This window comes from Dufourea novaeangliae, unplaced genomic scaffold (genome assembly GCF_001272555.1).
Source record: "Dufourea novaeangliae isolate 0120121106 unplaced genomic scaffold, ASM127255v1 scaffold248, whole genome shotgun sequence".
NCBI lineage: Eukaryota > Metazoa > Arthropoda > Insecta > Hymenoptera > Halictidae > Dufourea > Dufourea novaeangliae.
The window spans coordinates 1-70985 of record NW_015374156.1 but is presented as its reverse complement, the minus strand read 5'-3'; the positions used below and the strand labels follow the sequence as shown (position 1 = coordinate 70985).

Genomic DNA, 70985 nt, shown 5'->3' with positions numbered 1-70985 from the left:
TCTGTGTTACTTTTTTAATATCACTGTATATGCTCATTTTAAACTTAAACTGTATACAAAGCTGCAATAAGAAATAGTACACTTAAGTTCTAATACATGCAAAACATTATTAATTAACATATTTATTTTTTATAATTGCGTCTTTTTAGAAAGAAAATAAGCAATTTAATCATTAGGAACATGAAGTTATTGATATTTTATTATTCAGGTAAACGTATAGATATCTTACGGTAACATGAAAAAAGCCTGTGAATCTTGTTGATAACAATGGAAAAATGCTTTTCCGTGTTTTATCTTTTAATTACGTCTTTATTATTAGATTTCCGTCATGGATCAGTCATGGATGTCGTTTAAGGTTAAGATGTCGCTGTGTTTACCGTGTTTACAACCTTAAATTTATATGATAAACAAAGGGCATTCATTGGTTAGTTTAAATGATAAAAAAATTGGGGGTTGGACCAATAAAAATGTAATATAAGTATTTTTAATATTCAAAATTCAGAGATAATATTAACGGTTTTTATTGATTTATTTGACATAATTCGTGTGACAAAATATAATATCGCTAAACACCTGTATATATATGTATTTAAATTCCTCAAATATTATTTCAAGAAAGGCAGAAAAAGAGATAACAAGCGTTTGATATTTTATGTATTTTTTAACTTAAATGAATTATGTCTTTCGTTGTAATGACTGAAAATGGGACAATTTCGTGACTTGTGTAAAGAATTTATTTCCCCCCTCCCTCTACCTAGTCACCGTGGTTGAATCATACAATGACGCTGTTTCAAGCAATGTTTGTCAGTGAACTGTCAACTGAACTTGACTGAACTTTTCCGGTGATCGTACTTGTATAAGTGATTTTATTATTTATCTTACGTTGTATCAAGTCTGTGATTTACCTATAGAATGTTGTAAATAATAATTTTTTGAACTATTCAATCAACAGCAGCATATATTATTGCACGTGGACCATGCAGGTTAGAATTGTACAACTGTTTGACAGAAGTTAACTTATTAAAGTTTTTATATGGATTTTTGTGGATAGAACATTTTCATACATTACATCAACAGGAGGCATAATGTTTGGGTAGTTTACTTTTAGGAATGGACACATAAACATATGTCCTGTCACAATACTAACATGAATTTGCAATTATGTAACTTCCATTGATTAATAATTGTATTTGATTTTTCTGCGTTACTTGACAAATTTTTACTTAACTTTCTTGTGTATTTGCCGGGGAACCTGTGTTCATATGTCATTTATTTTTGTAAACTCTAAAATTTATATTCTAACTCAAACCTAGTTTAAACTTAAGTGAGAGTTAATTCGAATTCCAATCGATACTTACTTCATATTTTTCCGCCAATTACAACAAATCATAGTTGTAGTTAGCTAAATGAATTGCAAGACGAGAAAAAATGTTTCTCGGAGAATATCTCGACGGGTCTTAAAGTATTAACACATTCGCTGCTGCTCCGTAAACAGATGCCTGAGTAGATATACGTGACTTGTATTTTTTATTCAGACTATCGTGATACTGAATTTTCTGCAAATATGTTATTTACCTGTGATAATATTTATTGAATTTCAATTTTAGTTTCTATATTAAATGTATTATACTAAACTAAAGTAAATTAAGTACAAATTAATGGTATTGTTTTAATATAACAAACGAAACATAAATCAATTTGCAATGCCAATTAGCGGCGTTCGCATATTGCCAAGTCATCGGAAACTCCAAACGGCGTGATCGCATCCTCGCAGGGGTAGTATTACTCGTTAGTGAATAACTCCCATTTCTTGGAGCCGGAATCGAATTCGCGTTATTATTATAATGTACATACTTGCCAACCTTACTTGCAGAAGAATCCTGTCAGATGTACCATGCTACCGCTGACATAGAGTACTTGAATATTCTGTGCCACTAATGTTAAGGGATATTCCGGTGTATATTGGTTCCAACACGACATGATAGCATTTACTATCTATGCACACATATATGTATAGGGTCGTCAGAAAGTTCTGTCACATAATTTGCAGTCGTATTCATTATCTTCTCAGCACGGAGAACGAAGTTGTAATAAACTAAAGTCAAAAATCCTTTTGTTTCAAAAATACAGGCAGTTTAAGTAACTTTAGAATGTCATAGCAAATAGTCGAAATAGCTTTCATTTGAATTTACGCACGCGTTAATATGTCGTCTCGACAATAAGTTCTTTGACCTAGGTTTATTACGTTTTTGTTCTTATTTCCGGGTGTAGAATATTTCTGTGAATCATGCAAGAGAACTTTCACTTCACCCTATGCAGTAGCCTTCCAAGGTACCCCCCTATCTGTCTAGCCCAGGAACTCCCTTCCTCTGTCTAGCTTAGAATTAACCGCGACTTAACCCTAACCGATGTTTATGTTCCCAAAAATGTCTAAACCAGTACAATATCAGTAGACACATTACTATATCTGTAGTTTTTGAGAGTACGAAAAGCTTATTCAAATGAAAATTGTTTGAACTTATGCGAGAAATTCAGTGCAGTATTTTGTGTGGAACTATGTATTTTTATTCATCAGATTCATTACGCGTGTGAAGACGCATTCGGGTGTCTATTCGAAGTGCTGCATCAATCACAGCTTATCAGGTGTTTTAAGGAATATTAGCAACAAATATGATGTGCAATGAGTTCTATCAATCAGTAATGTCGCGATGCCGATAAAGTAAAAAACGTATCTGCTCGTATCGGTTCCATTTTTTCTGCGTTTTAATGACGTGTTAAAGATTTTTTCTTTGTATTAGTAATATTAATATATTATCGTTAATTAAAATCCAGAATTTCACCATTTGTATAGGGCGTTTTATGTACCTCGAGAGACCAATCTATTTGACGATACGAAAAAAGGTAACAGTAAAATGTCACGTTTGAATGAATAAATATTTTTTTTAATTCAACAGTAAAAAAAAGTTCTTGTTTAAAACAGCACTTGGTATATTGTAAGAAGGGACAGCTAAGAGTTTTGGAAAAGTATGGAATTAAAATTATCTATGTTTATCTAATCTGTCAGAATAAGAGTATTCCGTTTGCTCAATAACCGTGAATATTTTGGTTGTCCACGCAAGGGTTAAGAGGGGACAACACCGTAACGGCCCGAAAAGTCAAGGTATCTCTGGTAATTTATTAAAAAGAAACTACGTAATAAATCTTTCAAATTTGCAGGGATTTTTATTCAACGTATAAGTTTTAAGAAAATATTTTTGTTTACTTCCTTTGTAATAACTTGTAGGATTTAGAAGAACCCAAAGTTGGGGCTGCAAAAAAATCTTTGCTGACTGGTTGACAATTTTTTGGCCAAACGGTTCATCTGCAATCAAAAACACAAAAAGTTTTAGAAACTAGATGCTCTTGGTTATGGTACACGTAGGATTTTTTTGATAGAATGTTTCTTTCTATGTTTTCTTCCACAATAAGGACCAACAAAATCTGAAATTTTTTCTTCAAAGTATGAAATATTTTTCAAAATTTTCTAAATACCCTATGTCGTGCCATAGCCAAGAGCATCTAGTTTCTAAAACTTTTTGCGTTTTTTATTGCAGATGAACCTTTTGGCCGGAAAATCGTGAACCAGTTAGCGAAGATTTGTTTGCAGCCCTAATTTTGGGTTCTTCCAAATCCTATAAATTGTTACAAATGAAGTAAACAGAAATACTTTCTTAAAGCTTATATGTGGAATAAAGAAAAGTAGTTTTCTTTTAAGAAATTACCAAAAAACCTTTACCGTTCAGGCCGTTACAGTGTGATGTAGTATAATTAAAAAAAAAATGAATTTTTTTTCACATCAGGCCGTTCGAAGGTGTGCATATTTTATGTCCTATGTGATTGAGTTTGTTTTTTCTAATTAGTCCACATTACCGTATGTATAAGGTATCTCGTCTAATTTGAGCATGTTGAATATCGCCGTTGTCTTTGATTTTAAAAATACATTATTTTGAATGAATTCTGATTGACAGTAACACACCTGTCTGTCATCGTAGAATCTCACCTGTTTCAACTACAACGAACAACGACGAAACACTGTATGTCCATTCTCTTACACACACACTGCATTTTTTAATCAATTTACGTATAGCAATATCCAATTAAGGCATTGTATTCGTAAAGATATTTTCTTTTACGGATCATGTTGCTGGACATTTGACGCATTGAAGTGTGCATCTCAGCAATGATCTTCAAGTCTTCAAATTTTCTAAATTATTGATTCCTCGAATACCTTACCCTAATTTTCTTATACACAAAACGTTCGAAAGAATCGATTTAGCTGAAAAAAAGCGTATAGAAAAAGAAGTACAACAATGCAAATAATCGGCGTATCTCTGCATTTACACGAACTGTCTCTTTCGTTTGTACTACGAACATCGTGGCACGCTTCTTGTGGGATCGTCTAGTTTTTGGACTTCTTACCGTTCATCTTGGTGGTGGTATCGGAACGTTTGCGCGTAAACCACACCACACGTGTCGAATCCTTTGGTTGGTGGGGCTGGAGGGCGGGGAAAGGGGCGGGGGGAGGCGAGAGGGTGGGCAGAACATTTAATTCGAGCTTGCGAGGGAAGTCGTTGATTGAAGACGAGGTACGCCAGTTGTGCTTGGACGTTGCTTCGGGTTAGATTGCTTTGTGTTTTTCTTTATTTTATTTTTTTTTTATTCGGAAACGTATCGCATGTTTCCGTAAACATAAAACCGTATCGTGGAACAGTGACAGTAACGAATTCCTCCCTGGAACATCATTTGTCGGTTGTAATATACCAAAAACAACAAATTTGTTTCTTACTTTTATCGAGACAGTAACTTCGCCGTTCAGTTTTCGGTTGTTTATAATTCCTTTAATTTCAATCGGACGATGAGTAGTTCGCGAAATAATTTCCAGTGTGACGATCCGAGTAAGATGTGCGCGGGGTTAAAAGGTGTTCAGTGCCCTCCCTTTTATCCGAGAATCAATTAACGCCGAAACGCTAATTATTACGTTCGAAGCGAACGCTCGCCCTCGTAAGTAAAGTATATGTATACCACGCCACCGGGTATTATTATAATTATTCTAGTTCTTTAGCTTGTTGCTGATTCACTCGTTTTATACGTTGATTACTGGCTGACTCTTATTATAAGTAAGGAAGTAATTTTGTGGTATTTTGTACAACGTGAATCACACGTTTATTAAGTGTTAAAATATTGTACGTATATATTTTTCGAAATTTCGTCGACCGTAAATTTGTGTTCGTGAAAAGATTATTTATGTGTATGATACATATAGTATTACTGTATGAACTGATAAATCCGATTATCCGATTTCTTTATCATTAAATTTATCTACTTGTTAAATCTACAGAATACCTAGTCAATGAAACATACTGTTCTTCATATGATACGTATTTTCTGTTTGGAATATATTAAATACTCTCGAGACGCTTTATAATGTGATAAATAGACTACGAAAGTTCATGCAAATTACAAATTTTAGATACTAGTATATATAAACTGAAGGTGGACAGAATTTTATTTCCTGTACTAGAGACTTCAGAATGTTAATAATAATACATCGATAACATTAACATTTATTAAACTCATTATTTTACTATACATCCGCAGTCTAGTTATAAGCAATAAAACGTCGATTAGTTGCAGCGTTAGTACTTAGAACACAGAATCTTTTTCGTGGAAATAGTTACCCTAACAAGTAATTCACATGTTCGTAAACTTTGTTTAAATCTAAACGAGACCATAGCACAGATTCTAATCAAAAGTTAATTATTATTACTTACATTAGTAATAATTTAACAAGAATTTATTACATTATTTAATTTCACAAGAATTTTATTATAAGTAATTACAAAAGAATATTTGTTTCATTGAAATTGCTGGTCTAATAAATATTTTACAAGTTTATACACAGAGACCAGAACTTGGCTTCGACTCTATACGGAAAGAAAAATTATTGTTACTCATATTAGTCATTTCAATTTCTCAACTTCAGTATAATGTTTGCTGTACCTTATACGCATTGTGTCATAATCATTTAGAAAATTATACTTGTTGGATTAAAATTACTTCCTGTCATAAATAAACAGTGTATTTGTGTACCCGAAGGAGAACCCAAATCAGGCTTTAATCAAAACCATATTGTAACAAACAGATATTGTTACGTATATTAATTCCTTGACTTTGGCGCAATCGTTTCTATACACCCGTTCGAAACCTGGCACTTTGTACGTTGAAAAGTGTGTTATGAATAACAATAATAAATAGATACAAATAGGTATCCAAGGCTCTATCCAAAACGCTTTGAACAGTATCTTTTAAACACACGTTAGAATCAGATTCACGTGTCGGAGGGTGCATAAGGTTTCCCCCCTAATTACCTCGTAGCTCGGTTAAAAACTGCTTGTCTTCCCTCCTGAAAATGCGGATGTGCTATGATGTTTTTCAATCAAGTATCATTAATCGAGCATTTTTAAACCTCGACCCAATTAACGGTGGCACATTTCATTGGCCCGTCAATATGCTTCGCTCGAAACACCACGTATACCTAAACTCTCGACATTTTAACAGCACGCACCTATAGCTTCGATATAGAACAGCTTCGTGACAAGAAAAAACAATATAAAATTCGTTCCGAACAACGTGGGAACGAAATATATCGTCGCTTTTATTCGTTTTGGAGAAGTAGGCATTTGTACAATAGATCCCAAGCTCGCGTACATTGCGTCAACAGGTGGTCGAAATAATTTCACGTAAAGCGATCACGGAAACGGATGGAAAACCTTCTTCCTATTCTTTTTTGTTTTTTTTTTTAATTCAACCGTTTCGCATTTCGTTTCTGGGAACGTCGTATCAGTGAAGCGATTGTTTAAAAATAAAGACAAGAAGAAAAGAATGAATTTAAAGGCGATTGAAAAATGCTCCCGAAAGACAAAGGATTTGACCGTAAGTAGGCGGTCGAGTGTGTCAAGGGCAGCCAGACGATATTAAGAGGTTAGTTCCGGTTGATTGCTCTCGTTGTAGTATCGCTTCTGCCGTTTCAATACTCCAAATTTCCGATCTTTCTTATTGGTACCCATACACTATATCGTTGGACCAATCGTCGTCACTTCGATGTTATTAACGAGCTCGTTTCAGTCAGGTGAGAGACTGTGTCATTTACATTTCAATTGGTCATCATCATTGCTAGGCATCAGGAACACTGTCTCGGCGATTAATATTAAATACTGTCTGTGTAAAGTTAATCATCGGGATTGTATTCGCCTGCAAGGGAACACAAATAAGTCGTTATTATCCTTTCTGTTTGCATATGCAGTAGCTCGACGGAAAGTGTTTGTTTTAAATAGCAAAGAGATAGAGCAGCCTGTGCCTATGGTGCATAGAGGAGCGAAGTTAACAAGCGTAATCGAGTTATTTGCATTTGAAATATCTTATTTTTATAGAGATCAACGGAACAACTGACCCACTGCAGCACAACAACGCTGGAAGAGATCCTGGATAATCCGGACGGGGAAATAACCGGTACCGTTTCCGAAAAGATCATGAGTATCTGCAAAAATACCATACGCTGGGTGCTCGTTTTGGATATTTTCCTCGCACTAACAGGTATTACATTTTTTTTTTAATTCTTGTTCTCATTGCGTTGAATCGTATTCGAATTTAATATGATACTTAAGAAAAGAAAGAAATTCCTACATTTGCTCTTCCTTGTATAAATTACTTTAGAAAATACCATTTTGCATAAAAATCCGCAGTCTACTTATAAGGTACGTGCTGTTTTGTAGGTGTGGGTATTTCAGAGAATTTAAGGTCACCTTGATTTTATTTAACAGACTGGCCTATTTTTTTGTACTGAATAAAAATATGTTGACCTCCATACGTCCTAAACCTAATAGTTAACGAGATATTTACAAAATAATCACTGTATTGAAGTTGAGGGGCATCAGTTCGAGCATTTATAACTCCCTGATAGTAAGTACAAAATTATTTGGTAAATATCTCTTTAACTATTAGGTTTAGGACGTATGAAGATCAGCTTATTTTTTGTAACGTTAAGTCATTATTCGAGGTGATCAAGTTAGCCGAAACAGCCTGTATAACATATTATAGCGGCGATACTGTTTTTACACCCGGGCGGCCAAAAACCCAGGAACGGCCCTAGTTTTATTATTACTATTTAATACTCAACAGAGTAAAATGTTTATAATGAAGTTTCCATTCTATTTAGAATTTGATAGAATCCTTATTGGGGTAAAGAAAGCTCGTGTTTAATTCTGTTTTACAAAGTACTTCATGAAAATTTTTATTTAAACAAACATGTACAGTCTAGTAATTATGTTATAATATTAATATATCGATAGTAATAAAAGTGGTGACAAAGTAAGTAGAATTGTGCGCTGATTGAAAAGTAAAGAAAATTGAAAATGTAACAATTGGTACGGCTCAAAAAAATTTGTATTTCGCGACTCTCAGTACTCGTATATATCACTACTTGGATAGTTTACTGACTTCAGTTGTTAGATTCATTGTTGCAATATGACTTCATTCATTATCATTGGTGTTTAAGTATACACGAGTAGATTGTAAGCATTACGTATTCACAATTATGTCAATAAACATTTTGTACTGATCAAATTCACACGTTTCTCTGATAGCAGCGAGGAAGCGAGAGTTCGTTAATTGAAGCGGCGGTTATTATATTAGGAGATAACTAGGTATATAGTCGGAAGTGCATATCGTTTGCAATTCCTAGACAACGTCTGTGATCTCTGAATTACAGAATTATCAATTACATTATACCCTTATGTTAGTGTATTATACTAATTATATTATTAAATCGTGCACATATGTATTTTGTCATTAACTTGACCATTAACAAAGAATTCTTAAAAAAAGCAGTTTTCACACAATAAACAGTACGTCTTATTTTTCTTTTGACCAATCGCAATACATATAGATATTAATACATATCAATGTTTGCCATATTTTTGCCAGTGTCTGGGTTAGGTATAAATGAAACACCCTTACAATATTATATTACACAATAATATATTAACATGTTGTGTAATAATAATTGTGTAATTGCAGAAACAAGTATATAATATATATAAAAAAAATACTATCGTATTTTGAATGCATACACCAAGCTGTGCAAATTATTAGATTTATTTTATAAATATCGTTTCATTTAAAATATTTACAAGTTAACTGTGAATCTCTCTGTTTTTAAGCAACATAATATTCGAGTTAAAGAATTAATATAACTCTATATACTTTAGATCAAAGCTTAAGTACTTAGCATTTCGTTTAAGTAATACAATACAATTAAACGCTGTTAAAAAATGCATCGAAATTGCAGAAACATATAAACGAAGAAAATACGAAAATAAATATTCAAATACGTAAGATAATAGGTGATATTTGCTTGTACAAGAAATACCAATTGTTTAAGGTAAGAGAAAGAAGGAATAAATCATTTCTTTCGCATTTCCTGGCCTAAGTGTAATTTGTAACCGTAGGAAACATCCTAATTATATATTCCATATGGTAATAGTTGTTTTCAATAGTCTTAATATTTCTGTAAAGAAATTGAAAATTGTGGAAACACTACATTACATCTGACAATTTGCACGATTCTGTACATATAGTGCCTAATTTCACCATTTTTTAACCCTCATTGCATTCATTTAATATCTACACTTATATTATTTTTATGAAACTGTATTAGAATTAACAACATATTCAAGAAAGTTGTTAACCTGTAGCTATATTGGCCTACAAAGTTTATTTACTAGTCTATATAACACGAAATATTATTGAAAATGAGATGTCACTTTCGGGTTAAATTGGTTGCAAGTACCAAATCAAACAATGCGCATAAACAGTAGTGAATCACTGTTCGAAACTCGTAACGTTTCACACGTGGAAAAACCAACTGATCTGTAAAATACTGAGAATTCAATCATAAATAACTTCTGTTTTCCTTTTCGAAATTTCCGTCGATACAAGACATTGTATTTCGCTATTAACATTAATCTATTTCTTGTCTCAATCATATCCTCAATCATTATAAACCGTAGTAACCCAGATAGCACATGACTCCCAATAACGCCTTGAAAACGGCTTAAAGACGCCTTATTGTTAGACCTAAAATAGCCATAAAATGGGCGTCTTTAAGGCGTCATGTGCTATCTGGAAACTATTACTAAATTATAAATGTTTTTTGTATTATCATTGTTATTTACCTACGATTTAGTAACTTTTCAATGTTCGTGGCGAAAGTTATTTACGATCGAACCCAATATAAAGAAATATTGAAAATCGATTGAATTGTAGACGCTTGATTACATTCAAAGCATCGGCGCTTGGATGCGAATAAGCATACGCTAGAAACGAAACCATGCATGCAATGAGAGTTGACTGGAAAACCGCGAACCGAGTAACACAATACCAACCGGGTCGACAGTCGGCTTAGAATTTTTCCCGGGCGTGTCGCATTAAATAACTAGTCGCACATGCACGCGGTGAAACGTCAATGAACTGTGGTATTGCAAAACATGTTAAAGGATCACTGAATAAAATTGGACATCCCGTACACACCGTCGCTCATAAGTAGACTGCGAATTTGATGCATTTATAACGTATATGACTGTTTAAGACTGAATATATAAACATATTTAATCAAGTTTGATGAGATCTCCATTTTATTTGGACCTTAATAGAAACCTTATAAAAGTAAAAGAATTTTTATTTATGACAGTTTTCCTAAAATGAGCAAGAAAGATGTATATTTATTACTTGCATAAACATCCGCTGTCTACTCATAAGTTAATAAGGAATCCACAAGTGTTTTACACAATTCTATATTCTCGGATGGAACCTAAACATGGTACTTTCACAATATTTGTTATTTGTCTGCGACATTCCACGTCATTTTGACTGAACAAAAAATCGGAAAGGAATTCTGAATTTAAATTGTACTACGCCTTTACTGTAACTGATGAATTACTTATTGGAACACCTAATATTACGTTAATCCGAAAGTTCATGTGGCAACGTTTTTATATGTTTCTGTATGTTTAACAGAAAAATCGAAGAATTTTATATTCGGACTTTTCAATCAATTAAAAGAGAGAAAGGGAAGGAAAGGATGGAATCATTGAAATGTTCAGGAATTGTTGAATTTGTAGATGTAAAGGTCCGTAGCATTATACATATGTAGGTATATTCGACGGTTGTGAATTTGATTAATACATTCGATAACATCTTAACATGTTCGCTACCACCACATTATTTTTAAAACGTTCGTCACAAACCACGCCTGGTTTCCATCATTCTACTCACGAAGACACTCCCGTCAGTGGAATTTGTTTACCTTTATGAGAAAATATTAAAAGAATATTGGAAAACACATTCTACTTTTATCTAATAAAATATGGTGATTCAGAAATTGGGACGACACACACCCTGCCGTTGGTAAACATTACGACACCTGGTCTGTATGAAGAAAGTACATTTCATAAAAATTATGTATTTCACGCCATTTTCATTACTATGTATTACCGTAAGTGTTGTCAATTGAGCTTTAATATCCCCCAAACAATCTTTAATTTATTCTTCAACAATTTCGTCATGCCTTGTTACGTTTATTTCATATTTGATAAGTGTCCTAAAACTTATGAACGGGAGTGTATGTGACGCTAGTAACGAGCGTGTTAATTCGGACGTTGTTTTTTATAATGACCAATTACTTTGTCCTGTGTAATATTTTTTGGTAAGTGCGCAAAAAACTGAAAAATGTTAATACTAGGTTTACGGACATTTCTTATACTCCTATCTCTATAGACACGCACCAACGAAATCGCACATTTTGTTTAAAAAACAACTTATTTTTTTTAATACTCAATTAACGATAAGTATACCACATAGAGAATTTCGAGATTACAAGGCATTCGAAATGCGTCAAAATGGCGCGTCCCGTAAACCTACTGTTAAACACAAGTAACAGCAAACATATTGCGTTGAAAAATTAAAAATGCTGTAATATGTCAGGATAAGGATTTTATGAGAGAAACAGAAGAAATAAAAGTAGAGAGAAATAGAATTTATGGGTGACCTAATATTTACCCATCGATATCATGTGATAGTGGACCGTTTTCGCCCAAAAATGGCTCTATATCGTCGTCGCAAAAGACAAAATTATTCAAAAAGTGTTGCGCAAACAACAAAGATTTCGATATGATTTAAAAAAACCTGCGAATTTTATATTTTTACCTTCATTGATATGAACTGAGCAATTTTACTTTATCTCAAAGATCTCTATCAGTTTGTAAATGTCATTTAAAATGAAGTCTGATTTCAATACTCGCAACTCATCACTTCTAAACCAAAAAAATATGATTAGCAATAAATTCGGAAACAATAAATTATTCATAGTTTACAGTAACTCCGTAGAATTCGCAATACCAAAAGCTGTCAGTAACGATAATTGTGGCTTTACGCACATTTCCATTCATCTCAATCCCTCAGCTTTTTACGGATTGCATAGAAGCAGAAGCTCGTTCTTTTTATCAGTGATTTGTATGGTCATAATCTACATGCTGTGTGCCGTTTACGCATGCGTCTCAGCCGTATATGTATTTAACTATTAGGTAAGTGTCACAAGCGCGTAGTACATTCCGCGGTATTGCCTCGAGTGGGTATTTAAACGTAGAGTACACCGTGTATTTTCTTCATTTCCTTCTCTCGCTCTCTCTCTTTCTCTCTCCCCTCACACACTCTCTTTCATCTGGTTCCCCCTTTTCTTTGTTTTTCCTTCGCATTGTCATTGTTACTTTCATTATTGTTCCTTTTCTTCTTCGTCATCATCATCATCATTTTGTTCCCCTTCATCTTCTTCTTTTAGAGTCGCTAGGCTTGCCCATACACGTGCAAAATTTGCATATTATGGCTAGAAACAAAAGTGAGAACAAAGCCGATGGGAAATCATTGAGATTAAGAACTTCTAAACTATTTAGGCAAAGAAATATTTATAGTTTGTGTAAGTGGAGGAACGGTACCGTAATGGCGCCGGGTAACAAAGTGGTACATACATGTAATCGCTTCTTTTCCGTGATACTCTGCTGTTATTCTTTAATGTATTGCCAGTTTTACAATTTTTGGTGGTTCTGGTATTTCTGGTAACGTATCCTAATCTCATTGTTGTATGTTTCAGTTATAGTACTATTAACGATATTAGAATTCGGAACGGTTCCGCAACAGCGGATCGGCTTCTACTGCAATGACCCGAAGATTTCTTTCAAGTTCATGGGCGATACCATTTCCATCGCGTCACTCTTTGTTGGAAGTCTTCTAGTCCCAATTCTGGTGGTATGTGAGTCTGTTTTGGTATAATATACATTATTCCACGTAATAAAATCGCGTTTTTTTACACTATATCATAATCTACGAAAATTTATATTGGGTTGAGTTATAAAGAACTTCCGCTATACAAATTGAAAGTTAGATAACGTCAGCGTCCCAATTGCCGCGTTGTTTACGGGCTGACTATACTTTAAGATTCATAGTAAAGTGTTATGTATCTGTATAAACTGAAAAAGGGAAGAAAATTATTTATAACTCAACCTAATAGTTACATAAACATTCGCAATATACCAATATCTAACTGTTAAATTTTACTGAGTAATAATGAAAGTACTTACATTTATTTAATGTATGACTAACCTAATATTTTTTAATTTTTTAAGAATATCGATGTTAATATTACTGTTCATTTTAGATGTGGATAGCAGAATACATGTGTCATTCGGCAGATAGCTACGACATAGCTTTAGGATGCGCTGGTTCGAGAATGAAACAAATATGGTTGTGGTATGGACAGTATATGATCGGAGTAGTTACGTTGATGTTTACGTGCGATGTCATGAAAACTCTGGTCGGTGAACCAAGACCGCATTTTTTGGACACGTGTAAGCCACGCGAGGCCGAGAATTGTACTGACCAGTAAGTATTGAAGGTCGCTTCCCAGATAGCACATGACGCCCAATGACGCCTTGAAGAGGGCTTAAAGGCGCCATAGACCTAAAATAGCCGTAAAATGGGCGTCCTTAAGGCGTCATGTGCTATTAAGGTTTATCTTTGGCTTCTAGTAATTTCAATGAAACGAAATAATTGCTATAAACGAAAGTTTCCATTACGTGGATAAATATGAAACCAATAATTTGATATTATCTTTCAGGTACGTGGAAACGTATACATGTACAAATACAATAGACTCGTTCTGGTTCGTCTCTGACTCTAGTAAGTCATTTCCGTCGGGACATTCTGCTCTTTCCATGTTCACAACTGTTTTCTTGGTGGTAAGAATCAGTATATTCTTATTTTTAATTTATTATACAGGGTGGACCACGAAATTTGGTCAGCTTAGATTATTCACCTGCTAGCTGTTCGATCGAAAATTGTTTTGGGTACTGTAACATCATTCAAGATGCTTAAGATGCTTAAGATGATTGTACCAAGTTTTTTGCTTACTCTTTATTTCATAGTTTTTAAGGTTACCTTCGGTTGTTTTATAGATAAACTTATATTATCTTTACGCCTACCTTTTAGCGAATACTGAGACAAATTTGGTATTGCAACAAATAATTTTTTTCTTGTAAACCAAAGTAACATTAAGAAAATATCATTTACTTTAATTAAAACGATTCCGCGCAAACGGTTAAGAAAGAACCTGCTTAGTTCTATTTATGACGTCTGCACTGATGTTTAAGCATGCTAAAAAATTTTCGATCGAATAGCTAGCAGTAGAATAATCTATGCTGATCACGTTTTGTAGTCCACCCTGAATATGTATCACACGATGATGGAATGCTTATATTATTTCATTAAGATCACACTTATTCTTTATGGTATAAAATCGTTGTCCTTGCCGCCATTTTGGTCCAAACATTATTTAGAGACCGCTAAAATATCTGACTATAAAACTAACTTCAGTGTGTTGTATAATAATCTACGAGGATAATAGTTCAGATCACAAAATATTATATTTTTTTAACTTAAGAAAACATGAAATTCGTCAGATGACTCATGTACCTAAAGGTCACTCTATTCTGCAGTTACGTCACTAATGTACATCTTTTGTTTTCATTCTATCGAATACGATATTAAACTTTTTAATTGAATTAGAGAATTACATTACTGTAGGAAGTAGAACAGGTTATTGTAAATTAATAGGACATACTGGTGAGGCGGCATGAGTTTTTCTCCATGATACAGCTAATAAATTGAAACAAAGGATTATTCTGCTGTTTGTTACAGTGGTACTTACAAAATCGTCTGTCAAATAGGACGTTTTTCTTAAAACCGTGGCTACAATGCCTGATATGCATGTGGGCTGTGATATGCTCATTGACCAGGATTGGCGACAACAGACATCACTGGTGGGATGTCTTGGCAGGGGATATTTTCGGCTTAGCCTTTGGCATATTAACTGTAGTAGTGTCATGTCGTGCCTTTCGTTTAAATCGCGTTAACTCACACATCTACAACGAGTCTATAGAGAATGGACAACTTAATTTTAATGGCAAAAGGCATCAAAACGTCAAAAAGCTTCTACACGAAACGACAGTGGACTTGTCAGAAGGTCGTGAATTAAAAAATGCTTCATCAAACTGGAAAGAATGAGTATTAAACGTTTAAAAAATTTAGTTTTATACATTTCGATAAATTAGCAGAAAAACTTAATAGTGCGATAGTTTTCGTTACCAAGTGAATTTATTTATTTCTTTTTTTTTTATTAATCTAGGAGTAAAAAGTCAACGAAACGAAAAATTTCTTCTGTTGAAACCTTAATTGTACCATTATTATTCATTTAATATATGAAGGGACTCATTGATTATTCAAATATGAATGAAGTAAGAAATTCTGAAAATATTAGAAATGGCGCTTTTTTAATTCTGTGATATTTAATAACTGCTATGTAATGCAAGATAATATTACAGTTTATTTTCACACAAGATAACCTTATCAGTTCTTACTCTTATCAAAATGTACCTCTATTTTTGTGATCGAAGACGAAGTTGTAATGAGGTTTTATACATTCATATGATCAATTTTTGAAAACAAGCATCTATGATCTTAATCATTAGAAAAAATAAGAGTAATTAGTATGTATCTAATAATAGTAATAATAGAACAGTGAAAGAGAGTGATAATTTATTATGAACATAGATTTATTGTATATTAAATTACAGAAGATTTGTACAAAAGGAAGAAATTGCTCACAGGTACAAGAAATAACAGGATCGTCAATTACTTGACTGTAAAAGATATTATTTTAACATTCCATTTATGACGCAGCTAGAACATACATTTGTATCATCGGTATATATATATGTATTTAGTAGAAAGAATTGCACAAATGTACAAAGTCTTGAAGACAAATACCGAAGAAACTTTTAGTATTACTTACCTTGATTTTTTACTTTAGTTACATTCCAATTGTGATTCCGCATTGTAAATATTGTACGAGTTACATTTGATCAGCAACTGTTAGTACTAAGTAATACTGTAATATAATATTATTTTAAGAAAATTTGTATGTACAATACATTATTGTACTATCTTATATTTAATAGTATATTGTGAATACAATCTTTGTATCAGTTTGTATGAAATAAATAACAGTTACGTATATACGTATCATTATAAAAAGACAATATATTACAATGGTAGCCAAACCTTGTCAAGGTAGGATCCATATATCACCAACAGAAATACTCGAGAGCTGAATCCTCTATTGGAACAGTGTTAAATTGTGAGTTACGCCTACAATCTGTGTGTGTGTATGTGTATCGCACTGCGAAATAAAGTCAGCAAACTTACAAAAATATTATATTAAATATTAGTATGTAATATGTGTCAAGATTATAAAAAAATACTGTACAAATGTATGGGAGCCAGAGTAAGTGTCTAAAAGAGAAGTATGCGGCTCGCAAGCCGCAGTTTGGTCATCGTGGACATATTACTTTGATATAGTACTTTATTGTAGAATTATGCATATGTATATGTAATATATGTTACTCATTTCGTTCTCTAGCATCGTATAAAATTAGAAAATATAAAAATAACGATAAACAAATTCGTCTGAATTTGTATATCATTTTCATTTAATCTTTTTTGAAGGATGGATGATATAATGATAATCAATTTCATATGTTCTTAATCTTAACTCCTCTTGTTTTGTTTCTTTTTATCGATGTACAAACCGTTCCAACAAAGTGGTAAAATATTTTTTGAACGCGTTATTAATAGGTTGCAAAATAAGCTTATAGTCGCGTAATTTCTAAAATAATTTTTTTCGTGAACAATGACCTGCGAACTTGAATGCCTAAGTTTACAAATGGTAACAAAACATCCAGGGTGTCCGTGTTAACACTGTATAGTCCGATACTTCATTTCCTATTTGAAACACGATAAAACTGTTTACATAAAATTGAATGGCACGAGAGGGCTAATTAACGGGCTATGTCAAATTTTGTTTAACATTATTATTTTAAAAGATATAGGTCAAGTTTAGTTTTTTAAATGGAATTATATATTTCTTTTTAGATCACTTGGTAGTGCGTTTCAAGACGAACTCAGTAATCTTTAATGTATACGCACTTTTTCGAATAGCTTTCTTCCGTTGAAAATCGGTAAACTTGTAAGTGCAGTATCTCGAAAATTATTTGAAAAAGGGGTTTTCGTATCCCTGCATCACGTGCATGTCTTATTGTTTATGAACTTATTTTAGCACATGCTGCAATTATGATGCAGCGATACGAAGATTGCAACTGTGCATTGACGCACTTCGAGCATCTCCTGTAATGTAAGAAAGTTTATTTTATTACCACATTTGACCTTCCATGACCTTCAATGATAGCTCGCTGAAGTCGTCTCAACACCGGCTATCACATCGCGATAAAAAAAACTGCATTCCATTAAAAAAAATACAGATGACCTTGAAATCTCTTCTATGCCTTCACCCACGCAGAAAATGTTTGTGTCACAATATACACGCCTCTATAACGTGTAAGTTTTGTATATAACATTTTTTCATATTATTACAAATAACGGCAATATTCAAAGTGGACATAGTTATTGCCCCACCCTGTATATATTTCAACAATGTATACTTAATAATATACAACAAGTTACGGCAATTGTCGCTTAAATAATCTCCATTTAGTGCCTTTGTCTGTCCAAGACATAGTATATGTCCTTATTGTTAATAAGATTCTATGAACATACTTAGATAAGAAGCAAATGTTCTATATTTGTCATTAACATCGTTTTTGTCCATTTATTAATAGAACACAGCGTGTCGACATAAATCCTGACGCGGTATATGTCCATTGTTCTTTCGAATAATACCGGAACGTCTAAGAAAAAAAAGAGGATCGAGTGGCATGCGGTCACCAAGCAGTACGGTCCCTATAAACCAGCTTAATCAACAGGCAACACTTGTAAATACAGGTTTATTCATTCAAAACTTTCCCTCTCGTTGATTTTTTCTTTTCTGTTGGCACGTAAACGGATGCACCGAAAACGAGCGATTTAATTTAGTGGGCACGCGTACACACCGCAATGGCTGAAGCATTTTTTCGTCAAAGGTCCGCTCTCGGCCCCGTTTGTTCCCCCCTCTGCCACCACACTTTTTTTTCTCTTCTCTCTCTCTCTCTCTCTCTCTCTCTCTCTCTCTTCCTCTTCTCTTTTTCCAACGAAACAATTGGTCAGGGGGTGAACGCGAGTAGCGGGCAGAGACAGAGAGGGGTGGGCTCTGGATATGGGCTGTGGCAGGAGCGAAGAGATTGCACGGAGCTGGATCAGAGAGAGAAAAAGAGAGAGAGGGATGAAGTGGCAGATTAACATGAACCGATGTGGGCCATTCATAACTGGTCTTTCTCCTCTCTTCTCCGTGCCGCGTGTATACGCGAGTCCGTGCACGACGATTTATAGAATTGGAAAAGCGATATCGGAAAAATAGTAAACTTTATTGATGAATCCCTTCCCGACCTCTAAGAGATATCACCGCGATCGAGTCGACCGCGTTACCCTGCCGCCGCTGTGCCACAGGTGGCATGTAACCAATCCACGATACTCTCTACCCTTACACATTCTTTATTCTTCGTGACTAATATCCCTCGAATCATACCATAAATATGCATTAGGTTGTACCATATGAAATTACCGATGTTCGAATAGTCGATAATCGATCGCAATTAGTAAATTAAGTACGATCGATGTTGTTTGGTGTGCTGGTCGGAAAATATAACATTACTGTGCTTCTCAATCTGTTTTATTGATTGAGTTTTCTTATTGCGATTGTCTAACTATTCTGCGTATGTATGTAGACGATATTGTATCAAAGGAATAGTTTCGAATACTTTTCCAATATGAATTTAACATTCACAAGATGTTTCCCCAACAAAAGATCCCTTTTTGTGCTATCGGAAGCTCCTTCTGAGAAAGAAAACATTCTCTAATCAAAAATCTGTAGTTCTCGGGTTTGAAGAATGTCTACAATTGAAAAACATCAATTTTTATAAAAATGAAATGCATTAAATAAGATCTCGTTTGAAGAATCATCATGGTACATATTTCGATCGAATAAAAAATTACTTTTTCAAAAATAAGCGGCTTCGTTTCGTTTTATATTTCATACATATAGTACATGTATACAACCCAATAAGTATATCCATTAGCTACCACGTTTTTATCGCCTATCGATTGCTCTTTTTTTATACCACGAATGAAAAACGACAGATAAAATAATATATTGAATCTGGCGGGCAAACATTACGAGTGAAAGTATTTTATGTATTAATTTATTTGTTACTGGTTTTGTATTATTAGACTGCGAATTTTATTCGCTTGTAGCATCTGCAATTTCAGAACTTTTAGTCGAAGGTAAACCTCAATATAGTTTTAACAGACCATTTACGTTATTTTGAAATACATTTTTATATGTCAGTAAAAACTGTTCGTTATTTTTATATGTTCGGTAATTTTATAAGCCAACTACTTTTGATATGAGTAAATTTTATTCGAAGGAAATTTGTACGAACAGGACAAGAGACTGACGAGATTCTCGGTGTGTACTTTTTAGATATCAGAAGCATAAAGTCTTAGGTACACCGGAAAGATAGAGATTGCACTTACAAGCAGCCTTGCAAGCGGTCACCTCTATATTTTACTGCGTCTAATTTTATAATTTATTTAGACGATAATCTTTTATTCGTTATTCGAGATTTTCTTATCCGGATAACAATGTTGACCATTATTGGTCAGCATTTTCAAACTTACGAAGCTCGAGTCACTTTTAGGGGTGATTTCACGTGTATGGTTTACAAAATTGAACGTTTTTGCAATGTGGTACCAGAGAGACTAAAATAAATCATCAAATACTGAATTATGTAGTCCGATAGATATTTTGACAAACTATCACCCATAGAACCGTTCAATTTAACAAGTTTAATTGAGTAAGACTGCAATGGAACCCAAGTTCCTAGCATTGATGAAATAGACAATTTTAGTCTCGGTTATACTTTCTCTAAATTGGAGTCTTACCTGAAAATGTCCTTTTATTACTTCAGTGTAACCCTTTTGCAAGGTCTATTTCACGCAGCCACATTTCTACATATGCATGTGTCGTCCAGCGTAGGACACCGACGAGTAAACTCGGTTTCCGCTAGGGAAAAAAGTCGCGTAAGAAAAGGGCTTTCTACCACTTGATAAATTTATTTCAGGTACTGAAACAAAATGTTACATCGAATGTTTATTCGGCATAAATTCCAGGAATTTCCAGTACCAAGTGATACGAGCATGGTAGGAGGTCCTTACCCAACGCTACTTTTTTCTCTAACGGAAGCCGACTTTGCACGTTGGTGTACATAACTCGCAACGTTCAACGGATATATTTGGGTTTCCTTTAGTAAATAATTTATCAAAATTTATAACTAGAGTTCCTGACGAGGATGCAGAAGGTGCCTCTGGACCTAGGCGACCAAACTCAGGGGCGGTCGCAGATCGTTCATTATATGTAAAACTTGAACTAGTAAGAATAATAATCATAAGTTTTCTGATGATTATACAAATGTTAGACCAACAGAATTGAATCAAATTAATTGAATATATAATCTTTGTAACAGTATTCGTATACAAGAAGCAACTATCTTTATGGACAGCTCAAAATAGCATATGACATTTAGCCATATTTAGTGGAGTAAATTCGTGTAGGTAAGTAATGGTCGCTATTTATTAACCATAACATCATTATTACAAACATTATGCGTTAGTTTCGTACTTATATATGGAATAAAATATTCATTTTAAATAAAACCATTCATTTTTTAAGGATCTTTGTTTCATTTTATTAAATTAAAAATTATAAAATATTTCTGTTTACATTATAAATTATGAATATATCTGTTTGAGTATAATTATTAACATTAGACTACCAAAACGGTCAATATGACTGGTTAGTACATTCTTACGACGAGGATTACAATGTTATAACAATACATTTTCTCAGATCTATTAGTTTTATTGCAATGTGAAATTGAAGGAATTAGTTAATTTATAATGTTGCATATTTTCAAAAAATGTTTATGGATCCGATAGAAATAATGTACGTTTATCCGCGGTAGTTCTTGTTCACGTAAAATTGAAACGTTATTTCTCAAGAGACACGATTTTACAAGATTTTGCTTCTACTTAATAAATTTAATAGATTTTGATTGAAGCTTCCAAGAATCTCATATTTATTATAATTAATCTCGAATCATTAACTTTAGAGTATGTTTTACACTAGTTAAAATACACGCAGGGGATACATGTTTTTTGTTAAAGTTCAAATTTCGGAAAAATCGGGCTTATTCTTCCCCAAAAACAAATAATTCATATATAACCCACTTTCTAGGGGTGGAGGGTGGTAAGAATCAGAAGACTCCTTATTATAGACAAATTATTTTTGGAATAGAAATGAAGATGAAGGCAGATATAGGTCTAGGCGAGGGTGAGAATAAAGTACCGAAGTATCGATGCACGGGACACCATACCCTAGCGAGGACTTAATACGGTGGCATTCCCTTTATACGTGGAACGGAACACAACGTGAGATCTACTTTAATCCTAATATACCATACGTACAGTGGCCTGCTAAAATAATGACACGTCCCGTAACATCAGGCCGAACGGTATCCGACGTGAACCAGACGGAACCGAAGGCAATCATCCGACACCGTCATCGACCATCTCTACTGATCTTCTAACCATACAAAATTTCGATTAAGTTACGTTAGATGGCGGTACTAGTTGTTTGAATTTGTGGTGCCCGGTCGAAATATTTCCAGCCCAGGATGTCTGTCGGATCGTGGCATAATATATGTCTTCAAGTCTGCAGGATAATGGCTCGTTGTTGATTTATCTGCTCATAAAAAAGAAAATGCTTTCTCTGAAAAATGTTATACCGTTTCAAGAATTCACTTTCCTCGAAAACGATCCGAGCAACGACGTTCATATAATTGTAGGAAATATTGAAAGTTGGATGGCGGGTCAATAGTTGGGCGGTAACGGGTAGAGGCTAGGGAGAATGTACGCCAAGACCAGAAGGACGTCCTGTGACGCATTCAATTGAAAATCTCAAGGCACCCTTGTGCACCGTTGGACGATAATTTATAAGGTTACATTACATACAATATGGATCAGTTATTTTGGTTTAATGGAACTAAATTTTTTAACAAAAAATGCTCGGTAGTACTCGACGCGTGAAAATGCGTGTACGCGGATCCTTTGATCAATCAGTACTCGTGGGCAGTGTTTGTTAAATTTAAAAGAATGTAGTCACTTTAATGTTTGTCCTTTATAACTATTTTTGAAAACTAAGTAAATTGAACTACCGATGCATCCTACGTTAGATAAAAGCCACAGGAAAGTTCCACCACGCCAAAGGGAATGTCAAAGACATTTCAATGTAATGGAAAATTTGTAAAATAATAAATTAAAAAGTTTCTCTGCACCATGCACAGGAAACTCTTGTTTCTATACAATATTATTATTTTATCCATACATAGATTATAACTATGACATTCCTCAACATTTTTTAATAAAGCATCAGAGAAATATCTCTTTGGCACTGTCATAGTTGTAATAAATTTTTAATTAAGCTTATGCTGTAATCAATTTTTAATTAAGCTTATATAATTCGAGTTCATGTTATTAGTCCAGACGGACAATAATACTTGACAGGCCACTCAAGCGTTAAAACTCGAATAAAATATATAGAAATCATTTGGATAATTTATGTACAGGTACCACGTCTGCTGTCTTGTTGTCCGGAGGGTGAATAACAGTCAGTGATAAAGGGTCAGCGAATGGGCGCGAGCGAGGGAGAAAATGTGGGAAAGGGAGACGAAGAGGGAGCGGCAAGAAAGGAAGTCTCAGGCCTAACGGAGCACTTTCACCTGTCGCCCCTTAAAGGGTTAAGCATTCCAAAGAACGAAAGATCAGTCTGGGTGAGCAAATTTATTATTTCAAAAAGGCGAGAAAAATCTACTTCCTATTCTGAACACCGGAGTACTATTTAACGAATGACTGTAAATCGAAGAAATTTCAGGACCGAACCATTCATCATCGATTATTCAATGTACGCTGTGTCCATCGTTGTTGAACAATTAAAATTCCTGTCGCGTCCCCCCTCAAGTATCGCAAACTCAATGTTTATTTCTTTAATTTCGTGATATCTGCTTGAACGGAAGGGCAGTTGGTACATTCCCTTTAATATATACAACATAAAAAGTTTCACGACGAATAAAGCGAGCAGGAGTGGGAGGAGAATGGAAGCAAAGCGAGCCAGCGTTGGGACGAGAGTGCGAGAGAAAGTGAGTCGGGTGGCGAGAGGGAGAGAGATAAAGGGAGGGAAGAGGAATCGTCGGCAGGGTGTGAGTTAGGGGCGCGAGCGAGAGAGGGGTTAGAGAAAGCGAGAAGGAGAAAGGCGGAGAAAGAGAGAAAGTAGTAGCAGCACCGTCGGGTGGCATCGGGGACGTCAGGGGAGGTTTATTGAACAGAGAGGGCGAACAGCCGAAAAGATTTTGACCGAAATTTCAGGCATCGTCGCCCTTTTCCCGTTAAACCGAAACCGTTCGTCCCTTGGATAAAAAATCATTTGGAGAAATGATCGGTGTCCCGGTCCACGTTCGAAGCTCGCGGGCTTTCGTCGATCGAATCGAGGCTGAGATTGCCAGTTTTTCACCAGGGACGTGGGCAATAATTTACCGTTTAGTGGATCGAAGGATAAAGAGAAACGCAGCGCGAGCGAAACGAGAGAGAGAAAGAAAAGTATGAACGGGCGAAGGTGGAAGGAAGAGAGACAGAGAACCGGAGGAGACGGAGAGAAAGAGAGACGAAGGGGGCAGAGACGATGGTTCTAAGCTACAACAGCTTTTATACTGTCCACGCATCTCCGCGACCGAGCGACACTGGGAATTTACAGGAACTTTCGGAAAAAATCTTTTTTCTCTAGTTCGATAGGACGCCACCGGAGCGACATTACCAGAGAAAAGTTTCTTTTTTTCGGACGACCGGGGAAATTTTGTAAAAATGCTGTAACGCCCGCCGATGGTCAATTCCATGTCCGCCGCCGAGCTCTCGTTTATTTTTGCATTTTAAGGCATTGAAGAAAAGAAAATGTTAAAAATAGGAAAAAGCGAGAGCTCGAACACAGGGTGAGTCGAAGGGAGGACGGCCGACTCGGGGGAAGAACTGGGCAGAGAGAAAGATGCACACAAAAACGCACTGACGAACGTACAATGAAGCAAAAAGAGATATCTAACATGCGAAGGCGAAGTAGAAGTCTGTAGGCGCGGGAAAAAGTCGCGCTGTAACTTACAGCCTGTAAGGTTTGGAATGGTAATTCAGCCGGTCTACGTTAAAAATGGAATTCTTTTAAACGAAATCATAGTGTTCGTTGATTGTATGTAAGGATCATATAGTTCAATATTAAAAAGGCATGTGTATATCAGGAAGCGATTGAACGATTCCTTTAAAACAGAGCAACTTTTTTAAAATTCATCCAAGTGACTTGAGTTCTTTTTCAAAGCTTGTATGTATTGCTGAGTAACACAAACTTTCTTGGGAAAAATGGAATTGAGTTTTTGTCAGTTGCACGTTTCGAAATAGATTTTGTCGCGAGTTAATAGTGAAATCGTAAATGGTTTAATTGCTTGTTTAATATTAAAAATAAGGACTTCAAAATTATTTTTGAAGAGTTCACACAAGTTCACATTTCTGTTTAATGTATATTCAAAATTTTTAATAAAACATATTGGTTTATTCAACCAATGATTTAAACTGATTCATATACGTATTAATGTACCTTAGAATATTGTATGTTAAGACTTTTATTAATTGTTTTAATCTTTGAACTTTGTTTTCACTCCATTTTTGTGTGTTGGTAAAAGATATAGTGAGCAACGAAAGCACTCGAATTACCGGTTTTTATATCTACATTGTTGTAATAAACTCTTTATATTGTCTGTGCACATAGTCCAATTTTTCTTCTTAAATGTGTATATATTTGATACGTATCTATTAATAATTAGTACGTGTGCAATTTTCTTCACTTTAACGTAACGTTTGTACTATGTTTATCTGTTTAGTGAACCTTTGAATACCCTATCGATCCAGTACTTTCGTTTCTCATTATGTTTTATAATTACAGATTGGTTTTTAACATTTGCAGGTTTGACAAATAAGTTATAGGAGTAAGAATTTGAAATTTAAGTATAGATATGATATATGTATAGTAAGTAATGAAACCTTTCATATCGATTTGTTCATGCGACTCATTTGATTCATATTCTTCTTGTGTACTCACATAATAACACAGAGGCAGTCCTAACTAAATGAAGATTCCTTATTTGTAATTTGACACATGCCATTGCATTTTACAAGAAAAACGTGAATCCAATGGGTCCTGTATTATCAATTTTCGTGTTTCTCAACAATATATGCTTATGAGCAAGGTTTAACATCGAGATAAGTAAAATTTAATTTGTACAGTAGATTATGCATTGGTATAGCATATAGGATTTTTTCAGGAATTAAAATCCATCATCGGCAACTCCTTATCAAAATCATTGGAACGTGAAATAATAGATATTAGCCCAACCATGCTCGAAGACCTGTTATTGACGGATTATTCTACAGAAGCATTCAAATTATTGGACTTAATGTACCTAGTCTTTTTGCAATTTGCTGATTTTGTAAAGAAATATTAAAAAGTTGTAGTAAAAAAACGTTATCTACTAATAAATAATTTGACTTTTTCTCCGAGCTATAGATTAGAAATGGTAACAAGCAGATATGAAATAATTGTTTCTTCCTTCCTTTTCTTTACTTATATAGTTGTTTTTACACAAATAATCGTGAGCTGTTATTACAAGCATTTGATTATTTATGTTCATATTGTTTTTTATATTCTGTTTCTATTTCTTCGATGAATTAATACCATTCACACGTACTTTGATCTATGAAATACTTAATCTGCACATAGTCATGTGTTTTAGCTTAAATAAAAGATACATTGAATTAAATTAACATGTTGATTAAAAACAAAAACACGTACCTCAACTATAAACCCTCCTACATTGTTCGGGTGAATTTGACCTAAACTCAGACTTCAATTTTTAATTATATTCTTTATCCAAAAAACTTGCAAATTAATTTGATACCTGTAGTTAATACGTATATGTATAATGATCAAACAACAAATTAAAAATATGTAAATATATTTCCTTAATTCGTTTCTAGTTTAGACCAAATTGAATTCAAGGAATAGTAATGCACACAATTTATTGATCAGTTAAATCGATGTACAAATATATTGTCTTGTATTTTTTACAGTTCAAGACTAATTTTTATAAACACTACAGTAACACTTAAACTATGATATTATGAAAGTGGTTGAATCGCAAAACAGAACGGTATCTAGTATACATATACAGTTGGTCACAAAAGTATTCGAACACCTTTTAAACCAGAACAACTGTTTTAAAATTGATCCAAATGACTTGAGTTCTTTTGTGAAGTTATGAACATTAGTTTACTAAATGATATATAAAAAAAAATTGAAAAAATTGCAATTGGTCGGAATCGCGAAGAAAATAGAAAAAGTTGCTTTTTACAACTTTTTTATTTAAGACTGTAATGAAAATTTAATAAATACATTTCGACGATTTGTTTTAGTTACATACATGTTGAAAATTTCATCAAAATCGGTTAACGTTGCTATGAGATACAAACGATTAAAAATGTTTAAAATCACAGTTTTTCGCGACTTTCCACCTACAACTGTATTAAATCTAACAATTCTTACATCTTTTGATACCTGTCACTCGTTTCTATATCAACCAATTTCAATGAAGGTTTCAATATGTATATAACTAACATAAATCTTCGGTATGTATTTATATAATTTTTCTTTATCGACCTTTACTATTTTCTTCGCAATTCCGAACAATTACAAATTTTTCAATTTTTTTTTACACATCATTTAGTAAACTAATGTCCGCAACTTGACAAAAGAACTCAAGTCATTTGGACCAATTTTAAAAAAGTTGTTCTGAGTTCGAATACTTTTGTGACCAACTGTATGTATATCTAGACGCCACGTTTATTAGAACATCCGTCTCGATCTCGCGGTTTCGCGCGAATTTCGTTAAAACGACAGTTACTTGTTGCATGCCTCGTCATGCCCCGGGAACCATTAGAAAAATCAGAATCCTGTGCAGTTTGGAGAGACGAAAACGTCGCTGGCGAAAACAAACACAGAACTCGCGAGGGTATTCAGGTAGTTTCCTACATTGAAGCGAATCCGCTTACTTGTTCGCCCTGGAGCACCCTGCTTTGTGATGAATGTCCGCGCTTCTCTTCCGCCCTCCGTTCTCCGCCCTCTGCCATCCCTCAACGCGCCCCTCTGCCCTCCCCTGCCCCCGTCGGCCAGGCTCGCTCCTTGGCTCGCGCTTTTGTCTCGGAGAATGTGCACAATACCTCTACCCGTAGAGCCCCCGAGCCCGGGCCCAAGTCTTTCCTTGCTCCATCTTTTTTTCTCTTTCGGCTGATTCGAGTTCCGTGACTCTGTGAAAAGGACTTAATCACATGCGGCACGAGGGATTTGTCCCTTCTCAGGTAGTCTTCGGATTTCTTTTCCTTCGACTATCCGGCCCCCTTTGAAAAAACGAAATTCTAACAGGTTTCGTTTAACCCTCTGTGACCTCGTCTCGATCCTCCCGGGCAAGGAATCGTACTCTACAGGCCAAGACCGAACATCGATCGAGATTGTGTGTCAATTGATACATAAAATTTAAGTTGGAGTTATTTTATTCGATCAGAAATGAAATACATACATAGTTCTCGAGTTCTTCTGGGACACGTGTTTCGTGTGGAATCTTATTATTCGTGCATGTGTTGATCGCGGGGCCTGCAGAAGTTTCGGTCGAGGAATTAGGAGTATTGTCTGGGTTGTTCATGCGGGTACACTCAACTTTACGCGTAGAACGGTTATATTTGTTTGAATTCTTTCTCAATTACATCAAATGTTGTTTATTACGTCGGATTGTTAAAAGGTCATCTTCGTCGAATATCCCCCCTTTTTAATCTTCTCTCTTCCTTCGTCATGTTTAAACCCTTTAGAGCTTAGAGTATGTGATAGGGTGTCTCAAAAGTTGGTTGCTAATTGTAAAAATTCATAACCTTTTTTAGAGATAATTTATGTTATAAAATATGTATATAAAGATTGTAACAGTTTACATATTTGGAAAAAAGAACAGGTGTATATACATAATACATATTATAGTTGCAATTAAGGTGGAGTTTCGTAGAATTTTGAATTTAAGAAATACGCATTGCCAAGTTGCAGATTCATTGCACAATTTAAACAGTTTGAAACAGATGGGGCGTAATACGAAGGGATGAGGATAAAGCCAAAATTTTGCAAAACTTTCTTTAACCGTCAACTATAATTAACTCTTTTTAACGAACTCTTTTCCGAATACAATTTCAATGAGAATCAAGATTCAATTTGGTTTTGTAACGAAATTAAACATTTTTTAAAATAAGTTAGCAATAGATGTCGAAAAATAAATAACTGAACATTTTCATTGATAGAGTCACCGAACTAAAATAAAGAAAAGAGGTGAAATTGATAACTAATTACATACATAAAATAACCGTGATGAAGTTTTTGTAGATAACGGAAGAGCCCTTACCTTATCAACACTTACCTTATTTAATGTCTCTCTAACATCTTCCAGAGATGCGAAGGAAAGGAGTGGAATATTGAAATGGATGAGAAGAAATAAATAGTATTTTTTTTTAAAAACGTAACGTATTCTATATTTAACAAACATTTTTCTCATGTTAGATATTTACAGTTACATTATGCGTGTGTATTCGCTAACACATTCGTCGTCAAATATTTACAATAGGTAATTACAAAGTCGATTCTTTTCATTGACACCGCGACAGATCGTTTCAACGAAACGCATGAACGGCTTTTACTAAATATACACAATTTGTACGTGATGCGTTTAGTTTGAGTGCCTTAGTCGGCGAGGATCCATAGTCGGTAATCTTTAATATACTCGAATATGTATATTTGTAACGGCTACTGAGCTAACAAAATTCGTTTAATGGAACAAAATTTTTGGTTTGGTTGCATTTTGCCAGTCTTTTCGCTCGCGTGAAAGAAAACCTGATATATACGTATACAGGGTGTCCTGTAAGTAAAATATGAAATAGAAGGCCATACACGTACATCTACATTTTCATATCGTTTTTTCACGAGGAATCTACCTCTTCTCAATATCATTATACGTTATAGGACATCCTGTATCTACAGTGACTCAACATTTATTCACACACTTTCGGAATTGAATTTAAAAATTGCATACAGGTCCTATATATTTATGTATTCTCAAGATCTTTACTTTTATCATTCTGTTATGATAAATTGTTTTCAATTTCGAAATAAAATTCTCAGTTTAATACGTATTTAGTCAAATAAATATATGACAGACTTTCGTGAACAAATTTAAGAGTCACTATATAAACAAATATGCTTTAGTTTAGTGATTCACATTCGTACTGAAAAGTTGTTAATTGATCGTAAGTAAAAAAAATTACCATAGTGCATACAACTTTACACCATATCATTCGATGTCTTTCTTTGTTCAACGTATAGTGTACATTTATTACGTATTTCGGGATAGTTGTACAAGTATACATATATTTTATGGGACTAATGAAAGATTAACAAATGATTTTCTGTAAACCTCAAAACCCAACTGAAAAATGTTTAAAGTAGAAGAGTTGTGTGCAATAGAGGAATACTCTTGTCGTTGTCTTTTGTTTTGATCGATGAAAATGTCGATTTCTGGTTTCAATTAATTTCGTCGAAGAATGCGTAAAATACTTTTATAGTTAAGGAATGCGCATATGTTTTATACAATAATGAGGGTTATTTAAATTCTTTTATTGCGGCGTGTGCGTACTTATTTAGAATTAGCTGACTTCGTTCATCGTATACTTGTTTATTCATAATTTTAATTTGATTGATTATGAATTACTTAGTATTTCAGGTTTTTTGTAAAAACATTGACAATACCATAAGCAAAAAATAATGAATCTTACTAAATTTTTGAACATGTTTCTCTATCAATTATTTTATCTTTAGTTAGTACAAAATTATAACTCGTTCCAGTACAATGACTCTTTCTGTTCACTTCTGTTTTCAAGTTCTAATATCATAGATTGCAAAACAGTTGTAAATCTTTTGGCCAAGGCTTGTGATCTGAGTGAAAAATTGTAATCTTTGATAATGTTTTGTGACAGAAACAAAATATGAAGACAAATCACTAATTTAATTGATGAAAAAAGAGGTACTGCAATAAAATGGAATATAGATAAAGTGAAATAAAAAACATGATCAAGATGATGTGACTGATATAATTATTAACATTTGCTACCACCTACAAATAATACTTCTATGGTTACCCACTTCTGAACCACAGCAATAGAAGAAAGAATGTCCTGTTGGATGCCCTTAACAACCCAAATTTTGTATGATTGATTGTAAACTAAGTTTCTAGCCAAAATACACTTAAATGGGTAATGTATTGATTCCAGAAGACAGTAATAGAGAATCTGAATACAATGGTAAGAAGATAATGAATGTGATACATATTTAGTGACTGCTACAAGAAGTGAATTTCATTTCAGACAGAATATTTTTGTTAGAACATCTATAGAATTCCTATTGCCTAAAACTATAGGTTCTTCTGAACTCAATTACACCTCACTTAGAAATAGAAAAAATACTAAAATAAAGTATGTTTGCTTGCTCAAAATACAAGTTTGCGTTTCTTATTGATACGATAGGGACCATTTAAATCATTACATAGAACCTGAATCATATTATGTATGTACTTCCATAAATGATTGTAAATAGTTACATTTTTTACTTATATTATGTCAAATTTAGAAATCATAATAAAATAGCTTACTATTTTAAAAACTAATAACAGAAAAGAACTTTACAAAACAGAAGTTTTCAATTTTTTAAATAGCATCAGTGGTAGAAAATGCAAGTTCACATTGCAGTAGTATCTAACCACTGTTATTGCCTAAAAGAATAAACATACACATATATTTCTTTATTTCTAAATATATACTTTTATTAACTGTTTCGCAATGCGAAAAAAAAATACAAAATTGAAATATACTCACCTATTATTAGTAGGTAAGTTTTTGACAAAAGTAATGCTTGATGCATATACTAAATTTGGAAATGAGGAAAAGGAAAATAATTGATTAAAATGATTTTAAGAAAGTGCTTTTACAAAAATAGTCATTTTTATTTACAAAATACTATCACAATCGCAAGTGTGCACATATCCTTTTGATTTTTAATTCTTGTTATTCTTGCGTTACTTTTTCATGACTCATGAATGATAATTGCAAAAGATAAACTTATCTTTGCGTATAACGAAGTAATAAACAAAAAAGGCCTCGTATAAATTTATTACAAAAAAATTTGTGAATGTTCAAAGAACGAATAAAATTCGCAATCCAAGCTGGGATGAGTTTGACCAATGCAATGGAACTTCACGGCCAAGAAACGAGTATATTAAAAAATTGGACGAGTACCTTAAGTAACGATTAACATCGTTTCCTTTCTGTCGCGTTACGGAAACATTATCTTTGATATAATATTGATGTACAGAGAATCTAAAGGTAGACGATTGTATACAATGTATGGCACAAGATAGAAGTTTCCCATTGTTTCAAATGTCACATCTTTAGAGCGGTAATGGAAATGTGCCTAATGACCTACAAACAGAAATACCTTTAATGTTTACTATCAAAAGGAGCATGTATGTTGTAAAAAGAATCGGGTTTGGTATAGAATCGTTTGTACTTTGTGACTGCAAGATATGGTACGTTCAAAATCTTACAATCTCTATTCACGTATATGCCGCTCACGTGACGCTGATGCAATTATAGTAACAAAAATAGACTACAAATCAGTTAGGTGTTATTTAAGAAAAACATATAACCTAAGAAAAAGTGATGACTACGTTTATATAACATTCACATCTTTGTTTAATTAAACTTAAAAAAAAGTAATTTAACCAGCTAATTAAGTAATCAGTAGTATTAAAACTTATCCTACAAGAACTGAAGACTCAAATTAAGAAACAAAGTCCTTGTTTGATTATAGGCTTACATGTGACGGGAATGAAAAAGTCAAGTTATATTTGTACAAGTATAAAAAGAATTGTATTAACAGTATTTTACAAACGGTTAACAAACGCAGTTACATTTCGCTGCATCAGCGTCCAACGAGAATAGCGGGTTGATATAAAATTCTAGAGCGCGCGTGTCGAGTTTCTTGAAAATACTATAACGTCGTATCGCTGCATTGGAAAATGCACATAACGCAACATTGAAATTCGAAATGAGTATAATACACGACATAGAAGGTTACTCTTGAAAAAGATACAAAATGTATCTCGAATACGAAATGCTCTCATCGGATCCAGAACAAAAGCGTCAGCGTATCTCCTGCATGTAAAAATGGTGCCCAGGAAGAAAAATTGAACGTTTACCTAAACAACGTGTAATAAGAGCAATTCGGATAACAGCAATTAATCTCTTCTACAAGACATAATTAAAACTAAATTCAACAATTTTGAACTGAAAGTTTTCTATATACCTATTGCACTTTCGATTTAAATAAAACAATATTCAATACAATGGCTTAAATTGTGTAACAAATGTCAAAAACGAAGTACTGAATACATACTCTTAACTGAAAATTTCTGTTTGTTCAAAACAATAACAAACCTCATTTCGTAAAAAATACACTTGGACACTAAAATGACGTAAAATAATGTCTCTTAAAAATATTATTGTCTTATCTTCCCTATTCCCAACTTGGGCTCGAACAATCATCGAACAATTGAATTTTCTAGTCATAATGTAAGAGGCAACGCGGGGTTCGTTGTCTCAATTTTCTCCCAAGCTTGCATTTTGGCGAGAAAATTGAAATCGATACAAACAAACTGGCATCGAATGTAATGCTGTTCGACTCTATCTCGCTCTATTTCCTACCTATAACATGCTTCCTTCAACTTCTATCGTTTACAATATTGTTTGAATTCACTATATGCTCAATTGGTTAACGTACTTTATCTAAACTTTGCTACTTCTCACGCTCGTCTCTCCTCGTCTGTACTCTCGATTCTCTCTTGTTGCCTATCCTCACGCATTTTCAATAAAACTGAGTATCCTGATGCATAACTTGCACAAAATACAAACAAGCGTATAAATGAGTAGACTGTATTGAGTAACAAAATCAGTAACATCCTTCTGATTACAACATCATATCCGAACTTACACTTCATCAAGGAAGAGCGACAGTTTTCGAACCAAATACAGTATTTATTCCAATAATATTCGCTAGCCAAGGTCTATGGAAATATGTTTTCTACGTAGAATGTGTCATTTTGAAATTAACTGGGGATACTCTGGTACTTCGGGAAAGGTGTGAGTGGTATTCTGGAAAGTGAGCACTATGAGAATAAATACTGTAGCATAAAGTACAGCGTGATGGTAATCGAATCACGTCAAAACAAAGATGAAACGGACGATCACAATGGCTCTTCTTTTATATTCTTTGGTGTAACATACAAAATAATTGTACAAAATAAACAATAGTTGCTCGATCGAATAATAAATTCAACGATATCGTTACAGAAGGCACGCGAATAAAAAAATCTGAGACAGTGGCTCGCAAATTTCAAATTAGAATGGTAGTATCGATTTATTACGAAGAATAAAAGCAAAAAAGTGACCTATATCTAAAACTTAACGGCAAATCTCCTCGAAATAAGTATGCGTGCGCGCACAGACATATTATGTATGCATATACATACAGGGTGATAAAACCGAGAAATAACTAAATAAATAAAGTAGACACCAGTTGCACGATGCATTATTTTCCAAAAAATTAATATTGCATGTGTGTCAGGCTCGATTGTCTATTGAAGTTCCCTTCCCAGTTGAGAGTGGGTAATCTGGACCTACAATTAAAAGAATAGTTATGACTACGATTTTAATCGATCTTCTACCAATTTTAATAGATGAGTTTAATGTAATTTCTATGAATACCCCTTAATTTCATACAGTCGGTGGGTAAGCGATGCCGAACTCGTAAAATTTTTTGGGTGACCACAAAAACATTTTTCACAACTCGAATTACCCTTTTTATATAATCGAAATCACGGTCTAATTGCCTCGAAACAGTGTTCAGTTGTAACGCAATTAGAACCCCAGTAAAATTAGTTTCGTTGAAATACTAATGGGGAACTAATACTCTGACCAACACAAGGACTATTTTTTCTAGGTCTAGATTTGTGAGGATATGTCATACACACATACATTCATACACGTATGCATCACACACACGCACCCACGAACAAACACACCCACACCTGCGCGCGCGTGCGCAGATTCTTTAAAAATATATTCAATGAAAAACTTGTATGATTCGAAATAATAAAACAATGCTTTGGCTAAATTGTCGCTTGGCTCAGCAGAGCAAAGATTTGCAACGGGACCGTATGTATGTACAGTCGAGTGCAATGATGCTTTCCAGGTCAGAACCCGAAGTTTACCACTTCCACAACGTTCCGCGTGTTCCCTTGAACCACCCGTGTCTCTCCTGCTGAATGCTGTAGAGGTGGTGAACTTCAGATTTTGATCTGGAAGGCATTAATACACTAGGCTCTATGCAAGCACGAGTCTTAAAGTTCATTTACAATTACCATCTAATGGTAAAGGAATGGAGGCCAAATAAGAGTGTTAGTGAATTCGTCTATTCTCGGCAATGTTGCTAGGTCAAATTAATAAGTGTGCCAATAAGTAATCCACTATTTTTTCATTCGTTCGACATTATAGTTTAAGCTCAAAATAGTTTATCTAGATATTCTTGGCAAAAAATAATTAATATACACACTTAATTAAGCAAATAACAGTGGATCACTTATTGTTATACCAAATAAAATGGCAATACCAAAACTATTTTGAACAATACCATTTATTCCGAATCGTCTGGTATTTGTAAATGACTTCAAACTTCAGAGTTCATCCAGACTTAAATCTAGCACCTGGAAGATCCACCAATGCCGCGAGGTTTTGTTGGATCACAAGACCTCAAGTCCTGATAACAGATTCCCAGTTGCAACGCAATTTGTAGCCCTGTTTATAGAACCCAATTTTACAAGTAAAATTTCAATAGTAGAATCATGGTTTTAGAGAGATCGCTTTGATATTTCACTAAAATCAAGTCTGGACGCACTTTTGATGCACGCATAGGAATCGCTTGAAAACATGAAAACTGAAGAAGAACGAGTTTCGCTCGGTCAAAGATTTCTACAAAACGAAGAAGACATTTTAACTAGTGGCACGATTAATGCGTATGACATTTCATCATTACCCTACAATTACTCTGTAACAAGTGTATACGATGAGCGGAGCGTTAAATGGTTTAAAAATGAAATTCTGAAGAAAAAAAACAGTCATTTTTCCCTATGGATTCTGGCGTTTAGAAATAACACCTGAGTCCGTTTTTTCCGATTTTGCAACCATCGAGCAAATAAACGACAAAGTCGGAATTGTACAAGTGTCTACTAGATCTCAGAATCGTCCTGGACGCGCGACGATGGCGACGAGAGAAGTACGCGAAACAGGAACGTTAATGCGATCGCATTGCGAAGAGAATTGGAACGAGAAAGATGTTCCTCGGCCGAGAATTTTGAAAAAGTGTCAAAAGTGACAGTTAGGAAAAAGTTTGATACACTGTCGAGTAAAGAATAGAGGAAACACCCTGCTCGTTCGCTGAGGACGCGAATACTGCTTAGAAAAAGCCATCACCGCACGTGCCAAAGACCAAGATTCAACGTACTCAGCTGAGGCAGTTTCATGATTCTTTCGAGTCCGTTGGTACTTATCCTGGTGCATCCATAAAGATCGATGCATTTCAGGTGTTTCATGCTCTCTGCGATCGTGTAGAGCCCTTTGTCCGTCAGCCTACTACACTGACCGATGTTGAGCGTCTCCAGGTCATGCAGCGTCTGGGCAATCTTGCAGATCCCTTCGTCGCTGATTTGGCAGGCAGACAACGAGAGGGACTTTAAGTTGAAAAGTCCTCGGGAAATGTGAACGAGGGCCTGATCGCTGATTTTGTCGCAGAACGACACGTCCAACGATGATATTCTGCTGCCGCCTTCCGCAAGATAGGCCATTCCAACGTCCGAGATATTGTCGCAGGATCGAAGATTTAGTTCCCGCAGACTGGGCATTTTGGCCAAATGTTTCACACCCGTATCGCCTATACATACGCAAAACGAAAGATTGATAGATTTCAAAGTGGTTAGACCAGTAGATATGTGACGAAGCGCTTCGTCGGTGACACGCTGGCAATCTTGGAGACTAAGATACTCCAGCGCAAAGTTCCCACCGGCTGCGTCGAAATCCACGATACCAGCCAACTGTTCCATTAAAAAACTAGCGCCAGGTGTCTGGGGATGAATACCGGCCAAGTAAGCGATACCGTCGTTGCACACTTGCCAACAACTTCGTAAATCGAGTCTCTTCAGTTTTTTTAAATACCACGATATGCACAACAGTCCGTCGTTAGTAATGTTCCTGCAACCGCCGAGTTCAAGGTGCTCGAGATTCTGCAGATATTTTGCTATCCAACTGAGAGAAATGTCCGACACTTGTTTGCACAGAGAGAGATTTAGTTCCGTCAGCGTAGTGTATTCTTGAGAAAATGCTTTCATCAGAGCCAAGTCGTTGACGTTATAACAGCCGGAAAGGTTCAGGGACTCCAAGTTCGGTACGCCTTTCAAAACATCGCCCAAGCCTCTTCTCAGCGACAACACTTGGACCCTTTTCACTCCCCTCTTGACGAGACTAGCGAATAACGCCGGTGCCTGTTTCCTCAGATGCAATTTCGCCTCGACTCCTCGCCAGACGGACCTGTGATACGCCGCATCCCTCCACGCGACGCACACTTGTGCCGCGCGTCCTTTGTCCCTAACCTCCAGGTAACTAAAAATCAGTGCCAGAATTTCAGGATAGAGACACGAGACGTGAGTGCTAGTCGCGATGATCTCGCGATTTGCCTGAGACTGTTGTCTTGAAAGGCCTTGCGTATACGCTGGCAAACTTGTCGCACCACTCGTATAATGCGCTGCGTTACTCGAATTGTAAAGAATAGCCTGACTCTGGGACGACGGGATCGCCAGGTGCGGCTGGTGTAATTGGTAATAGTGTCCCGAACGGTGGAGCAACGTTGTACCTCGGTTCGGCGTTAACGCCGGAAGTTCCGTCATCAACAGATGACTTTCCTCCATATTGTCCAGTATATGTGTACATAGACGCGATATACACTGGTATAGACACATATACACGGGTCTTACTTACACACTTGTTCGACTTCGGGACGAATTCTTGTTTCTCTTTCCGTCCGTAGTCCCCTCTGTTGCCCTCTAAGAATTTCTGTCTTTATTCCGCCGACTTCGTGGTCTTTTTCTTCCGTCTCTTTCTTTCTGCCTTCTTCCTTATTCGATAATCTCGAATAATACATAACACATATTCTGACCGAACGAACCCTTCTGCAGGAATATTAATTTGAACTTGACGCGCTTCAGTCAGCTCGCTGTTGCTCCGATCATGTCGATGCATCGATGAAAACGACTTTTATCTCTTCCCAACGGATGGAAATTCTTCAACGTTAAAGAAAAGAATAATGTCGGTTGTTTTACGGTTTACGGAAACATCACGTCGCACATGGAATACCAGCAGCGTATTTTTTTTCATTCGCGTTTCCCTTCTTTTACACGTTTTTCGTTCCGTCTTTGTCCTTTCCTGGGCTTCCTTGTTCGCTCGCTCGCTCGTTGACTCGCTTCCTCGCCGCCTCCCCTCCCACCACCTCCCTCGCAACCCCTTCTCTTCGTCGTCTCTTTCTATATACGTACAGATATGTGTATATATTCATCTACAGTACATAGACACGCGCGCGCGCGCGCGTCTCCCTCTGTGTGCACAAGTACTTTTTTCTTCCTCTTTCTCTGCTTGTTACCGCCCCACCTCTTCCTCTCACTATCCCTATCTTTCTCTCGCCCACCGCGGTCAGTTTCTTCTCCACTATCTCGCTTGTTGCCACACTGAACACCTCTCTTTAGGCACGCACATCGTCCGTTACGCTCTTCTCATACAGGTCGACGAAATTCCAACGAATCCCCAGCAACGTATAAACTCTAGTCTCTCCGATCAAATCGTATCCGTTCTTACTCTGAACAATGTACGTGTCGTAAAAGTACTCGCGCGGCCAGCTTCAAACCGACATCTCGATAAAATGTGAACCGGTGCGCTGCCAGCCGCGAACTGTTGTTCCAGTTGCCCATACTCAGATGTCGTGTCGTCGCTCTGTAATACAGGCGGAGCGAACTCGATTTCAGCGAATCGTTGATTGGCTCCCGATGCGCAACCACGCGTCACGTGACTGTGGCGGCGAATATCGATTCGGGTTGCGCTGCGGCGGCATTTTTAAGTTTTCGTCGAAAAGGGCGGGGGAGGGGGTATAGGATCGCGTACTGCGAACCACGTTGCGACCACCACCGTTCCTTCAATTTTCCTCAAAGTTCAATCGTCTTTTTAAAATTTCCTCCCAACCCTTCTTGTTTCGTCCTTTCCTTCCTTATTTCAACCTTTTATATTTCCATTTACTTCGTTATAATTGTACATCAATTTGAAATAAGAGGTAATATTGTGTCTGAAAGACAGTTTTTTCTAACACTCGAGGATACACACTTTGTATCATATATCTGTTTTAACAAGAAGTCTTTTGAAACAATACGAAGAAAGCCATTTTAAAATGCACGATTATTATTACCTGAGAAAGATTAAGAACAAATATTTGTATACTCTGATCATGTAAGCAGAGATCCAAGACGCGTGCTTTGCTTATAGAACTATGCTTTTACATTCTTACTTATACTCGACATATTTTGAATATTTCTATTCGTAAATAGATAATAGATAATGACTCTAAATTACCTTACATGTATAATGTTGACTGCTGTCATTATAATGTAATTCTTGGAGTAATACAACTAGAATTCGGAACACATTCAGTGACCTTGAGTTCATTGAAATAGTCATAGCTGTTCTTTTACATAATTCTATATCTCTATGGCTGAACAAAAGACTATTAGTCAGAATTACTAGTTGTGCAGAGATTCAATATTATATTAAATATTACTAGTGCTTTTCTGCAATACTAATCATTCTGACTCATACTTTTTTGCCCACCCACTAAAGATATATGGATATATATAATACTCGATGTATCTCAGAATCGATCGTGAAACATAAAGGTTCTTTTATGTTAATAAATTTATGGCATTACAATAATTGACAAGTTAACCACGTGGTAAACGTGTTTAAATCAAGGAATTAATGTGTCTACTTTTATATAAATATTCATGTATAATATTAAAGGAATCGAGTGGGTAAGTTTCATCCTTTCCAAGATTCGCCAATAAAATTATCATCTTAATATCATAACTTAGAACTATTGATTTACAAACTGACTGAAGTTACAGTTTACCCAATTTGTTCTTGATGAACTTTCGGTCTAATAACTATTTCAAATGCAAATTAAAAATAATATTAATAGATCACTTTGTATAGAAGTGGATATTATAAATTCACGAATTTTTATACCTTTTTATTATTTGATTCTCTCATTAATAACCTATTGAATTTAAATATGTTATAAATTTGAAAACAATAACGTATGGAGTGAGATAACAAATAATTAAGGAAAAAAATACGGAATAATTATGTGTACACGTAGTTCTATTTATGTATTTATTTATAGTTTCAAGTATATAATAATTCATATTACAATGTTATAACTGTATAACAGTAAACAATATTGAATATAATTGATTAGAATACTTGTGATATGCCACTAAAACTGGCAGGTAGAATATTTACACATTATAGAATGCCGCTTCATTGCCTTGTTCAAAAGATATGTTGTACAGATAAAAAAATTGTAACAATATCAATTGTGTTAATTCATAGGGACTCATTCATGACGGTATTACAGCGGCAGCTGGGTAGATATCCTAACTATTATCACAGATGGAAAGAAGACATTTATCATATTACTACAGCATGTACAGAGTGTAACATAATGAGACATGTACCTCAGGAATGGAGTCAACGTTAAAAAAAGAATTAAATACGTTAAAAAAATTCTTAATATCTCACAGTGTATCAAATAACTGTGTATTTAAAAAAGTTAACAACAATACTGATATTCAAATACAATTTAGTGTATGTACCTCTTGCAAAAGTAAACACAGAAAAGCAATTAGAAAATAAGAGCAATACGTTTATACAAACGTGTTATTGTTTTTTTTTGTACTTTCCTATATATGATGTTACACCCTTTATAGCATTCCAATCACATTGTAATTACTACCATCCTCAACAAATTATGGTATACTTACATGTTTATCTTTCCTGCTATAATAAAAGTTTAAACTTTATGCTTAACAAAGAACAATTTGACTAATAACTTTCATTCCAATGTTACAGTTATGGTGACCAAAATGTACACAAATGTAAAAGATCCTATCAAATAATTGTTTTCTTTCGCCATACTAGATTTACGTTAAAATACTATGACAATATAGATCGCTCGCATCATATTTATGAAGACTAAAATTTACATACATGTTTATTGTTCAATATTATTGCATTAGCACTGAACGAACTGCACAAAAATATTGTTACATTAAACAAATATTTTATTAACAATATATCAAAAAACAGGTTGATATTTTACTTATAATGGGAAGAAATAAATATTTTATTGTACTGAAACAGAATCTTTCATTTTTCATTATTGTGGTGCAATTCTTCCTGTGCCACATGAAAAGCTTGCCTCTGTTATACCGTAAATACCTTTTACTGTTTATTTTAATTTAATTTGTTTAGAGTGCACTAGAAAGCGTCATCAAATCGCAGGAACCTTACACAATAAAATATGCTAAGTTATCCGTTAATAGCATTAATCGCCTCTGGTTGGTTAAACACTAAACATAATGTATGTAACAGTATTCGGCTCTTGTTATGGTAACTCATTAAAAAAATTTGTCCGTAATTACTCAAATCTCATACATATGCTCATATATAATTATATATATGTATATTTATTCTATTGAACAAAATTTCGATAGTGCTCTGTACAATGAATGTTACTTCACCTTTCACTTTACATCATTTTGTATAAATTATGGTATACAAAGCACAAATAAGAAGCAATTATATTGCGTTGTTTCTTTCTTATTCTTGTACTAATTCTTTTGTATGTTATATGATACAAATGGGTCTTTATATTTTTTTTCATTGCATTAAGAGTATGCAGTAATGGAAAGTATGTTGCGTACAAAGTTATTCTCGCTAAATGAACACTACACATTCGTAATATTTGCATCCTATGTGTATTGAATGTTACTAGCATCAAAGTATAATTCTATAAGAATACAATCTTCGATGTGGTAATTTAAATACAAAACTTAATAGTTTTATAAAACATTGGTGTGTTTGATATTTGTAAATTTTGTTGTTGTAGCATACCCTCTTCTTATTTTAATTTACGTCTGTAATTGTATTAAATGATATTGACAGCAGATCTCATGCTTGTATGATGCTGTTAACAACATTTCTTTTTATACTGTTTTGTGCTTTTTCTCAGGTTTACTGTTTCACTGGTTTGTACAGCTTGTCGTTCCTTCCTTTCTTTTTTGGTCCTAAGCACCTGCCGTGTTATTGCCATAAACATCTAAATACAACAAATTAGTGCAAGCTGGAATTAATTCATAATACTAACAGAATGTTACAATTAATCGTTTTATTGCATGCTAGTGATCAAAACAAAAATATGAATTTAAAACAATTGCCGAGTAGACACAAGAATTAAAACTCAGTAAAACAGTTGCTGGTTTATAGTTTTCTGTGTAAGCTAAGAAGAAACATGTATAAAGTATCTTTTAACACACAGAAATGAAAATATTACTTACTTCTTGAACATTAATATTGTCTTTCGCAGAAGTTTCAAACAACTGAATTCCCATTTGATTAGCAAATCTTTGAGCATCTTCTGTTAATACCACTTTTTCATTTGGTGCATCATTCTTATTCCCTACAAGTACCCTGTTAACTACATCACAATTTTGTTCGATTTCATGCAACCATCTCTTAACGTTTGCAAAGGAATCACCACTAGTCACATCATACACAACTATAACACCGTGTGTTCCCCTATAGTAAGTAGAAGTTATTGTCCGAAATCGTTCTTGTCCAGCTGTATCCCATATTTGCAGTTTTACTCTCTCACCATCTATTTCCACAGTTTGTATTTTAAAATCCACTCCAATTGTTGTTATATAACTGCCATTAAAAGTATTGTCAGCAAATCGTAAGAGCAATGAACTTTTACCTACACCTTGAACAAAGAAGCCAAAAAGAAAATATTAAATGGGTACAATAACACAATAAAAGTGAAATGTTTATTTGCACAATAAAAATAATTATTATGCTTATCGAAATTCAATGTTGAACTGTGTCACCATTTCTTTAGCCATCTGTACCATTTTTCAACTAACTTTTAAAAACTATAGTCAAGTAATAAGAGTAATACAAATACTATTTATATGAAAAAACAGTTCAGTTGAGAACTCAATAGATATAAAAAGAACATATATGATATGAAATATTATTTGTTTAATTAGGAAATTTTAACGTGACTACATAAATGTAATTTAAATCATAAATATACTAACATGTTTGTAATATGTGCTTAACTGAAAAAAAAAGTTCATGTAAAGTGCTTAAATAGAATTAATGGCTTTTCAAAAACTGATATTTATTAACATGACAGAAAATACAGTTTTTTACGAACTATAATTACGATAAATAAATAAATGACATGCTACAGGTTCCCAATCAAACTGTAACTTTCTGTAACGCACTTTTTTGTATGAATATATTTTTATAGTTGAACATATTTCATATAAATGAACGTTTCTGTACTTACCACTATCGCCTATTATTAGAAGCTTAAATAAATGATCATATTCCCGGGCCATTTTGACATGTATGACGTGCAAGTTTATCAGAGGTTCGCTCTCAAAAACAGTAGAGAATATGGACGATACGTTCACTGTGCCGTAAATTATTTCGGTTAGATGGGAGCAGATTGACAAAAACGAAATGTCTGAGTTTGTGCAAATTGCGACAAGGCTCGCGGCTTGTCCGTAGCAGTCCGTAGTAAAGAACTAATAGTATCAAATCAGCGCCATGTTTATTTTCTGCGATATCACAATTCATTATCACTACGGAGAAAAAACTATATTCGTTAAAGATGACGCTTATGCCATATCAACTTGTAACAATTAGCGTATTTCATTTATTTTAAAGGCTGTACTTTTATGTATTGATATTTTACATGGCGTCCAATAATGAGTATTGTTTGTCCAAAGAAAAGTACATTTAAGAAAAAAATCTCCATTAGACGGTTTTGAAACATTGGATTACTTCATGGAATGAATTGAAGTATTCAGTTACCTTATAATTGTTTGTTTTTATTAAATATGATGTTGCACTTTTATTAGTAATTGGTGCAAATTTGTGGGAGATAGAATACAATGTATTCATGAAAGTGTGAATTACAAATATATTTCTTGCTATAATTATAAGTTTATACCCAAATATCAAATTACCGTCATTGTTCCCCACAGATTTTCTATCTATACTTCAAATATCAGAGCTCTCTGACAACAAAAATGGATACTGGATACTTATGAAAATGAAATAATTAAAATTTAAATCTATATTTTTATCAACGTGATAGTTCATTTGTGTAAAATGGAATTTTTTAATATACACTTATGTAATTACGAAATATGCTCAGCTTTTATATATCGGATTGTTCATATTAAAAGTAATGTTTACAACAATTTACATATAAATTAATTATATTATTACATGTTCGGGCACAGCCGACTCTAATACTAGCCGCAACTAGCCGTAGTGAACAATGTGGCAACACCGCTCAAATGAGGATCGGGAGTTCTACATACATATTTTCAATAGTATAGTCTGGTAGAGTCTTGTACTTAGTATTATAATTAACGTTATTTCTTTATATAAAATCATACTAATCATAGTATTTTTTATAAATTATGTATAAGCAATACATAAATCTCATAACTATAGTAAGTAGAAGTAATATAGGAGTATACTTAAATATTTATAAATGTGGTATATATTCTGTGGACACTTGGAATAGTTTGATGCATTATATTTGAAATATTTACAGTGGCTTCAAGAAAATATAAGTGTGAAGCATGATAAAACCATCTTTGAACTAAATTGAAGCATTCAAACGTTGGGTAAAGATATGTATAAGTTAATAGAAACCTGAAATAGACAAAATTATTTGTACAAAGCCAAACAGGTTAAGCGAACAGGTGGAAAAGAGGATAGATCACAGATGCATGTATGTATCTGGAAATGCTAAATAATGTATATCTGATTGAATACTAATATATGTTAATTTACATAAAATATGTTTAAGATTTACAGATTGCAAAAATTGAGATTTCACATTACAATCATTTATTATGGCTTCCATTATTGCATACATATGAATAAACAGGATTATCACTTCTTCAGTAGGAACAGAAAGACCACCTTTTTATAAGTGATCAAAATATACATTGCCTACAGTTTTACCTTTATTCTCCACAATTAATAATCAACATGTATGGTGATTTAATTTTTTAGCTACACAATGAGGCCCATAACTAGATATGTTAATTTTAATCGAATCATCTACAACACAGTTAGACAAGTATTCAGTATCGAAGATTCCTAAAAAAGAAATTACATCAATGGAAAGATCATAAAAATTTTGATTTCATTAAAAGAAAACGAACTTGCCGATTTTGTAAATATGTGTTTTAATCTAATTGTTTTTTTGCACGAATTGCTTCATTATATGACACATGGTAATTACAACTACATGAAAGTCTGTAATTTCCAAATTGTTTCTCTAATTTTTCAGTTGTAAATTTTCCAGTTAAAAGATAAAATTATGATAGAACTTCATTATTGTGTGTAAGATTGAAGCCAGATGCTATACCTTATGTATGTAATATTTTATGAGTGTGTGACATGAAGAAAAAACCAGGATGAAGAAAAACTATCAATCACAGTTGAAAGTGATGAAGTAAAGGAATGCAAGAAATATTTAAAAAATAGCACGCCTGCAATCAATCGTTAAGTCATTAGAAAGGAAAAATTACCATCATATTTGTAAGGAAAGGAGTAATACTTCCAAAAGTAAACGATTATATTTCAATACACTTGTTTTGTTTTCTGGTCACTATATACATATATAGTGTTATTATTGACCCTCCATATAAAAATTTCAATGATACGCACATATTTATAAAAATAAAACAATATTTTGTGACATTATGAAACACATAGAGACAAAATTGTATGATTCACAGTTAACTTAAAATGTATGGAATTCAATTGTACAGTTTTAAATTTTGTCGCGGCATGATATAGATGGCAGCACTATTTGACCAGTACAAGATGGCTGAATGAATCCGACCCTCCACCCCCCTGAGATCGTCACTCACGCATTCATTAGTCTACTTTATGCTCCGTCCTTCAGATCCATGATTCTTATACACACACCTCGTCGGTGTGGTTCGAGCATAAATTTTTCTATATCTGATTGGTAGCTGCAATGATGATATTGTACCAATTAGAAGTCGATCCGTAGTTAAAACCGTTAAAACACTTTTTGCTCCTTTATGATGGTGGGGTGAACCAGGGTGAACAAGTGCTATTACTTAACTGTATACATACAACTGTATATAAAAAAAATAAGCAAAGTAGTAGGTTTACAATACTTTTTTATTTTAATTTTTTATAAAATGCGAAGATTTTGAATTTTGATTGAACTAACACTGTTTGTAACTGAAAATAAGATAGACTAGAACATCTCTTGGGAGTGCGTATAGATTATAGTTCTAACCTGTTCTAAGTTTTAAAAACCGTTATTTAAAGCGTCGTTTTTTACATGATTATTATATTAAATTGACACTAACTCAGTTAGGAAATAAAAAATAGATTGTATACATACTACTGTATGTATAGTTATTCAAATAATTAAAATTATGTGTTATTACGTTTTATGTTTCATGATAGAATTTTAAGTGTTTTGTTAATTTCAAATAATCATAAACAAGAAAATGTCAGGACCAATGGTATTGTGCCAATTATGGATGGGTGGAGTGAGTAAAAGTTATCTATGCTTAAAAAATACATATATCTTCTGTTATTGTGAAAATAATTCTAGAATTTTGTTTGCTTTAGTTTCCTTGTTATATATTTTATGTAATATTGTTATAGTTAGAGCCATATATGACAGAAAGTTTTATAATGAATGCATTTCACAAAATGGGAGAGCAACCGCAAACTGTTAAAGTAATGAGAAATCGCTATACGGGTGAACCAGCAGGGTATTGTTTTGTACATTTTCCAACTGATGAAATGGCACTTGATGCGATGCACAAATTAAATGGCAAAGTGATTCCTGGTTCTAATCCAGTAAGAATTAAATACTTATTATATAAGAAGTTATAATATTGAATGATACATGTTAATTTATATTGATTGCACATTTTATAGGCTGTAAGATTTCGATTAAATCATGCTAGTACAACAGGAAAACCAGCAGCTGAAAGAGAATTTAGTATTTGGGTTGGCGATTTGTCAACAGATGTAGACGACTATTCTTTGTATAGAGCTTTTGCAGCAAAATATAATTCAATTAGAACTGCAAAAGTAATTTTAGATAGTTCTGGATTTAGTAAAGGATATGGTTTTGTCAGATTTGCCAATGAAGAAGAACAGAAAAACAGTTTAGTAACCATGAATGGATATAGAGGACTAGGAACAAAATCGCTAAAAATTTGTAATGCTGTTCCTAGACCATGGAACAAAATATCAGGGTATGAAAAAGTTATTTTAGAATATTCGTTTTATGAAACACAAATTTTTTTATATTTTAAATATCTAGATCTACCCCTCCACAATCATCATCTGATTATACAGCATCAAACATGAATTCAGATGCGTATAACTACTATGATACATCATCGTACTGGAACAGTTATAGTGCATGGCAACAGGGTTATTATGAAAGTGAACCTACATCCGATGGATATAATAGTTACATTTCAGACCAGAAACCTGAAGAAGATGAATTAGAATTAATTGGTAAGATCATGCTTTTATGCAGTTTATATTGTATAATAACATTGTGACTGTGTAACTTAATTTCAGAACATACAGAATTACCATTTTTATAACCTTCTATTTTACAGAGCATTCAGTTCCTGTAGATATTGATAAACTTAATAGAGAAATAATAGAACAGGATTATAATTTATGGGATGCATTGGAAAGTTCAAAATGGATTCCATGTGACACACTAGAATTATGTTATTAAAGTACAATTTTTATATTTCATATTTATTCATCATTTCATTAATGATCTAAGTAAATATTTAATTCATGTACAGAAGTCATACTATAAAAACATCTTTAACTAAAAAATTGTAATAAAATAAATAAAATCTGAAAGTTTATATACCTTGCGTATATTATAAGTAAACATAATATACAATTTCATAACAAGGAACAACATTTCACAGAACATGAACCAACATAATAATAATTTAATTATTCTTTAATGGGAATAATCGAGTATGTACGCGGGGACTTGATAGAACGCGAGCACAACCTCGACAATAATAAACTTGGAATAGTTGAAGCTTTTGTCAAGAAAGCATCTTGTGTATACTCAAACGGTATTATTGATGTTATAAAAACAATTTACTAAATTTATTAAGAAGTCACGAGTATGATCAGCTTTAGTTGGAGTTATGTTATATAAAATTTACTAGATTGCAGTTTTACAAAATCTTATTATGCTACTACGGACAATACATAGTGGGGTAATAAATCATGTCCATGAATAAATTATGTGACAATGCATTGATTTAAGAGAGCAACTTCCAACAAATAATTCATATTTACTTATTCATACTCTTCTTTTATTATAATTGATTCACTATCTGACAATGTAGGAGTTACAGTTGCTAAAAGTTCCGGTGGCACATTTACAGGTGTTGTGTTTGATTCTTCGACATTTTTCGAAGCGTTAACACTGGAACTGACCATGTACACTTGCAAGACGCTTTTTCCAGGTTCCTCTGGCGATTCTTTTGATAAAATAACCAAAGATCCTGGCTCTACATTGTCAATATTTGGTATGACTGTTTTAACAGGGTTTGCATAGTCTCTTTCCGGATGAGTATTGGTATTTTCAAATATTATATTGTCCAGAATTTTTGTGTTATCTTGTGGTGCTGTTGCAGATTCCTGATCGCTAGATTCGTAATTTAATCTTTCGTTATCAAGTGTATTTATGTCTGGTCCTTGCAGTTTTTTTACTTTCGGTAACCTTCCAGACCTAGTTGGTCGTACATGATAAATTTCTGTGTCGCTGTCAAAACCCGAGTATATACTTAATGATTCAACATCTTCCGTTTGAATTGGTAACGTTTCTGGTGTTTTCTTTTCTTCCTTTATTTTTTTACGTTTTTTTTTCTGTGTCTTTTTTAATAAATGCTGGTATTCATTACCTTCTGTATTTTCATTCTGTACCATTGAATCTGAACATTCTCCTTCATCCGATGCATCCATTTCTGCAATACTAGTTGCTACGAGTCCTGAAAATTGTAAAACATCTGTGAAATAATGTGAACATCATTAAGTTCCTTTTATATTTGTAGTATATTCATAATGTTTGAATATTTAACATTCAATTTAATTGAAACTTACTGCACTTCCGCTTTCTTTCTGCTTTTTTAAGTGTTTTTTCCTTTGATCCCTTATGTTTTTGTTTTTCTTGTGCATTGGAATGTTCTTTTTCTGAATCTTCGAACGTGGCTATGAACATATACCAAAGTGAATGTTTAGTTTTATATACATACGTGCAGGATCGTTAAACTTTTTGATAGATTTATTACAAAGCTCACCTAATGACTTTTCTAGTAATTCAATATCAAATTCTTGATGGTATTCAAGCACTTTTTCAATTAAATTTCTATTTATTTTTTCTTCTTTCTTAAATTTCATCTTAATTTCTTGACGTGTTCTATTTGGAAAAAGACTTTGCATCAGCAAAAAGTCGGTACCAACTGTATTTAATGCTTTATAAAATTTTAGAGTTTCCCATCTGGGCCATTCTTTACTTTTTTGACGCTTTTTATAGAATCCACCTCCAGTATCATCATCAATAATAGCTTCCTTTGCTAAAATTTCACGGTTTTTCTTAGCATTGGTTTGTTCTATAACAAGGCTTTGTTCATCTATTATTAGTTGACCATCTGGTCCAACTTTTACTTGTGGTGCAGGCATTGCAGATGATGGATCATCCTCATGTTCTTCTTCTTCTTGAAGTTCTTCAGGTCTGTAACATCAAATCATTATTCGATACTTTTCATGTATGTTATCTTGAAACATATTTATTATTGTATTAATAAAATGCTTACTGGCATGTTGAAATTCTTCTTGCTATGGTTTCAGACTCCTTAGATCTCTTCATAGGATTAGTAATAGGGTTGTAATATATTAAATCGTACATAGTAAGTTTATTTCTGTCCGGTGTTTTATTTTCATGCTTCAAATTAAATTCTCTTCTAGCTTCTGCTAATTTTCTTGCAGATTCGGAAACTAAAATACGTCTCTTTTGACCTACTCTTGATTTTGTTAAGCTAGCTGTTTTATCATTGTTAACAGCAGTGTCCTTAGCTACTTCTGTTACATGAACTAAATCATGTTTTGTATGATTGATAGTGGCAGAAGTAACTCTCCTACTATCATCTTCTGATTCACTTGCACTTGCTCCACTTCCCTGGATGCTGTTTCTTCTGATTCTGCCACCACCATCTAATTTAGGCGTTGGTCTCATGAAATTTAATCGGCTTTGTGCTAATTTTGTAGGAGAACCTAAACATCGAAAGTTACCACAAAGTTTTCAATTTGTATACTTTCAAAGAGATAGTCATCCATTATATTAACCATTAAACTTACTAAGTTGTGTTATATTTGTGCTTTCTGAAGATTGCATAGTGTCCTTCCTAGATTCGTCAGAACTTTGTTTTAAATTATCTTTAGGTAGAATATCTTGATTGCTTGTCTCATGCTGTATCTCTTCTGTTATTACTATAATTTCCTGAGATTGCTTTTTTTGAATATTAGTCTCTGCAGTTTGTGATTGAGTTACTGGAGAATTATTAATTTCACTGTTAGTTTTCTCAATTGGTTCAGTTATATCTGCAAATTCTGTGATAGTTGTTTCTTGTGTTGTTTTCCGTCGGGTTGGAACAGTAACTGTAGCTTTTATTCGTGCTCGCTTCATCTTGTCAGTACAAAGGTTGAATAAGATCTACAAAAATTTTAAATTCAAATTATTAAGGATTAACATTTCTTAACCTATAAGATGACAAAGCTCAAAGCTGTTTACATACTTACCAGTAGCAATTCGCAAGGCGTACAAAAAAATAAACTATATAATAAGTCTTTATTTGCTAATGTGACATTTTTTACGTCGATAATTTTTTTACCACTCACAGTAAAAAAATGTATTAGCTGCTGTTCTTATTGTAAACATGTTAATCTGTTCTTACAAAATTCTATTTTACTCTTGTGTAAAGTAATAATAATGGTATCATGTCTTATATTGCTCATATATAAGTGGGAACAGATTTCCACTTTCTTCACGTTAGGTGAATATATTCGTACATGGTTTTCGAAGTTTGCGTCCCTCTATGATTTGCTATGATTCTTCTGAATGAGGCCCTCTACCTCTACCTCTACATCCCTTTAATCGGAGTGAATCGGAGACGAGCAGAGATGGCAGAGACGATCTGTGCTTTAATTTTAAAGTCAACGAATCAATAAACTGGATTGTCTTTTGAAAATTGTCTTGCTATGATATTAAATATACATATTTAGTCTGCAATAATTAATGGAAAAATGATACATAATATTATATTCTTGTACCTTAATCTTTGTATCAATGTTATATTTTTGTAGATATGGCAACGATATCGATTTTTGTTCTACTAATCTAGTATAATTGTTGCTTCAGTTTAAATACTTTTATTAAAAATGTGGCAAGATAATGAAGTTCGATTTGACATTTCTTACAAGTAATACGATTACATATATTAATATATACAATGTATACTATATATTTATTCTCCAAGTCATACAATTTTTCTTAATTATGCTTTCCCAAATTTTATTTTTCAGTATGTTTTGCTTTAAGGTTTGTTTGTAATTCTTTTTAACAAAACAAAAAGTTTAAACATACGGCTTAGCCGGTGAAATATTTCAATTTTGTGCGTTTTATTGAAAAACGATTTGAAGTTACAACTTTATATCTCATATAAAGTATTAAGAGAAAAATTCGTATTCAGACATTATTTGAAATCTTATTTAGTCTCATGCAGTTACGACTGGGAGAGTTTGCAGCTGATAAACTGGATTTAATTGAAGACACAAAAGGAAATGCGGGTGATAGTGGAAGACTCATAATAACTAATCTCAGAATAATATGGCATTCTATTCTTCTTCCTAGAATCAATCTAAGTACTGGCCATCACTATTTTTAACTATTACACTAATACTTTTGCAGTTCTGTGAAATCGTTTTTTGTAGGTATTGGGTACAACAACATCATTGCAGTGAATTCTAAAACTATCTACATCGTTAGTATACTTTTACGTGATATATATTATTTTTTATCTATGTAAATTAAGTAAAGTAAAAATAACTTTTATAGTTACAAGGAAAACACACGCAAGCTCTATACATTTTAGCTTCTTTTCGAAATTGTAGATATGAATTTATATTTACAAATCAAGATTCAAAAAGTACAAGACATTATACATCAGTTATTGGTATATACAGGTATATTTCATATTTTCTGATTCAAATACTTTTTTTGTAAATAAAGCGATACGAACAATAAGTATGTGCTTCAAGATTATAATTGTTGGGTTATTATAATCAGAATTTTCTTTTCAAAATATAATGCTACAGAGCTTACACTTCATCGAGGATTTATAGAGAAATCAAGTTAAGAAGTGGCATAATTAATGAAAAACAATTAACTTTACTGCCACAAGAAACTGTTCATTCAACTCTCCAAGATATTTGGAATTTATCTTTAGAACAGGTGAAAAAACCATTTGACATGTGAAAATGAAACCATTTTTGCAAAATTAAACATTGCAATTTGTTTTCTTAGGGAAATATTGGTACTTTCATTGTAACAAATATACGTTTAGTATGGTTTGCTGATATGAATGATCAGTTCAACGTATCAATTCCATATTTGGTAATAGCAAATGTAAGTAGATATATTAAAAATACAATCAGTAGGTATCCAAAAAGAAAATAAAATAATTCTAATTTTTATAGATTACCATTAAAAATTCAAAGTTTGGTCCAACTTTAGTTATTGTGAGTACAGAATCTAGTGGAGGCTATATTTTAGGCTTTCGAGTTAGTCCCCCTGAAAAACTTCATATTCTATATAAAGAAGTTTCAACGTTGTTTAAAACGTTTGAAAAATGTCCAACTTTCGGCGTAGATTATACATTTGAGCATCAGGTAAAATTAAAGATAAAAATATATTTTCAAATAATGATTAATTAATGACTTATTATAGGCACCTGTACAACGGGAAGTACACGTAGAACAGTATTCTGAACAAGAAGACAGTCAAATAGATCATTTAAACGTGTTTGGTTATTACTTTTCCGAAGGAGTACATAAAAGAAAACCTAATGTTTCAGATTATTTAGGCCTTGCTGCAGAGAAACCAACAGAAATCAGTACACTACAGAATATATGGGAACTTATGCCTCAAAATTAGATGTATCATTTACTATGTGTACAATTATAATAATTATGAAGTTAATAATATTTTAAGGGAAAGTAAAAAAAGAACAATGGAATGTGTATATATATTTTTCTTTTGTTCTTCAATATATAAGCCGCGTTTTAAGTGATATAAGTCCGATTGTAAACATAACATTAGTTGAAATTAGTTTCAGTTACAAACTTGTCTTCTTTTTATTACGTATACACGAATATAGATATTTTAATATCTCTGTAATTAATAGAAATTTATCTGTTGCGCAGAATTGCACAGATATTAAATATCTCAATGCAAGAAAAATTTGAAGGTACCTCTTTCATAAGAAACGTCTCACACTATTAACACGACTTCAAATATACTTTAGCATTTTATTTACTGAAAAGTCAACAACTACAAAGAATTAATAAAAAAATAGATAATTAGAATTAAAATATTGATATTCTACAATACAGCATTGAGTAAGTCTTCAGTTTTTTAGTTGCGATTTCGTATTATCCCATATTCATGAGCATTACTTCAAATGGATCGCTGTTCATACGTATTTGATTTGCGGTTGCAGCGTCTTCTAAATTTTGAATTTCCCTTTCGTTAACACTACCATCCTATATTAAATAGAAAAAACATTGTATCTTAATGTTCTTAAAATTACTTTGCGTATAGTTTCTTTATAATAATCGTAATGGATACCTCAGGTAAAGGACTCCATAATCTGATTACCGGATCAATACCACTAGTAGCTAATAAACATGTAGATGGATGAGGTTGAAGACAATTTACAATGCGTTCATCTCCTCTTAGTACGCGAATAATATTCGTTGTATGACGATCCCAAATAAAAAAGGAACCATCATCTGATCCTGCTACAATGTACTGACCATTGCTTAAAAAAAAAAATCGATAACCATCCATATATTATAAATAGATAGATATTAAAATTCGTCGCTTAATCGTCGCCAAATATATACTTACTTTCCAAAAAAGTTAGCTTCTTTTATATCAGTTGTAGTATTACAGTGTCCACAAAATCTCATCTTATAGTCAATCGTGTTACGTCGCCATTCTTCCTCATATTCTGATATTTGTAGCATCGATTGACTCGTGTTACTATCTCCACCTAATTACACAATAATGAAAGAAACATTTTTAAATTTAGTCATGAAACAACAATAATTTAAAATGTTAATATAAAACATACCAGAATCTAAAGCTTCCTTTATATCCATTTTTAATGCTTTACACGCAGAATTAGATGCATACTCCGGAAACTTTTGTTGAAATTCTTTAAGTACTTTATCAGCTTCAGTTGCTCGATGTAAATAAAAAAGGCAACGTGCCAGTCTAGAAATACATATATAATAATTCTATATATAAGTCAATGAATCAATCATCATAATATTAACATATTATTGATACCTAAAACGTGCTTTTACATGTTCTGGATCAAGAAGTAATGTTGTTTGACAGTCTTTAAGAGCAGCATATATATCACCATCCCTACAAGTTATATAAAATTAGGTCATATTAAGTTTTATGTTTTTTCTTTTCTACAGTTAAAGTGCCATTTTTTTAATATCAAGTACAATAATTTTAATGTAAAATTTCATACCAAGTACGTTTCATATATGCGGCAGCTCTATTAGCGTAAAGCACTGCAGCTGTAGGACAATAACTAATTGCCTTGTCGTATAAAGTAATTGCCAAAGCATATTTCTGTTGCTCAAAATTTTCATTAGCCTAAACATGATAGGAATAACAACTTCATTTTGTTTCTTCTCGAGTTTAATTTAACGAACAATATTACTGAACTTACTTGAGATTTTAATTCCTCTACATAAGGTGGCAGAACTTTCACATTTTTCTTAGTATAATCCGCATTGTCCTCGCCGTTTTTCTCCAGGTAGCAGTTCCCAAAGTCTCCTATGTTCATATATTTTTCAATACTTCTTATAAGTACGAATAAAAATATAAAAAGTTGCATTAACGTTCATAGTTACCTGAATAACCATTAGTAGTATAACCAAAGCAGGTCTTCACATTCTTTGGATTGTTGATGTCGAACAAATAAATCTGTTCACCGCCCATGTTAACAAGAAGTTCATTCCCATCGGCACTGAAGGTTAAGTAGGTAGTAGTAAGACTCCTATTATTGTCACGCTGTCGAGAGTGCAGATGGCCTGCTCAATATCAAACATTAACAGTTTCTGTTAAAGCAATCATGCAATGTGTAATAAAAGAGGAAAATAAGGGTATAGGAGTCGCGTACGCTATCTCTGATCGTACGAACGAACCCGCGATAAAATACTGTGCGCAACCCAATGGTATATTCTCATCTGGATCACCTGCACCGGCATGGTGCATACTTAAATTTCCTCTCTCCCAATCGCTGCGTGGAGAATAGATAATAGGCACCTATAAAAATATACAACTAAACGTTAAAAAGAAACAAAATAGAAATAATAAAAGAGTAAATAAAGATTAAATAAATTGAAGATCCTCTTATATTGATAATTACCTGAGACAGCTTAATCATTCTGCGATCGTACATTCGTATATAGGCATCATTGGCTCCAATGGCTATTAATTCTGGTCTTTTTGGATTTATGGCGATACATTTGGCTTCTGCATACCGACCCATATGGTTAACAAGATTTATTAACACAGTATTAGATTCATTGTTTCTGCAGGTGTGTGGTGTACGAATGTCATGTTGTAAAATAAGACCATCTTCTGCAGCACTCCAAAAGAGGAAAGGTACAGTAGATGCAGTGGTAATGCGTTTGACACGGCCTATATGGCAATTGCATATAAGTATAGGTTCAAGAAGTGTTAAATCACGAACTCGTACTTTGCCATCCCCAGCACCTGATACTAGTATACTATCATTTGATTTTGGCAGAAACTAAAACATATGTATAATTACAAGGCTGTTCGTTTCTTTGGTTTAAGGAAAGATTTAACTTTGGGAATTTTCAAATCACCTTGACAGAAAATATATTTCCTTCATGACCTGTTCGTAGTACCAATTTTTTTTCATATCGAAATGGATCCCATAAGATAATATTCATGTCATCGGATGCTGAAGCAAGAATTCTAAAAGTATAGAGTAAATTATATGTATTATATAAAAATGTTCAAATGTGTCATTGTGTTTTTTCTGATAATTCCTTGAATTATGTATCATGTATCAAAATATTTTCTATTTAATGTAATTAATAATGCTTACTGTCCACTTTCGTTCCATTCTAAGCAATTAACGCATCCTTTATGCCCAACCAATTCTTTCTCTAATCCTAACCGAGAAATCAAATTTTCTGTGACATGTAGTTTCTGAGAGACTGCACGTGCTACAGAATCCTAAAACAGTTTTAAAAGAAGTCAATTCAATATTTATTAATACAGAAGCATTTTTCATTGACATACCTGTATTTCACGTTGTCGTACCAAATCCAGAACTCTATAATCTTTATCATGTACATTAAGCATTTCTATACTTATTTTATATAACGCTTTATTATATTAAGCAACTTAAATATCTTCTGAAAATTATAAGATGACAATTATTAGCATTAAATTTATAGAAAGATTTGTTTAAAGAAATGTGTAAATATGACTTGTAATGCAAAACAACGTATCACTGAACACACAGAAAACAATAATATAGAAAAACACAAATATTTTGGAAATAATTTCATATAAATACATAATTACAATCGACACATTGTAGTTGTAAAATATGATTTATAAAAAAAATGGAGGAGTGTATTTTTTATTAATACATTGTAGAAAAAGTGTTAAATCTCTTTACTCTTTTACATAATACTGTGAAATTAATAACTTTTACACCTTATCAATTCATCACATCTACAGACTAGATTTAAAACATAATAATGCACTTTTATTTCAATCAACATTCGATACATATTTCTAACTGCGTATTATCTTTCAATGGAACTTATTATGTGAACATGTTTCTTTTGATACAATATTAAGCTTTATTACTTTTTATATTGTTTCATTTAATTTATAACTATTAATTAATATTATATACGTATATATGACGTACATACAAATGTTTTTATGATTACCAAATTTGTTTTAAGATGAACTTACGTTTAATATTCAATACAGTCTTTCGTAGTTTCATTACTCATTTAAAGTTATACACCTATTAAGTCTATTCGACATTTTTTTTCGTTTAAAAATTCATTATTCTTGCAATTTAATTAAATTTTCGTACCGTTACCATTGAAACATATGCACATGCATGCACATATATACTCTTATTGCAAAACTTGTCCATCCTTATGCTAGATACAAGAAAAGTACCAGTGTTGTAGCTTTCAATTGGTAGAATACGTATCGCAATCGCATTCTCTCAATTTTTCATAAAGATTCACCAAATCGATAGAACCATATCACTTAAGACCTGTGCAGTTTCACTGGGAATACTGAAGTTCCATAATTTAAGAAAAACATATTTTTGATTATCTAAGCGTAACATTGCTACAACATTTTTAGTGCTTGCTGCTGATTTTTTCCATCCATCTAATAAAAGAATGGCATTCCTTGATTCAATAATAATATATACCTACTAGCTAGAGATGGCGTGAACTGCTACTTGTGAAACACTCGTGATCGATCACGTTCGTTCCCCATCACGGTGACTTTTCATAGAGACCCCGTGTGCTGAAAGCGTGGGGTCATAGAAACCCCGGTGGAGGCGCCAGAGACCCCGTATGGTGAGAACGCGGGTCACAGAACCCCCGCAGGAGGCGTCAGCACAGACGAGATATAAGAATAGACCTAACATGCAATGTAATTTTCTGTCCAATGCTTCGAGGGCGTCAGAAGCCCCAAGTGTCAATACCCGACGTTACCGATAAAGCATGAATTCTGAGTATTATTAGCACAAATGAAGTGTTATATACAGTGATGCCAGGACGTGGGATTTTTCCCACGCATGCGCACTACCTAATCCTCAGTAACGTATATACTTCACTCAAATATGGGGTATCGTTAGACCCCCGTGACAATTGAAATACGGTAGAAATTACAGGAAGAGGACATTTTTAAAAGAAATAACATATTTACATGGAAATAAATGAATATATATTTTTTTATTATTTTGTACATCTGCAGCCGATTTATTACATGAATACAAACATTTGTTGCGAGAGTAAGAAAAACTGCAGAAAACCTTACTAGTATTCAAACAAGAACATTATATATAAAACATATAGTCGTGCTTTCATCAATTAATATTGAAAATTTCTGAATTTTTAATTCTGTAATAAGCTTATCGCTTTCGCGTTTGCCTATTACATTTTTTATTATCTGCGTACATTTAGTTCGTGACAATTTTAGATCCTTAACCACCTGCGGATCTGAACAGGTTTCCTTTAATAAAGGGACCATGTGATTAATTGTTTGAAAAGCTATATTGTGCTCCGCGTAAAACGCAGCTAACTTTATTTCGGCTGTTTTGACTTTATTAACATGGTCCAAATCAGAATTACTATCAACTTTTGGTAATAAAACAGATGGTGTGATATCACAGCTTTTGCTTGTATTTTTAATATGTAATTGAGTCCGCGAATGTCTAATAAGTTCTGATTTTCCGCATGCCAAGACTTTATTGCAAGCCGTGCAGAAAGCTTTTTTATTATTATCAGATTTTAACCAGTCTTTGAAAATATTATTCTTTAGCCAAGATAATTGGAATACTTTCCCTTTGTTACTTCTCTTCTTATCCGCCAATCCACTCGAACTAGGCTGCTGGTAATCCATCTTCTGGTTTCTGTCACTGTAATACACTAATATTGCACTACAATTCAATATATTATATAACATTACGCGACTCACCTTCACTTTAACGAAAAACGCGGGAAACAACTGGGAAGGGCCCCTTACGCGTACCTACTGTTGCACATAGATACATCCATGGAAACAACCGCCGTCGAGCTGTGACGTCAGCATGCGCATGCGCACGAAGGCTCCCATGTGGGAGAAAATCCCACGTCCTGGTATCACTGGTTATATATTCCATTCATATTGCATGTATCTACATGATTTGACGGGAATAAAAATATCTGATGCTTCAGTTTAAGGTTAAGGGATAAATATGACAGTCATGAAATATGAAACGGAAAAGTATATATTTTTTCATTTGACTAAAAGACAATTTATTCTAAATGCATCGTTAATGGCATTTTATTAATGTTTCTTTTTACACGTTCTTGTATTATTTGTTTTTATATCTTGCCTTACATTTGTATATTTGTAACAGATAAATGCAGAATAGATGTAAGTTTCATAAATAGTTTATCAAATCTATATGTGGGAGAATATATACACCGCTTTCATTAACATCTACATATTTATAATTTATATGGGAGTGTGAATAGTTTTACTGCCTATTGTAAGAATTTTAATACGCACGAACAATTACTTTCTGGCAATTGGTAAATTTTTACATATGAATTTACTTACACGTTATTTACTTCCAAAAATTTTATTTATTGCGAGTAATTAAATAATGAACGTATGTTAATATTCAGCTACGTGTCTCTCAAATTAAGTGAAATACAGAAGTTTTAGTTTTTTTGAAAATTAGTGTCAAAGAATGCAGCAACTGGTCAGATTAGTTTCGTAAATAAATCGAAACCCTGTATCGGCACATTATTTTTTATGCTATCAAATATTACACGAAATCTTTTTGGAAGTAGTAAAATCTTTTACACAAATTCAATGAAATACTTTCAGGTACCCAGTCTAGGACTTTGAAATTAGAATGTTCAAAAAGAAGTAAAAAACTTTCATATTTGCAATTATTTTGTGAAATGAATAATAAATAAGGGTCTTAGGGATTTATACTGGAGAGCTAAATCCTTAAAAGGAACATGTCGCTTAAACAAATTAGTTAAATATGATATTTATTTGGGGAATATGAACATCATAAATAAACGAGAGCGGTAGAGCGAGTTGTGGTATCGGTGCTCTCCGTCGGTGTCGACGCGTGCTGAGGAATTTCAGTGGTCTATGAGGGGAGGTGTGCGAGAGAGAGAGTACGGTAGAGCCTGCCGCGGTATCGGTGCTCTCCGTCGGTCCAACGCACTAGTGACGTTGCGTCACACAGTTTATTGACTTAGCCGTGTACGCCGTGTACCAAGGTCGTGGTCGTACCATCCAGTGCTTGCTTACTTTCTCGCGAGCCGTCGCAGATGGTGGGCCGGGTGGGCGCGTGTCTCAACTTGTCCTTTCTCTTATTACTAACCCATTGTGTGTTGCAGGCATTTGACAACCAGTTAACTTATTTACTGTGCATATTATTAATTTATTTACTGTACATATTATTAATTTATTTACTGTGCATATTATTAATCTATTTACTGTACATATTGTTGTGTCCCCTCTCTTGTTACTAATCCCTTGTATGTTACAGATGTTCGAGAACCATTGGCTTCGATATTTATCTTCTTATGTACTGTGATTCATTTACTGTGATTTATTTACTGTGCATATTATGTAGTCTATGTGTATTGTATAATGAAAAATATTTTTCCAATCAGTTATTCCATCGAAAGAAGACATCGATCAACGTCTACATCTTCAAACCGTCTACCACTGCGTTAAGTTACTGTAAGTTAAACTTAAATCATAATTCGATATTCATTGTTATATTCATATTCATTATCACATCGTAATGATAATTATTATTATTAATTTTAGTCTATCTATTAATAGACTTAAATTGTGACCATCCATTGTGCATATCAAGTTATTATTAATTCATTTTGCTCGTTGATTCTCTACACAGACTTGGGGTACGGACAGTGGGTCTGTACCTATGGTACGGACAGTGGGCCTGTGCACTAAGACTGTTTGCCGATCCCTCTGGTTTCTATTGAGAAGCCAGATATCGGACGTGTTTAGTCTTTGCCTGGTAAGTAGGATTTGGAGAAAGACTCGTGCGTGCAAGGGTACGGAGTAGTCGGGAGGCTGCTCCGTAAACAGAGAATCTCGCTTGCACTACCATGCTTGTGTACTCCTTTGGTTCGGGTCTGGTACGCAGGTGACCAGCCCAAAGCTCCATGGCAGTAAAAGATGGATCCGGGTTAGCGAGGTGTCGCCCGTCTTTCCTATTTTCTTAAACCAGGTTCTGGCGACAACACTTGCATCGCGATACTTGTTCATACTGTAGTTTAACGTGGTTCATCGTAGACTTAATAACTGCTTGGTATATAGAATATTAGGTGCGTAAACGAAATGATCGATGGAACTTTTTCCATTCCGTCTATCTCTTTCGTTTGAGTATTAGCGACTACGTTGCGTTTAGTTTAAGTTATTTTGTATTAATAGCATTAATTCGTATTAATTAGAATATTAAGATAATATTAGTTCTAAGCTGAAGAACGAAGACAACCGACGAGGGAACTTAGTTTTTTATAGGTTTAGGCTCAAGAAAGAAGTCATCCGCCGAGGGATTTTAGTACCGATAGTATTACATAGTTAAGATTTAAGTTATTTATAAGGTATATTGTGAAAGGTGCGTAGATGTAGAACTTGTGATTCCATCTCCCTGCCTTGGGCCTCCACTCGCAGCAACCTCCTCGTGGTGAGGCCCGGGCAATCGGTATTGTCTTCGGTAAAGTATTGTAAAACGAAGATAATATCGAGCTAATGGCTGCGAACTTTGCATTTATTTCGTAACAGCATGTTCTATGTTACAGCGGACTTTCAAGGCGAAGGTAATTACATTTATACATAAATTTATATATGTATCTTAAACTATGTATGTATATGGCAATATTACTGAAATTCTGGCCCTCTATAACGCGTACAAAAAACTTATTGCGTTTAATATTGTTTTTATGAATATGTATATGTATTATTATGTACATTTGAGTAAATTATTTTATTATTCCATTGTTATTACAATAGTTTAACAGTGACAACAAACGCATGTATATTTTCAAATATCGGACTAACAGTATATTTTTATTCTACATTATTACATATAAGTGAGTAATACGTATCAAAAACGTAATCGAAACACAGATTTTTATTACACCACAAACATCGCATAAAAGATATTTCGTTATATTGACATTTGTAATAATTATGAATGTTGCGAGGATATCAATATTATTGAAATTATGGAACATATAACGAAATATCACTGTAACACTTAAAAAAGTTTTAAAGTTCCATTTATATCATTGTCCTGTGAAAATGTTCATACTTCCAAACATACGTCAGGTAATATAAGCTTCATTTCATCGAATTGTCTTAAAGATAACTGCATAAACAGTGTACAATCTTATACTAATTATAGTAGTCTGGTTCAACAGGTTACTACAGAAACTAACTACTGCCTACGTCTTTGAAACTTGGGCTGTAGACTACAGCCTGTAGTAGTATTTGCAGAAATTGCCATGGTTGCTGGGGTTATTATCTAATTTGTCCACGGGAACACGGACAAGCGTCAGTCCCAATTCGACAGTTGCACGAGCAACATTCGACCGAGCTAGAGAGTTGTACGAACAACAGCGATAAAGGATCACGTTGCAATGTGCTAGAGCTAGAGGGTCTGCTACAGCAGTACTGACAGTAAACTAGCAGCAGAAATATAACAGGTCTGCTGTCATGATGTAACGTCAGAAATTGAAGAGACCTGCTAATATTCTGACGGCAGCTTCACCCCACAAATGCAGTGGAACTGCGTAACTTACAGTAGACATTCGTTTATTGCCGGCCTTTTTATTATAGATGGGAACGCCCTTCGCTCACACGTATTTCTGACATACATGCGCGCACCCCACTTTGTCGTCTAGCACGCTCAGGACAGACACTGACGGACCACTGAATCAGTGGTCTGGGTTAGGTTATATTAATTTAAATTTCTATTTCTAATAATAAATAATAGTTCATTTTTATTTCTGGTTGTTTATATAGTTGTTACGTCTGAGTCGTACAATTTCTACAAACTTACCGTCAATAATTTTTGTAGGAGAGATCTTGCTTACTCAAGATCTTCCGGCGGAATCAGGCGGAATCCTCTATTTGTTCAAGATCAACGAGCGGCTATTGATCTCGGTGGGTCGAGGATTTTGAAATCGCAAGAACTTTTAAGAACAGTAAAAATGCATTAGGAAAAATTGTGTTTTTGGAAAATGATTGTCTGTTTATTTTATATTCAACATGAAAATATGTTCTTTTTAATGGAAGAAAATTAATAAGTAGAGTTAAATTTCCAAATAAAATAACAATTTATTAATAAACATAGGAAATATATCCATAAAAATTATAACTTAATGTTAATTAAACTAAGATGGTAGCGTGACGCAGTTTATTAATATAAAAACCTGGAACGGAGCTGGTTATCAATGTATATCAGTGCAATAAAACTCACCCTTGTTCAGTTCATTTCGTTTAGCCGAATGCGAATTTTGCACTACACTGGGGCAGTTTTGTTCGTCGAATACGATATAAAAGTTGCATGCTAATCGTGCAACACAACCGAATACGATTATTGCACTGCACTGAGGCAGAGAGCATCATCCGAATGTGCGGCACCGAAAAAGTTGGCATTCAGTGCACACCAGTGCGGGTTTCCGAATTCGCTATTAGAAAGAATGATCGACTATAGGTTCGATTTTCATCTATGTTTTTCTCTTTTCGGTGTGCGTCTCTTGTGGCGTGTATAAGGGCTTTTGATTTTAATTTCCATCGCCTATAGTGCTGTGATGTACATATTTTGACAAAATGTATTCTTAATCATAATAAATAATTTTTAACTTACATTAATTAAACGTAACTTATATTTAAAAATCGATGAAATTTGTAGCAATAATTTAGAAATAGACCTAAATTAATTCTGGTTGGGTATTAAAGCTTATTGAATATCGATACAGTTTGGTAGACCAACAGTATGAACAGAAAGGATCCGCAAAAGCAGATTATTACATTAATAAATTATAGACAATGGTGCATCAATTACAATTGTGCAATTTGATATTGTTATTAATGTTTCATCAAAGAAATAAAATTACGTGCATTTACTTACATTGTTTTGTTATCGGTTGTTATGACAACAAAACATGTAAACAAAGTATTTAGTAAAGATGGATTGTCTCGTAAGCACAAATGTAATTCTAATTTTTCACTTTACCTTTTACCAAATATTTGCTGCAAATAAAGAAGTCACTGTATTTTCTCAATTATCGAATTGTAAAAGTAATGAATATTTCGATAGTACATCATTTTCTTGCATGCAATGTGATACCAACAAAAATTTAGTACCTGCTACAGATCGTGAGTTTAAAATAATGTTAAACGAGCAGTGTGATAAATGTATGCCTTTATGTATGCTTTGGAATTTCTTTTACAGGATTACGATGCATATGTAATAAATTTAGTAAACAAATAGGTTTAAGAAATGATTATCCTATATGTGTTTCTTGTGGTTCCAATGGAATGGTGACCACAGATGAAAGAGATTGTATTTCATGTAACAATGCTTTATGTGACTGCAACATTAATGAAATACAAAGTAAAAATCAAAGTAGTTTATCTAAGATGGTATAGTAAAGTATTAAACTATTTATTATTATTATAATTTTACAGTAGATAGAGGCATAGATGGTACATTACTGAATGCTATGTATTGTCTTCCTTGCCCAAATAATACGTATCCATCTTTGGATAAATCTAAATGTTTGTCCTGCAATAGTCTTAAATATGATTATTATGTGACCTATATAAATTCAAAATATTATACATGGATACAAGATCAATGCTTGTATCGAAGTGCGTTTCCAAATGAGTTACACACAAATATTACAAATTTAATAAAATTTAAAAATCAAACTATGGATGATCACAATTTTAAAAATGAATTAAAAGCTGCACTATATTTTTGTAAGGTAAGTAAAGAAATATAGTAATAAATAAGAAATTATAATAAAAATATGTTCTTCAGAGAAAGCATAGATCAGCATGTGAATATTTATCAAATGTATGCATCTTAAGCTTTTATACTAATAAAATTGCTTGTGAATTGTTTGCACAAATGCAAACAGCATCTGTATGGTCAGTTTATAGTAAAAATGAAACTACAACAGTACTAAATAGCAAGAAAATTACACAGAAATACAGTTTATTAAAAAGTAACAATGTAAGTAATATATATTTTTTAAGGATACTTTGAGCGTATTTCATACATTCACATGGGCTGTATTTTTTTTTTAGAATAGCACATTAAATTTTAAAGTTGCTACTTTTTCTTTACATGGTAATTTTAAATCAATTGATACACCTAATATGCCATGTAACTTACTGGAAAATATTAGATTTGGTGTAAATTGCAAGAAAAAATGTAAATTTAGAATTAAGGATTTATTGTCTGCAGAAATCGAATTCATGTCTCCTTACTTAACGTTTATGGAAAACAGGAAAGTTTTAATGCATGCATTGCCTGTACTCATTAAAAATATGAATCAAGTAAGTAAATAATTGGAAAAACTATATTAGAATAATGATTACAGGTGATAAGTATATAATTTCATAGGACTGTTATTTTCAATTTCAGAATAATAATGATATATCCCAGTGGCAGTTGGTAAGAAAATTTTTCCTTGTTGATAACATTAGTGGCTATAAAACATCACTGAATCTTACAAATAAAGAAAATATCAACAGGATTAATAAATTATCAACATTAAGTTATATGAAATCTCTAAGTGTTATGTGAGTTATTTAAGCTTTTTTAACATACATGTTTAATGTATATCGAAATACAAATTTATTGCTTTTACAGTGTTAATGTTCAAAGTACAGAAGATAGTGATAAAATATTTCCGCCTTTATTAGTTGTTGAATATACTGAATTATTAGCTCAACAGATAAGCGAAACTGCAGATGTTATATTAAATTATGAAATTAAGTTTACTCTAACAGGCAATAACATTAACGTCATTTTTGAGGTAAAAATTATAATAATAAAATTATTATTACGAATGCATTATAACATAAAAATATCTTGATAGATAATCGTTGGAGTTTTCTCAGGAGTAGCATTAATTTGTTCTGCTATAAAAACATGGAATTACAATAAACAACACCGTACATCTTCTTCATATACAATACTACTAGTTTGGTTCTTCATTTATACCATGGGTGCTGTTGGTACAGTGATAATTGTAACCCTAATCAGTTTGTGCATATATTTATTTATATTCTACAAGGAACAAACAATACCATATATTTTATTTTCTGACGATATTAATGAGAATATCATTAAAGTGTTTACTACAATAGCATTTCTGTTTAAAGTGAGTATATGATTATAAAATAAATAGAGCTATCATTATTATAATTCATTTATTTGCAATTTTTTATTTAGCTTGCAGAAATGCTTGGATTTATTTGTCAATATTGGAAACTGAACATATTTTTCATCGATTGGGAACAACCTAAAGCATTATGCAACCCATTTTCTTTATGTAAATTACATAGTAACAAATGGTCAAAACAAAAATATAAGCCTTTACACATATCAACAGAAACAATAATGGCTAAACGAAAGAAAGTAGTGAACAAATCAGACGAATGTAATAGTAGCATGAATACAGAAGAAACTAATTTTTCAGCTATCTATTCAATACCAGAAAGTTCTATACAAGAAGTACACAAACGGCATAATGTTCATACTTTTCCTGTTAGTATTTGGAGAACATGTCATATTGCCAATCATTGGCTACATCTACAAACTATTCGGAAAATAAATGTAATGGTACAATTAGTTGCTGTTTTAATTATCTTTCAGGTAAATAAAAACTATATCAATAATAGTAAGTGATATGATTTGAAGGATCAAACTTTGATTAATCTCTATATTTGAAATAGATCATACAGCAATATCCATCGATTCTTATAATACCTGAAATACCATCAAATTTTTCTAAAGACAATGACAATTTTATTTTGTACTATACAGTATGCATTTTGGTGTATGTTTTAATATACAGCATTCAATGGTTGTTATTCGGTGTTTTATATGAAAGGTGTAATACGAATAAAATGCAAGAATTTATAAATTTATGTTCAACTGTAAACATTAGCATATTTATTTTGCCATATAATTATTATGGTTTTTATATTCATGGAAGGTAATATGTATGATAAATATGTATAAAATTATAATGCCTGTAATTAACTATTTCTATTTTTTTATAACAGGTCAGTGCATGGAATTTCAGACACAGATTTACCTACTTTAATAAATAATTTAGAGAAAGAAAGAAATAATTTATGTGCATGTAAAGGTCTTGTACCTGGAACAAATCAACAAACATTCATATTATCTTTAACAAAAACATTCAGAATTATTTTAACCGAATTTTCAAATCAATCAAAAATTGTAGGTATAATTTTTATTTACATTATGTTTCAATTCCCAAAGATATTTATTTATTGTAACAATGATCTTCTTGTAGAGCTCGAGCAAATTCTTGAGAACAAATCATTTCACTAACATAAATTGGGAACAAATTTTTAATACACAGATTAAATTAAAACAGTTTTTATGTAAATTTGTGGATCACTGTTTTGAAGATATGGATTACATTGTTAAAGATCAACAATTCTTTGAAAAATTATTTAATATTATGTTTTTTCACAATGAAGAAAAGTCAGTTTTTTACATTGGTAATATTTCTTAATTTATACATTAATATGCAAGTGTTGTCAAATTATTTAACTTTTGCCTTTTTTACAGATAATAATCATTCATTTGATCAAGTATTATTTTATGGAAATGAATGGTTAATAGCTACATTTGAGTTCTCAATATTTGCTTTTATGATAGTTCTATTTAGGGACTGCGTATTGGCCATTACAGTTACAGTATCAGTATCAATGTTACTACTTTTAATTGCCAAACATAATGGGAAAAAGAATTTAAGTGATAATGTACTATCAGACAAAACTTTTCTAATATAATAGTATAAAAATTTTATAATTTCTTACTTACATAAAATGATATAAGCCTTAATATATCAAGTTTAAAAGCTAATTACGTTTTAAATTTCAATTTATTTTGTAAGATACAGTGTATACAGCAATAACAATACTATTTTTATGCGATAATATATGCAATTCATTCTTCTAAAGAACATTAATGATTATCATGATTTTCATCATGTCCATGTCCATGTCCATGACCATAATCTATTCCATAATATTTTTCTATACCTATTGTAATTAAAAATGCTGCTAACCCAAATTTAACACCTCTAAGTAAACCATATGTTAGTTGCCTATGGCGAGAAAAATTGAGATTTTGATAACGCCAGACTTCATTTCTCAACCAAGGATCCGATAGTCCTTTTTTTGCCAATTCTTCTTGAATATTTTTCAGTATTGGTACATTCTCCACTTTATATATATCAGGACTTGGAATCTTTGGTAATCCATGTCCATGATCTCCTCCCATTTTCTTGAAATAAGTCAAAATTTGGTCATTTTAATTACATATTCATATTACATAAATGTAAAAAATGTTTATTAATGTATATTATTCGATAAATTAGGTATAATGAAATGCATTACGAGTAATTAGAAGTTGATCATTGTAAGTGAATTTAAAATAATCATTGCAATATATTGATTAAAAAAGATAGAATATGTAATATATGAGAGACTAATGAAATATAATAACGATATAAAACTATTATGAAAAATTAATAAAAATATTCTTGTAACAACTATATAGAAGTTTCAAGGAAGTACATGATTTACGTAAGGTACAATATAAACTATTGGCAGTAAGGTTAGTTTAATATATTTGCTTAAAAACAAAGCTATTGTAACATTAATATCATAGCATTCAGTTTCATATAAAGCAGTGTAGTATTGTAAAATGATATTTTAAAGAAGAATTAAATAATTTACCTCCCGAAATAATTGAGAATTATTTAAGCACACACACACATATACACAAGATTCTTCGCTTGCAATACGATGACATACTCTACGTAACGTATATATTACCTAAATATATACATACGTAGCAAGCGCACAACATTTTTGTTTCATTAAGTTATTTGCATTCTTTTTACAGTTAACTAAATACAAATCTTTGTACTACATATTACTTATTTATTATTATTATTATTATTATTAATGCATTATTGTAAATGTAGTATAAAGTATACACATATGACTTTTCAACAATAATTCAAGGTTTACATATAAATTAAAAAGTCAATATTTGGCTTGCGTGCATAATATTTACATTTTGTATGAATTTTTTAATAGAATACGATTTGGTGCATATTATATATACTCTGATAAACATGAGTTGTGTATAAGTTTCGAGCAAATTGCCAGCAATAAATGACAAAAGTTGTCTAAAACACCATAGCCATCTGTTTCCGCATTTGACTTTGGTTTTGCAAGCAATGCAAGCTGACAAAATGGTAAAGCAAATTGGCAAAAAGTCTTGCAACATGATCTATGTCAAATTGAGTGCAAAACCGGAACAAGGTTTGTCCAAGCCAAGTTGCTGCATATGTTGTCGCCAATTTGCTGCCTGTTGCTGCTGGTTGCTGCTAATGTGCGCGCAAGTTGTTTATACCAAATCTTACATCACTTGTAGCCATAACCACAGACGAGGTATAGGAGTAGACATTTCATCCAATGTATTTTTGCGGTCCACTTTTCTGGGGTTACGTTACCCCATTTCCATTTTCGTATCACTACCCACTGCAAATACACCGTTCTTATAACGTAGAAGCTGGTAGCTCCTACTAGGTATAGGATAGACCTATCATCTTATGGGACTTCGTGTCTCATGTTCTGAAATACCGATAGTGTAAAAAGTCAGGGATTTTCTGCTGCCCTCTACGTTATGAGAACGGTGAATTTGTGAACTACGTTAAATCTAAGAAGGGACCATGGTCGTGAACGGATTCTCTTCCGTCCGTTCGCTATAAAGTAGACGTATTAGAAAGGAGTCTTGGGTTCTTATCCCGACGGACCTATAGTAGTTTTTCTTCGCGTACAAAAAAGTTATTGCGTTTAATATTGTTTTTATGGATATGTATATGTATTATTATGTACATTTGAGTAAATTATTTCATTATTCCATTGCTATTACAACAGTTTAACA

General features: G+C 33.1%; 10 protein-coding genes across 11 annotated transcripts in view; 4 read left to right on the top strand and 6 right to left on the bottom strand.

Moving 5' to 3' along the window:
• LOC107191980 overlaps window positions 1-252 on the bottom strand; it is a 1403-nt gene extending 1151 nt beyond the window's left edge. The window contains exons 1-2 of the mRNA XM_015581136.1: window positions 230-252; window positions 1-61 (exon numbers count right to left, since the gene is read on the bottom strand). The exon at window positions 1-61 is cut by the window's left edge and continues 104 nt beyond it. Of these exons, the coding sequence (XP_015436622.1) occupies window positions 1-37 (37 nt within the window). The 5' untranslated portion in view covers window positions 38-61; window positions 230-252. The remainder of the gene's footprint in view (window positions 62-229) is intronic.
• A 541-nt stretch (window positions 253-793) lies between these two features.
• On the top strand, window positions 794-15708 carry LOC107191960 (phospholipid phosphatase 1-like). Its single transcript, XM_015581114.1, has 6 exons — window positions 794-983; window positions 7470-7632; window positions 13241-13395; window positions 13805-14028; window positions 14264-14384; window positions 15343-15708. The coding sequence occupies exons 1-6, from the start codon at window positions 978-980 to the stop codon at window positions 15706-15708; spliced, it is 1035 nt and encodes a 344-aa protein (XP_015436600.1). The 5' UTR covers window positions 794-977.
• Window positions 15709-35822: 20114 nt separating this feature from the next.
• On the bottom strand, window positions 35823-39066 carry LOC107191920 (F-box/LRR-repeat protein 14). Its single transcript, XM_015581068.1, has one exon. It carries the CDS (start codon window positions 38094-38096, stop codon window positions 36555-36557), a length of 1542 nt encoding a protein of 513 aa, XP_015436554.1. The 5' UTR covers window positions 38097-39066; the 3' UTR covers window positions 35823-36554.
• A 3335-nt stretch (window positions 39067-42401) lies between these two features.
• Window positions 42402-44040, bottom strand: LOC107191945 (ras-related protein Rab-35). Its single transcript, XM_015581096.1, has 3 exons — window positions 43808-44040; window positions 42792-43216; window positions 42402-42553 (listed from the first exon to the last, which is right to left on the bottom strand). The coding sequence occupies exons 1-3, from the start codon at window positions 43857-43859 to the stop codon at window positions 42425-42427; spliced, it is 606 nt and encodes a 201-aa protein (XP_015436582.1). The 5' UTR covers window positions 43860-44040; the 3' UTR covers window positions 42402-42424.
• A 2566-nt stretch (window positions 44041-46606) lies between these two features.
• Window positions 46607-48304, top strand: LOC107191963 (tRNA selenocysteine 1-associated protein 1). Of its 2 annotated transcripts, none has more exons than XM_015581117.1 (6): window positions 46607-46685; window positions 46999-47084; window positions 47203-47400; window positions 47482-47804; window positions 47873-48072; window positions 48180-48304. In XM_015581117.1, exons 2-6 carry the CDS (start codon window positions 47043-47045, stop codon window positions 48302-48304), a joined length of 888 nt encoding a protein of 295 aa, XP_015436603.1. In that variant the 5' UTR covers window positions 46607-46685; window positions 46999-47042. The 2 variants fall into 2 exon arrangements, with proteins under 2 accessions (XP_015436603.1, XP_015436604.1); XM_015581118.1 differs by having other exon boundaries at window positions 46608-46646.
• Window positions 48305-48815: 511 nt separating this feature from the next.
• On the bottom strand, window positions 48816-51140 carry LOC107191902 (transcription factor TFIIIB component B'' homolog). The gene is made up of 5 exons (XM_015581044.1): window positions 50956-51140; window positions 50415-50871; window positions 49899-50332; window positions 49702-49809; window positions 48816-49589 (listed from the first exon to the last, which is right to left on the bottom strand). The coding sequence occupies exons 1-5, from the start codon at window positions 50990-50992 to the stop codon at window positions 48895-48897; spliced, it is 1731 nt and encodes a 576-aa protein (XP_015436530.1). The 5' UTR covers window positions 50993-51140; the 3' UTR covers window positions 48816-48894.
• Window positions 51141-52066: 926 nt separating this feature from the next.
• On the top strand, window positions 52067-53809 carry LOC107191873 (Bardet-Biedl syndrome 5 protein homolog). Its single transcript, XM_015581015.1, has 9 exons — window positions 52067-52076; window positions 52180-52195; window positions 52370-52443; window positions 52588-52637; window positions 52712-52839; window positions 52972-53107; window positions 53180-53281; window positions 53353-53544; window positions 53603-53809. The coding sequence occupies exons 3-9, from the start codon at window positions 52374-52376 to the stop codon at window positions 53807-53809; spliced, it is 885 nt and encodes a 294-aa protein (XP_015436501.1). The 5' UTR covers window positions 52067-52076; window positions 52180-52195; window positions 52370-52373.
• Window positions 53810-54306: 497 nt separating this feature from the next.
• Window positions 54307-57298, bottom strand: LOC107191872 (WD and tetratricopeptide repeats protein 1-like). The gene is made up of 13 exons (XM_015581014.1): window positions 57236-57298; window positions 57039-57169; window positions 56794-56905; window positions 56328-56714; window positions 56104-56188; window positions 55810-55989; window positions 55626-55732; window positions 55422-55549; window positions 55229-55309; window positions 55011-55153; window positions 54785-54929; window positions 54503-54695; window positions 54307-54417 (listed from the first exon to the last, which is right to left on the bottom strand). Exons 1-13 carry the CDS (start codon window positions 57296-57298, stop codon window positions 54307-54309), a joined length of 1866 nt encoding a protein of 621 aa, XP_015436500.1.
• A 7748-nt stretch (window positions 57299-65046) lies between these two features.
• Window positions 65047-68815, top strand: LOC107191871 (meckelin). Its single transcript, XM_015581013.1, has 13 exons — window positions 65047-65128; window positions 65205-65366; window positions 65444-65739; window positions 65796-65990; window positions 66065-66316; window positions 66405-66562; window positions 66633-66798; window positions 66862-67146; window positions 67218-67640; window positions 67721-67983; window positions 68054-68234; window positions 68311-68521; window positions 68592-68815. Exons 1-13 carry the CDS (start codon window positions 65086-65088, stop codon window positions 68813-68815), a joined length of 2859 nt encoding a protein of 952 aa, XP_015436499.1. The 5' UTR covers window positions 65047-65085.
• Window positions 68816-68898: 83 nt separating this feature from the next.
• Window positions 68899-69837, bottom strand: LOC107191970 (NADH dehydrogenase [ubiquinone] 1 beta subcomplex subunit 3). The gene is made up of 2 exons (XM_015581125.1): window positions 69767-69837; window positions 68899-69311 (listed from the first exon to the last, which is right to left on the bottom strand). The coding sequence occupies exon 2, from the start codon at window positions 69306-69308 to the stop codon at window positions 68991-68993; it is 318 nt and encodes a 105-aa protein (XP_015436611.1). The 5' UTR covers window positions 69309-69311; window positions 69767-69837; the 3' UTR covers window positions 68899-68990.
• Window positions 69838-70985: the final 1148 nt, after the last annotated feature.

Excerpts from the sequence above, each read along its gene's own strand:
- LOC107191970 (XM_015581125.1), bottom strand. The coding sequence starts at position 69,308 with ATGGGAGGAGATCATGGACATGGATTACCAAAGATTCCAAGTCCTGAT.
- LOC107191920 (XM_015581068.1), bottom strand. The coding sequence starts at position 38,096 with ATGTGTCTATACCAGTGTATATCGCGTCTATGTACACATATACTGGAC.
- LOC107191902 (XM_015581044.1), bottom strand. The coding sequence starts at position 50,992 with ATGCAATCTTCAGAAAGCACAAATATAACACAACTTA. Across the intron at positions 50,872-50,955 it reads CACAAATATAACACAACTTA|GTTCTCCTACAAAATTAGCA; the intron begins GTAAGTTTAATG and ends TTCGATGTTTAG. Across the intron at positions 49,590-49,701 it reads AGAAAGAAAGCGGAAGTGCA|GACTCGTAGCAACTAGTATT; the intron begins GTAAGTTTCAAT and ends TACAATTTTCAG.
- LOC107191960 (XM_015581114.1), top strand. Across the intron at positions 7,633-13,240 it reads TATTTTCCTCGCACTAACAG|TTATAGTACTATTAACGATA; the intron begins GTATTACATTTT and ends TGTATGTTTCAG. Across the intron at positions 14,029-14,263 it reads GCCGAGAATTGTACTGACCA|GTACGTGGAAACGTATACAT; the intron begins GTAAGTATTGAA and ends ATTATCTTTCAG.
- LOC107191872 (XM_015581014.1), bottom strand. The coding sequence starts at position 57,298 with ATGCTTAATGTACATGATAAAGATTATAGAGTTCTGGATTTGGTACGA. Across the intron at positions 55,310-55,421 it reads GCATATATGAAACGTACTTG|GGATGGTGATATATATGCTG; the intron begins GTATGAAATTTT and ends TATAACTTGTAG. Across the intron at positions 54,696-54,784 it reads GAAGCTAACTTTTTTGGAAA|CAATGGTCAGTACATTGTAG; the intron begins GTAAGTATATAT and ends TTTTTTTTTAAG.
- LOC107191873 (XM_015581015.1), top strand. The coding sequence starts at position 52,374 with ATGCAGTTACGACTGGGAGAGTTTGCAGCTGATAAACTGGATTTAATT. Across the intron at positions 52,840-52,971 it reads TCAGTTATTGGTATATACAG|AGCTTACACTTCATCGAGGA; the intron begins GTATATTTCATA and ends ATAATGCTACAG. Across the intron at positions 53,282-53,352 it reads CATATTTGGTAATAGCAAAT|ATTACCATTAAAAATTCAAA; the intron begins GTAAGTAGATAT and ends TAATTTTTATAG.
- LOC107191945 (XM_015581096.1), bottom strand. The coding sequence starts at position 43,859 with ATGGCCCGGGAATATGATCATTTATTTAAGCTTCTAATAATAGGCGAT. Across the intron at positions 43,217-43,807 it reads TCTAATAATAGGCGATAGTG|GTGTAGGTAAAAGTTCATTG; the intron begins GTAAGTACAGAA and ends TCTTTGTTCAAG. Across the intron at positions 42,554-42,791 it reads ACAATATTAATGTTCAAGAA|ATGTTTATGGCAATAACACG; the intron begins GTAAGTAATATT and ends TGTTGTATTTAG.
- LOC107191963 (XM_015581117.1), top strand. The coding sequence starts at position 47,043 with ATGTCAGGACCAATGGTATTGTGCCAATTATGGATGGGTGGA. Across the intron at positions 47,401-47,481 it reads TGATTCCTGGTTCTAATCCA|GCTGTAAGATTTCGATTAAA; the intron begins GTAAGAATTAAA and ends CACATTTTATAG. Across the intron at positions 47,805-47,872 it reads CCATGGAACAAAATATCAGG|ATCTACCCCTCCACAATCAT; the intron begins GTATGAAAAAGT and ends TTAAATATCTAG.
- LOC107191871 (XM_015581013.1), top strand. The coding sequence starts at position 65,086 with ATGCAATGTGATACCAACAAAAATTTAGTACCTGCTACAGATC. Across the intron at positions 66,317-66,404 it reads TCATTAAAAATATGAATCAA|AATAATAATGATATATCCCA; the intron begins GTAAGTAAATAA and ends TTTCAATTTCAG. Across the intron at positions 68,522-68,591 it reads AAAGTCAGTTTTTTACATTG|ATAATAATCATTCATTTGAT; the intron begins GTAATATTTCTT and ends CCTTTTTTACAG.